At 43.9% G+C, this 60,948-nt stretch overlaps 3 protein-coding genes across 6 annotated transcripts in view; 1 reads left to right on the plus strand and 2 right to left on the minus strand.

The window, feature by feature from the left end:
- The window catches only part of txnb (thioredoxin b), a 14,405-nt gene extending 8,032 nt beyond the window's left edge, over window positions 1-6,373 (minus strand). Inside the window, exons 1-2 of the mRNA XM_029760327.1 lie at window positions 6,267-6,373; window positions 1,460-1,564 (exon numbers count right to left, since the gene is read on the minus strand). Coding sequence (XP_029616187.1) covers window positions 1,460-1,564; window positions 6,267-6,290 — 129 coding nt within the window. The 5' untranslated portion in view covers window positions 6,291-6,373. The remainder of the gene's footprint in view (window positions 1-1,459; window positions 1,565-6,266) is intronic.
- Window positions 6,374-34,419: 28,046 nt separating this feature from the next.
- On the minus strand, window positions 34,420-50,046 carry LOC115198413 (prostaglandin reductase 1). 2 transcript variants are annotated; one of them, XM_029760332.1, is made up of 10 exons: window positions 50,023-50,046; window positions 47,947-48,071; window positions 47,763-47,808; window positions 44,246-44,305; window positions 43,322-43,489; window positions 41,660-41,816; window positions 41,426-41,542; window positions 41,092-41,197; window positions 38,772-38,890; window positions 34,420-34,764 (listed from the first exon to the last, which is right to left on the minus strand). In XM_029760332.1, exons 2-10 carry the CDS (start codon window positions 48,050-48,052, stop codon window positions 34,654-34,656), a joined length of 990 nt encoding a protein of 329 aa, XP_029616192.1. In that variant the 5' UTR covers window positions 48,053-48,071; window positions 50,023-50,046; the 3' UTR covers window positions 34,420-34,653. The 2 variants fall into 2 exon arrangements, with proteins under 2 accessions (XP_029616192.1, XP_029616191.1); XM_029760331.1 differs by lacking the exon at window positions 50,023-50,046 and adding an exon at window positions 49,350-49,457.
- haus3 (HAUS augmin-like complex, subunit 3) lies at window positions 46,212-56,915 on the plus strand. 3 transcript variants are annotated; one of them, XM_029760329.1, is made up of 6 exons: window positions 46,212-47,395; window positions 52,039-52,554; window positions 52,746-52,958; window positions 53,197-53,435; window positions 55,108-55,402; window positions 56,220-56,915. In XM_029760329.1, the coding sequence occupies exons 1-6, from the start codon at window positions 46,913-46,915 to the stop codon at window positions 56,448-56,450; spliced, it is 1,977 nt and encodes a 658-aa protein (XP_029616189.1). In that variant the 5' UTR covers window positions 46,212-46,912; the 3' UTR covers window positions 56,451-56,915. The 3 variants fall into 3 exon arrangements, with proteins under 3 accessions (XP_029616189.1, XP_029616190.1, XP_029616188.1); XM_029760330.1 differs by lacking the exon at window positions 46,212-47,395 and adding an exon at window positions 49,479-49,635 and having other exon boundaries at window positions 51,537-52,554; window positions 55,108-55,351; XM_029760328.1 differs by lacking the exon at window positions 46,212-47,395 and adding an exon at window positions 49,480-49,635 and having other exon boundaries at window positions 51,537-52,554.
- The last annotated feature ends 4,033 nt before the right edge of the window (window positions 56,916-60,948 follow it).

Consider the following 60,948-nt stretch of genomic DNA (forward strand, 5'->3'; position numbering starts at 1 on the left):
TTAACAAAATAGTGTTGCAGGAATGCTAATCTTATCTTTTCAAACAATCTGAGATGGGTATCAAAATACTCTTTCTTGAGCTTTTTGAAGTGGACTGATCCTAGGGACACATCATCATGGACCCATAGACATACACCACATGACCAAAAATATGTGGACACCTGCTCGTCAAACACCTCATTCCAAAATCATGAACATTCATATGGAATTGGTCCCTCCTTTGCTGCTATAACAGCCTACATTCCTCTGGGAAGGTTTTCCACTAGATGTTAGAACATTGCTGTGGGGAATTGCTGCCATTCAGCCACAAGAGCATTAGTGAGGTTGGGCGATTAAGCCTGGCTCGCAGTTGGCGTTACAATTCATCCCAAACGTGTTCAATGGGGTTGAGGTCAGAGCTCTGTGCAGGCCAGTCAAGTTCTTCCACACCGATCGACAAACCATTTCTATATGGAGCTCACTTTGTGTATGGGTGCATTGTCATGCTGAAACAAAAAAAAAAGTGGCCTTCCCAAACTGTTGCCACAAGGTTGGAAGCACAGAATCATCCAGAAAGTCATTGTATGATCTAGCATGAAAATGTCCCTTCACTGGAACTAAGGGGCCCTAGCCCGAATCATGAAAGAGAGGCCCAAACCATCATTTCTCCAGTGGCAGCGAGCTTTACGCCACTCCAGCCGATACTTGGTATTGCGCATGGTGATCTTAGGCTTGTGTACAGCTGCTCGGGCCATGGAAACCCATTTCACGAAGCTCCCAAAAAGTTATTGTGCTGACGTTGCTTGCTTCCAGAGGAAGTTTGGAACTCGGTAGTGAGTGTTGCAACCAAGGACAAACGACTGGTACGCGCAGCAACACTCGGGGGTCCCTTTCTGTGAGCCCTACCATTGTTGCTCCTAGAATTTTCCACTTCACAATAACCACAGTTGACCGGGGCAGCTCTAGCAGGGCAGAAATTTGACTGACTTGTTGGAAAGGTGGCATCCTATGACGGTGCCACATTGAAAGTCACCGAGCTATTCAGTACAGGCCATTCTACTGCCAATGTTTGTCTATGGAGATTGCATGGCTATGGGCTTGATTTTAAACACCTGTCAGCAACAGGTGTGGCTGAAATGGCCAAAGCCACTAATTTGAAGGGGTGTCCACATACTTTTGTATATCTAGTGTATATTCTGCATCTGAAATGGTACCCTACTCCCTATGGTCCCGTGTGGCTCAGTTGGTAGAGCATGGTGTTTGCAACGCCAGGGTTGTGGGTTCGATTCCCATGGGGGACCAGTACGGGAAGAAAAAAAAAATGTATGCATTCACTACTGTAAGTCGCTCTGGATAAGAGCGTCTGCTAAATGACTAAAATGTAAATGTAGTGGACCTATGGACGCTTTTCAAAAGTAGTGTACAAGGGAGTAGGTCGCCATTTCAGGCGCAGACATCTCTAGGCTGGTAGACCACTCACTTTGAAGAAGGGAGCAATGTTCTTGCAAGGGCCGCACCAGGTGGCTGTGAAGTCCACTACCACCAGCTTGTCTCCTGCTTCCTTCAGGGCATTGAGAAAGTCATCCTACAGAACAATAGAGTATATAAATAGGTTATTGGCAAACAATGGAGAATATAGAATACTTTATTGGTTGACAGGAACATGATAGTAGGACCTTGCTTAGTGCCAGGACAATAAGAAACATCTTAATCCAACAACAGTCAAAAATAAAGTTAAAATGTACACACATCTCTGTAGACTAAGCAAATGTCTGTGCATCTTATAAGACCATACAAGATTGTGATTTAGTCAATGACTTCAGAGGATTCATTCATCCCATGTCAAGATCATCACCACAGACATCAGTAATCGACTGCCTATGCTCTCAGTTATCATACAGACTTGTAATTGACCATCGATGCTCCTCAGGCTCGATTGAGCAGATCACAAGTCCTCTCCAAAGGGAGTCTTAAAATATACTAAAAGCCCACACTAATTCATATGTGAACTCGTTTGAGGCTGGACCAGGAGCCTTGATTGGTAGCTTATTTTAACACACCATCTGTCAGCCTTCTTCCATTACACACAGGTGTTCAGAGCATGCTAGACACCTAATTAACACAGACGGGTCCCTCGGTCTTCCAGAAACACGTGCTGTAAATGGAGATATGGCCGTGTGCGAACACTAACCCTATAAAAAAGGTGTGCATCAATGTAATGTTTTTTGAAAAGTATTGCTCGCTGATATGAAAGGTCCTTATGCTTCCAACATTGTGCCGCAAGCAATGCGTGTTGATGTTCAGACTTAACAAAACTCAGCCATACAGAAGACATCTTAGTCCAATGACTTGTGTAATGGAACTGAGAGTCATGATCAAGGGCTAGCTTCTGCTCAGTCCCCAACAACCAGATGTTCCGGTTATCATGAAAATTTAGAGCTTGTGACGTCGCTTCCACTTTTGGCGTTAACAAAGCGACATGTCATCAACTACATTGGTTTAACAGTGCAGAAGAGAACATTGACAAGTCGTCCCCCCCGTCCCGTCCCCCATCTCATTAAGACCAGTATGTAGGGTATGCAAAATGTTAGGTGGTGGTCAGTGGATAAACTAAGCTGACTAGGTCTGAAAATGAACTAGTCGCCAGCTATTGTTGTCCATAGTGTAATCATGTCGAACATGGCAGCTCATGGGCACACATGCTATGTGTAGATATCGTGGATGCCAAGAGACCCAGCTTAGCTAGCTGGCTACTGGATGGTCCCTTCTACTATAGCCATGATCATACTTGCATGGCCAGTGAGAGACAGAATGCTAGCTAGCCAACTAGCTATCCTAAATGTGAAGGTCACTGGATAAACTAGGAGTTGAATAGTAGCCAGTTGTTGCCACCCATGGTGGAATCATATCTAACCCGCAGGCTCCTGAAGCCTAGCATGTCCCCATGAGCGTCCGAGTCTAGCTAACGTTAGCTAGCGTTGAGAATTAGCTGAGCGGTTATAAGAAAATGGCTGATTTGAATCAAACAATGTAACTAGCTAGCAAACGCTCCTCTGTGACAATGTTATTGGGGCACAGGAATGTCAGATTCGTATTTTCATTTTAGATTAACTGTCATTTAAGTTGGTAGTTACTACTGGTTTCAGATCCGACGCGAGAGAAATTAGCCACCTTATTTTGTGTTACGGTAAGGGCTCAGAGTGCCACTCACTCAAGGCTCAACCAATCACCCGACAGGTTCTATGTTGAGACTAATGAATATTCATGAAATTTCCCCCTGCATTCCTACAGAAGGGAATTTTGCATAATGAGCATCTAGTTTCAGGCCTTTATTTTACACCTTCTACATTACACAAAAGAGATCCACATAGCACATTGGGGGTTATGAAACAATGGAAGCCCATTCATTTTCATTGAAGAAAGCAAAGTGGGCAGGGACCGTTGGGCAATGCCGGCACTGGCGAGGGACATGAATAGGAGGAAAGTTGGAGGAAGTTGGAGGAAAGCTGAACTTTATGCAAATACTCTGTGACAGAGTTACTATTGACCAATCAAAGTTCACTATAGTTCCCAGACCCTACTGGATTGGCTGTTGATACCTAGCTCTACTTAGCCTGCTTGCTAGCACCAACATGAGGGTGAAGCAAGCGTGGCTATCCGAATTTCACACATTACATTTAAACTGGTTAATCTACATAATCCCCAAAAGTAATGATTTATCATGAGGACCATAATAAAAAAAACTAGTAAGGCTGCATACTCAAAAAGGTTAAAAATCTCCCTTTTCTGGTAAAACATTTTATACATTCCTGAGGTGTAGTCAATTGAGGACAAGCTCAAGTACACTGTACAAATATGATCAAAAAATGAAATATTTGATATGCCTTGCCTATCAAACAAAATTGTATAAATAACATGCTTTCTAAATATAAAAACTCAGCAAAAAGAAACGTCCCTTTTTCAGGACCCTGTCTTTGAAAGAATTTGTAATAATGTGCGTTTATTGTCGAAGGAATGAGCATTACACCGAGGCCTGTACTTCGGAGCGGGATCGATTTGGAGGTGGAGGGTACGTCATGGTTTGGGGCGGTGTGTCACAGCATCATCGGACTGAGCTTGTTGTCATTGCAGGTTATTGCAACGCTGTGCATTTCAGGGAAGACATCCTCCTCCCTCATGTAGTACTCTTCCTGCAGGCTCATCCTGACATGACCCTCCAGCATGACAATGCCACCTGCCATACTGCTCATTCTGTGTGTGATTTCCTGCAAGACAGGAATGTCAGTGTTCTGCCATGGCCAGCGAAGAGCCCGGATCTCAATCCCATTGATCACGTCTGGGACCTGTTGGATCGGAGGGTGAGGGCCAGGGCCATTCCCCCCAGAAATGTCAGAGAACTTGCAGGTGCCTTGGTAGAAGAATGGGGTAACATATCACAGCAAGAACTGTCAAATCTGGTGCAGTCCATGAGGAGGAGATGCACTGCAGTACTTAGCGCATCTGGTGGCCACACCAGATACTGACTTTTGATTTTGACTCCCACTTTGTTCAGGGACACATTATTCCATTTCTGTGGAACTTGTTCAGTTTGTGTCTCAGTTGTTGAATCTTATGTTCATACATGTTAAGTTTGCTGAAAATAAACACAGTTGACAGTGAGAGGACTTTTTTTTTTGCTGAGTTTAGTATAATCAAATTATAAAATGATTAACTAAGATTTCACCTTAACTGTAAAATGCATATTTGTATGTATCGTGTTAAAGAAGATATGCATATTTTCTACAGGTCTCTTGATCAAAAGGTCTGCCCCAATCGCTGTGAACATCTCCAAGATCTTGGCTTCCTGAACTCATTCGAAATTCACCTTTCATCTCATATTTATCTTGTCAGTCTATGACAAACAGAAAGTGTTGTTTTAAAAATCTGAATTATTTTAGAATGGCTATAAAAATTTTATAAAAAAAAAAAAAAAAAAAAAAAAAAAACCATCACTAAATGTGCTGCCGCTATGAAACCACTCTGCCCTGCGATGTGGGGTTCAGCCAGTATTGATTTGAGAGTCAGAAGAGGTAATGAAATGGTATGAGGGACATCCCAGCTTCAAGTGGTTTCAGATTTCACATCTACATCACACAGGCTCAGAAAATAAAAACTCAGTTTGTGGGAACCACGGCTATCACTCAACACAAGCCATTTCGATCTATGGTGCCCACAAATCAATTCATAAGCAAAAACGTCAGTCGGAACCAGTACCAGAACTCTTAGATGTAAGGTCCCTTGTTTTGGGGATCTTACATCTAAAAAGGTAAAATGCACTATGCAGAAATCTAACAGTTTGCCTAATTGAGTGGAGCTTGAAGGGTGGGACTAAAAACAACAAGATAACTAATGTAAAATATACTGTGTCCATAAAATGCATGCATGTTCACAACTCCTGTGAAACAGCACAGTTAAATATTTGGCAAATATAAATCAAAACGGTGGTTTTCAGAGAGATGGCAGAGTTGCTGAAGGATGGGATTAAAAACAAACAAAATATAACTACTGTAAAATACACTGCGTCTAAAATGTGTATAAACTGAAGTAGAAGCCCACATGTTGTTGTCCATTAGTTTACTCCAATTAGGGAAAAGCTGGTAGGGTTAGGTGAAAATAGATTTTTTTTTTAATATATGGGTGATTGGAAATGATGCTGACAATTACATTGATGGAAACGCCAATCTGCAATATTAAAGCTGATCCACCCCCTATTTTTTTATTAGTTTGCCTAATTTCAGTTGACAAAACAAGCTAGCGTAGAGAATCATTGTACCATCTGCTGTGAAATACATTTTCTATAACCAAAAATATTGTATTTTTCACCTGTTTGAAGCTGGTGTAGGCTACAAAACAGAAAGTGAAGGATGCGAAAGCTTAACGGGAAGCATAGACCACATACAAGGGATCTAAAGCTTTTTAGACTTGCTCTCAATGAGTGACAGATTTATAACTCCCATTTCTATGTGAATTTGGTCTTTTCGCCCAAACAAAAACATTTGATCTAGCCATGTAGAGATTTAGCCCGCAAACTATCGAGATGAACACTTTTCATTGGTCCTTAAGTAGCTAGCTAGTGTTATGGGTGTAAAATGGCATCAACGTGCCATTTTACACCCATAACAAATGACATTCAAACAGCTAGTTGGCGGTAAACTAGGAATTAACATTTGATGACAGGCGCGGCGACGGGAACACTCTAATCTAAATGCTCTAAACGCTTCAAAACGACCAAACTGAATAGGTCTTACCTTATCGTCAATGACAAGAATCATGTTGACAGCACACAAAGTAACAGCACACGCCTGTAGAAGCTATCAGTTTCCTGGGTGAAGTGTGACGAAAAACTGACGGGCTGGGCTTATAAACGCCGCTCATAAGCCCTGCCCTTCGAGGTCAAACATGGACAAACTTTTTGATCGGGATGATACATAGAAATATTGTAGCATCTGCTACATGCAATGTATAGGACACATTCTCGGAAATTGTCGTTATTGAAATGTTTTATGTAATTTTCATATTTTATTTGTAGTCTGCAAATCAAGTATGCAAATTACTTGGGTCAAGTGGATGGGGTAGTTTATAGTTTTTCCTAACATGAATCAAAAGTGATCATACTTGGTTTGAAACAGTATAGTATAAATACTTAATCTCATCTGCCCACGGGAGATTAATGAATACTGCATGTTGTGTAGTTTGGCAACATGTACAGAAGTTTATTTTACAAGTCACCGTGACTCGACAAATTCCTGGTTTACTACGGGCATGGGATTGGTTGAGAGACCCGGTGATTCAGAAGCGTCCAATAGCGTATCCAATAGCGTTGGAGCTGGGAAAGTGCATGCGCAGACTCTGGATTTATGCAGCGTTCATGTACTAATCGGAAGCAGAAACTCGGAAATGTCCGACTTTTCTAACTGGTAGTTATACACGTGCCGCGTTGAACCAGTTAGCATGTCGGACATTTCCGAGTTTCCTACCTCAGACTAGTATTTAACGCGGCATTAGGATTTGCTTGTCAAGTGTGAAAGTAAACAGAGAGGAAGAGGCGAGAAGTGTGCAGGAGAGCATGAGACGAAGGAACGTGAGAAGTATCGGTGGAGAAAGTTGTATGTGTGTGTAAATTGTGGCTGGAGATCGGAGGTGTCAGGTGAGAGAAAGGCAGGTTGCCAGGGTAACAGTAGTACAGAAAATGTCGTATGCTGAAGCAGTGAAGAGAGTGGTAGAGGAAGATGGGTACAGGGTGAGGGATTCTAAGAGGATTCCTGTGACTATTCCTGTGAGTAGGCAGAGACCAATAGAGAGGGATGGGAATAATGTGCTTCAGTAAGGTGGGTTTCTTAGCATTCATAGCCATTGTTGTTAACTACAGAAAATAGGTTGTGGTGGCTGCTGCAGAGAAGTGCTTGGGATTGACAGGTTTTACTGCAGATGATTTCCAGGGGATGTTGTGTGGTAGTGTTCTGTCCTCCCAGAGGAGGAGTAGGATTAGATAGGGTTAAATAGTAGAATGGGGTGGTGTTTGTTTTTTGTTGTTGTGAGGGATAATTGTTGGCTGCAGGGTAATTTTTATTTTTCACAATTTTGTATTACCGGAAGTTAATGTAGGTGGGCCGTGTCACTCAAGTACAGTAGTAGAAGAAGAGGCGAAGCGAGATGTTTTAGGAGTCGACTCGACTCCGAAAACCTGCTGAAATGGCTGCAAATACACAACCTTGTCCTACTAGTAGTTGGTGGGCCGAAGCCGAAAATAGTGAAGTTGATCTATCCCTGTCGAGGGAGGAGGAGCAGATTTATTTTGTATTTGACAGTAAAACATACTTATTTGTTGGAACACTGTCTTCAGGCAAATTTGCCGAAATGTTAAACTTGGAACCAATCAGAACTCCCGTACATACCCCTCGTGATGTATGCAGCCAATGTCCTGCTTATATCTACAACGTAAATGCAGCCTCTATTGAAAACGCGAGCTACTGTCTGATAAAGACGAACATATCTAGCTCCCAAAGACTGAAATAAGAATTTTTGTAAAAAAATAAAAATAAAATTCTCCCCAATTTCGTGGTATTTCTCCCCAATTTCGTGGTATCCAATGTCTACTGTCTTGTCTCATCGCTGCAACTCCCGTACGGACACGGGAGAGGCGAAGGTCGAGAGCCATGCGTCCTCCGAAACACAACCCAACCTAGCCGCACTGCTTCTTGACACAACACACATCCAACCCAGAAGCCAGCCGCACCAATGTGTCGGAGGAAACACCGTACACCTAGCGACCTGGTCAGCGTGCACTGCGCCCGCCACAGGAGTCGCTAGTGCGCGATGAGACAAGGACATCCCTGCCGGCCAAACCCTCCCTAACCCGGACGACACTGGGCCAATTGTGCGCCGCCCCATGGGCCTCCCGCTCGTGGCCGGCTGCGGCAGAGCCTGGGCTCGAACCCAGAATCTCTGGTGGCAGCTAGCACTGCGCCACCCGGGAGGCCAGACTGAAATAAGATTAACAGGTGTCACGACTTGGACTCAAATTTGATGACTTGAGACTCAATTTGATAGAAAATAAAAAATAACTTGAGCTCAACTTTTTTTTTTGTGCCAATGAATTGATAAATTGCCAAATACGTCTTGTAATTAAATGTCTGCATAGGTTACGGGTCATGGTTTTTAAGCTATTGATATGCATTATTACTTTGACTTTCTCCGAACTGAAGGCCATCTATTCCTAGACGTGAAATATCTTCACGCCCAGAAGAGCCTCCAGGCTTCCTTCATGAAGTTCAAGTTTGAATGAGGAAAAAAAATGATTTCAGGGGCGGTTTGGAAAAACTGATCCCTTCCGAATCATCCACTGGAAAAACTGACATACTGGGGTAGTAATTACAGCACATAACCAAAGTTAGTAATACTATAGTAATACTAGTCCTAAACCCTATTTGCACAGGACAACAAAATAAAATGTGTACTGTATGACAGAGTGATAGACCGTTTGTCACTGTATTAGACTAAGCAGAGGTGATTTGATGATATTGAAATGTTGAAGTTGAAATGGTGCTGGAATAGTGGAGGCAGCTCCTGTTTCCTTTGCAACTTGCGGTAACTCTGTCGTTTAGTGGTCCGATACATTAACATGCTTGACCATGCTGTAGGTCATGTCTGTTACTGTACATGCAATATGCTTTCTGGACTTCACTGTACAGAGGTTGCTATCTGGCTTTGTGATAAAACAAAGGTGTGGTTGAATTTATTATTGTAACATGTACACTAAGAATCGGGAAGCAATTACAGGGAGTGAATTTAATAAATAAATGAAACATGGAACAAAACAAGAAACGTGAGTAGCGTAAAGACATGAGACACAGGAACAGAAACAGAGTCAGCAATGCCTGAAGAAAGAACCAAGGGGAGTGACAGATGTAGGGGAGGTAATCAGGAAGGAATTGTCCGTAGAGCTCCGAGACAGGATTGTGTCAAGGCACAGATCTGGGGAAGGGTACCAACAAATGTCTGCCTCATTGAAGGTCCCCAAGAACATAATGGCCTCCATCATTATTAAATGGAATAAGTTTGGAACCACCAAGACTCTTCCTAAAGCTGGTCGCCCGGCCAACTGAGCAATCGGGGAGGGGGGGGGGGGGGGGGGGTCAGGAAGGTGCCAAGAAGCGATGACAGAGCTCCAGAGTTCCTCTGTGGAGATGGACAACAATCTCTGCAGCACTCCACCTATCAGGCCTTTATGGTAGAATGACCAGACGGAAGACCCTTCTCAGTAAAAGGCACATGAGGGCCTGCATGGAGTTTGTCAAAAGGCACCTAAAGGACTCTCAGACCATGAGAAACATGAATATCTGGTCTGATGAAACCAAGATTTTTAACTTTTTGGCCTGAATGCCAAGCGTCACGTCTGGAGGAAACCTCGCACCATCTCTACTGTGAAGCATGGTGGTGGCAGCATCATGCTCTGGAGATGTTTTTCAGTGGCAGGGACTGGGAGACTAGTCAGGATCGAAGGAAAGATAAAAGGAGCAAAGTACAGAGAGATCCTTGATGAAAACCTGCTCCAGGGCGCTCCGGACCTCAGACTGGGACGAAGGTTAACCTTCCAACAGGACAACGACCCTAAGCACTTCTAAAACTCAGGATTGGCTTCGGGACAACTTTCTGAATGTCCTTGAGTGGCCCTGCCAGAGCCCGGACTTGAACCCGATCGAACATTTCTGGAGAGAACTGAAAATAGCTGTGCAACGACGCTCCCCATCCAACTTGACAGAGCTTGAGAGGATCTGCAGAGAACAATGGGAGAAACTCCCAAAATAAAGGTGTGCCAAACTTGTAGCGTTATACCCAAGAAGACTTGAGACTGTAATCGCTGCCAAAGGTGCTTCAATAAAGTACTGAGTAAAGGGTCTGAATACTTATATAACTGTGATATTTTTTTTTTTTATACATTTGCAAAAAAATCAAAAACCGTGTTTTTGTCATTATGGGGTATTGTGTGTAGATTAATAAAAAATATGATACATTTTAGAATAAGGCTGTAACAAAATGTGGAAAAATTCAAGGGGTCTGAATACTTTCCGAATGCACTGTATGTCTAAAGACAGCTGTAACATCGCACTACCTTCAATACATATGGGGTGAAGATATATTCTGCCAAATTAATTACAATATTTGTGAGGAAGAAAAAGCCTACAGATAGATCATGCTTTCCATCCAATCCTGCAACCTCCGCTGCATACAGGTAGGCCATATGATCCTGCTTGCTCTTGACTCCAGAGAAGTAACGATGTGACATGATATCCCTAGTTGTTAATTACTGCTAACATGAATGACTTTGACTTTAAAATGCATGTGTAAAACGCGGTTTATTTCTGTACTTATGTTTTGAAAATGCATCACCGTTTATGGCTGTAATGACAGGCTACATTTGCGCGGGGATTGTGCATGCGTGTTCGCCCGGTGTGCATGTGTATGCTGCAGGGGTCGCAAGCTTTGAACCACTCCTTGTTGGGGGTCAAGGGTCAAAAAGTTTGAAAACCGGCGCAATGTGCGACTGACGTGTTTTCCATTTGCTCCCGCATTATTCTTAAAGTTTATGTGCATTTTACAGCAAAACCATATTTATTTTCAAATATTAATTTGGTGATCCTTTTCTGTAATACCCAAGACTACTTTGCTTTCAAATGTCTGCATGTCGACGAAACATAAGGCCAAAAACCCGGCCTACAAGACACATTTTTATCACCGCCCTCTCCTGAGTCTGAGGGCCTAGAGACTCACACTTTACCCAGGGGTGTGGCTTTGCCTGGTGGCGCTGAAATGAAAAATCTCGAGGCCATCAATCTACCACGCTCGGAGATAGTTGAAAGGAAGACGGAGGTAGTTGCTACGATTGAGGTCCGAATACAAGAGGTTTCTGATACTTTAAAAGCAGATTTAACTATCCTGCGAAACGAGACGGTGCCAGCTGTCACTCAAAACAACAGAGTTGCACACCATGACGATTGCAGCACTGGAGACCTCTGCTACCAGTGCCTCCAACCTGACTACCTCCTTGGAGGCTGACGTGAAACGCCTGGCTGCAGATCTGAAAAAGGTACAGGAGAGCTGTGTGAACGTTGAGGGATTTTCCCTCCGCAATAACTTGAGACTGGTATCGCTCCCAGAGTCAGCGGAAATGCCTCGCACCACAGATTTCATCTCCAGGCTGCTGAAGGATGTTCTCGCCATGGATGAGAAACCCCTGATTGATCGTGCCCACCGGTCACTGCGCCCAAAGCTCTGGGACAGTGAGAGGCCCCGTGACATCATTTTTCGAGTGCACTTTTTCCATGAGAAGATGGAGATTCTCAGACGAGCCCGCAATACCACTCTGAGCTATCAAATCAAACTTTATTTGTCACATGTGCCGAATACTACAAGTGTAGACCTTACCGTGAAATGCTTACTTACAAGCCCTTAACCAACAGTGCAGTTCAAGAAGAGTTAAGCAAATATTTACCAAATAAACTAAAGTTAAAAATAATAAAAAGCAACACAATAACAAGGTTATATACAGGGGGTACCGGTACCAAGTCAGTGTGCGAGGGTAGAGGTCATTTGTACATGTAGGTAGGGGTGAAGTGACTATGCATAGATAATAAACAGCGAGTAGCAGCAGTGTACAAAACAAATGGTGGGGGGGGGTCAATGTAATAGTCTGGTAGCCATTTGATTAATTGTTCAGCAGTCTTATGGCTTGGGAGTAGAAGCTGTTAAGGAGCCTTTTGGTCCTAGACTTGGCGCTCCGGTACCGCTTGCCGTGCAGTAGCAGAGAAAACAGTCTATGACTTGGGTGACTGGAGTCTGACAATTTTATGGGCTTTCCTCTATCACCGCCTATTATATAGGTCCTGGATGGCAGGAAGCTTGGCCCCAGTGATGTACTGGGCCATATGCACTACTCTCTGTAGCGCCTTACGGTCAGATGCCGAGCAGTTGCCATACCAGGCGGTGGTGCAACCGGTTAGGATGCTGTCGATGGTGCAGCTGTAGAACTTTTTGAGGAACTGGGCATCCATGCCAAATCTTTTCAGTCTCCTGAGGGGGAAAAGATTTTGTCGTGCCCTCTTCACAACTGTCTTTGTGTGTTTGGAACATGATAGTTCATTGGTGATGTGGACACCAAGGAACTCTCATCGTTGTCGGTGATCAGTACACGTCCTGGTAATCCATCTGGCCCCGCGGCTTTGTGAATGTTGACCTGTTTAAAAGGTCTTGCTCACATCGGCTACCGATAGCGTTATCACACAGTCATCCAGAACAGCTGGTGCTATCATGCATGATTCAGTTTTACTTGCCTCGAAGCGAGCATAAAAAGCATTTAGCTCGTCTGGTAGGTTTGCGTCACTGGGCAGCTCGCGTCTGGGTTTCCCTTTGTAGTCCGTAATAGTTTTCAAGCCCTACCACATCCGACGAGCGTCAGAGCCGGTGTAGTAGGATTCAATCTTAATCCTGTATTGACACTTTGCTTGTTTGATGGTTTGTCTGAGGGCATAGTGGGATTTCTTATAAGCGTCCAGATTAGTGTCCCGCTCCTTAAAAGCGGAAGCTGTAGCCTTTAGCTCGATGCGGATATTGCCTGTAATACATGGCTTCTGGTTGGGATATGTACGTACGGTCACTGTGGGGACGATGTTGTCGAGGCACTTATTGATGAAGCCGATGACTGAGGTGGTATACTCCTCAGTGCCATTGGATGAATCCCGGAACATATTCCAGTCTGTGCTTGCAAAACAGTCCTGTAGTGTAGCATCTGCGTCATCTGACCACTTCCGTATTGAGCGAGTCACAGGTACTTCCTGCTTTAGTTTTTGCTTGTAAGCAGGAATCAGGAGGATAGAATTATGGTCAGATTTGCCAAATGGAGGGCGGGGGAGAGTTTTGTATGCATCTCTGTGTGTGGAGTAAAGGTGGTCTAGAGTTTGTTTTCTTCTGGTTGCACATGTGCAAATTTGGTAAAACGGATTTAAGTTTGCCTGCATTAAAGTTGCCGGCCACTAGGAGCGCCGCTTCTGGGTGAGCATTTTCTTGTTTGCTTTAGGCCTTACAGAGTTGATTTGGTGCGGTCTTAGTGCCAGTGGTGGGAAATAGACCGCTAAGAATAATACAGATGAGAACTCTCTTGGTAGATAGTGTGGTCTACCGCTTATCATAAGGTACTCTACCTCAAGCAAGCAATACCTCGAGACTTCTTTAATATTAGACATCGCGCACCAGCTGTTATTGACAAAAAGACACACCCCCACCCCTCGTCTTACCAGACTTAGCATCTCTGTTCTGCCGGTGCATGGAAAATCCCGCCAGCTCTATATTATCCATGTCGTCGTTCAGCCACAACTCACTGAAACATAAGATATTACAGTTCTTAATGCCCCGCTGGTAGGATAATCGGAATCGTAGGTCATAAATGAGATTTTCCAATGACTGCATGTTAGCAAGTAGAACGGATGGCAGTGGAAGTTTACTCGCTAGCCTACGGATTCTCAGAAGGCAGCCCGATCTGCGTCCTCTTTTCCTTTGTCTTTTCTTCACGTGAATGAAGGGGATTTGGGCCTGTTTCTGGGAGAGCAGTATATCCTTCTCGTTGGACTCGTTGGACTCGTTGGACTCGTTATAGGAAAACGTTTCTTCCAGTTCGCGGTGAGTAATCACTGTTCTGATGTCCAGAAGTTATTTTTGGTCAAAAGAGACAGCAACATTATCTTACCGCATTTGCACACACTGTTCATAGACTTTTTCTACTGTATATTTGTTTATTCAATGTGTAAGTCTGTGTTGTTGTATGTGTCGAACTGCTTTGCTTTATCTTGGCCAGGTCGCAGTTGTAAATTTGAACTTGTTCTCAACTAGCCTACCTGGTTAAATAAAGGTGAAATAGATAAATAAAAACATATGCAAAATAAGTAAAAAAATAAGTTACAAAAGCAAAAAAAACGAACAAAATAGCACAATTGGTCAGGAGCATGTAAAACGTCAGCCATCCTCTTCGGCGCCATCTTAATATGCCAAGGACAGAGTTTCTCTATCTACCAGGACTACTCCCCCACTGTGTCGAGGCAGCACGCAGCTTTCGGGCAGACCAAACGACTACCACGGGACCATCCAGCTGTGAAGTACAGAATGCGATTCTCGGCCCATCTATGGCTTTCTCATAATGGAAAAGATTTGACCTTTGATTCTCCGGAGGAGACTATGGCTCACATTCAACTCACATCAAGAAGTCTTGAACTTGCTCATAGATCAGCAACTTTTGCTTGCTAACTGTGGATAGTAAGTAAGTAGTAGCCCACCTGTGGTATAACTATGTTTAGTTATAACTGTACTGTTCCTGTAAAGTTCGGGAGTTGGCGAACCCAGGTGAGCTACTACTCACGCTTATTTGATGTGATCGAATGTTTTGATCATCTAGTGTGCTTGCCTTAAAAGCATTCAGTCATTTTTATTTCATTTTATTAAGGTTTTACGTAATTCCTTTATTTCTATGCTGTCTCAATGACCTATTCAGTATGTTTACATATTATCTCATTGACTTTTGGTTATTTGTTTACCACATCCATTTGTCTCGACCCAGTAAACAGTAAATGTTCTGAGGCTACATGTTTTTGGGGGTCTTTACTTCAATGTTGAAGGCTTTGAACATAATTTATACCCAGCAAACGTTCAATGTTGCACAGATGTAGTTTTGTGGTCTTGGCTGTACATTGTCACATCGTCCAACTAGATTTTTTTTTCTGGGGATGTTTTACTACAATTTGCTTACTTCAAATGAGAGGTTTTTGGCTGAGAGCCTTAGTACATTTTATTTATTTTCTCTCTCAATACCTGTTATAAGACTGGGAATATAATTTTATACATCTGGTGCTTTTTAAATTTTGTTTGGACATGGGATTCAGACTTGTTTACGCTGTTGTGCGTTTTTGTTGCCGTTTTCACTTTGCTACCTGACGGTTTTTACTTTTTCATTACCGTATATTTTTACTTTTTCCCTCACTCAACTTTTTTTTTTCATTCAACTTTCCTACCCCGGAGGTTTTATCTGGACATGGTTCGTCAGGACTTCAAACAGCCGAAGCTAAGTAACATTAACATGATGCCTTCTAATTGCAGTCGTTGTACTCATAATATACAGGAGAACGATCGCCTTACGGCAAGGATAGCTGTGCTGCAAGCCCAGCTTCAGACGCAATCGTTAGGCAAGGGTCATTTCAGTGTAGGAAAGGATGAAACAGCGTCTGTGCCACCAGCAAGTACAGATAGTAACGTTAGTATAAACCCCCTCGCACGGTCCCCGCAGCCGGACATCTTTCTCATGGCTTCTGGAGGGAAACGCTGTAGGAATGCTCAACCGGTGTCGCTTATTCAGCCGACAGAAACTTTCAACCGGTTCTCCCCGTTAAGCGAGTCGGAGTCGGAGGCCGAGACTTCTCTGGTCTCTGCTCCTCCCGCTGTGGGGTCTGAGACGCCGACGGCTCCCACCATTAGCTCTGACAAATTGAAAACCCTAGTCATTGGCGACTCCATTACCCGCAGTATTAGACTTAAAACTAATCATCCAGCGATCATACACTGTTTACCAGGGGGCAGGGCTACCGACGTTAAGGCTAATCTAAAGACGGTGCTGGCTAAAGCTGAAACTGGCGAGTGTAGAGAGTATAGAGATATTGTTATCCACGTCGGCACCAACGATGTTAGGATGAAACAGTCAGAGGTCACCAAGCGCAATATAGCTTCAGCGTGTAAATCAGCTAGAAAGATGTGTCGGCATCGAGTAATTGTCTCTGGCCCCCTCCCAGTTAGGGGGAGTGATGAGCTCTACAGCAGAGTCTCACAACTCAATCGCTGGATGAAAACTGTTTTCTGCCCCTCCCAAAAGATAGAATTTGTAGATAACTGGCCCTCTTTCTGGGATTCACCCACAAACAGGACCAAGCCTGGCCTGCTGAGGAGTGACGGACTCCATCCTAGCTGGAGGGGTGCTCTCATCTTATCTACGAACATAGACAGGGCTCTAACTCCTCTAGCTCCACAATGAAATAGGGTGCAGGCCAGGCAACAGGCTGTTAGCCAGCCTGCCAGCTTAGTGGAGTCTGCCACTAGCACAGTTAGCGTAGTCAGCTCAGCTTTCCCCATTGAGACCGTGTCTGTGCCTCGATCTTGGTTGGGCAAAATTAAAAATGGCGGTGTTCGCTTCAGTAATCTTACTAGTATAAAGACCTCCTCCATTCCTGCCATTATTGAAAGAGATTGTGATACTTCACATCTCAAAATTGGGTTACTTAATGTTAGATCCCTCACTTCCAAGGCAGTTATAGTCAATGAACTAATCACTGATCATAATCTTGATGTGATTGGCCTGACTGAAACATGGCTTAAGCCTGATGAATTTACTGTGTTAAATGAGGCCTCACCCCCTGGTTACACTAGTGACCAAACCCCCCGTGCATCCGGCAAAGGCGGAGGTGTTGCTAACATTTACGATAGCAAATTTCAATTTACAAAAAAAAAAACAATGACGTTTTCGTCTTTTGAGCTTCTAGTCATGAAATCTATGCAGCCTACTCAATCACTTTTTATAGCTACTGTTTACAGGCCTCCTGGGCCATATGCAGTGTTCCTTACTGAGTTCCCTGAATTCCTATCGGATCTTGTAGTCATAGCAGATAATATTCTAATTTTTGGTGACTTTAACATTCACATGGAAAAGTCCACAGACCCACTCCAAAAGGCTTTCGGAGCCATCATCGACTCAGTGGGTTTTGTCCAACATGTTTCTGGACCTACTCACTGCCACAGTCATACTCTGGACCTAGTTTTGTCCCATGGAATAAATGTTGTGGATCTTAATGTTTTTCCTCATAATCCTGGATTATCGGACCACCATTTTATTGCGTTTACAATTGCAACAAATAATCTGCTCAGACCCCAACCAAGGAAGATTAAAAGTCGTGCTATAAATTCTCAGACAACCCAAAGATTCCTTGATGCCCTTCCAGACTCCCTCTGCCTACCCAAGGACGTCAGAGGACAAGAATCAGTTAACCACCTAACCGAGGAACTCAATTCAACCTTGCGCAATACCCTAGATGCAGTTGCACCCCTAAAAATTAAAAACATCTGTCATAAGAAACTAGCTCCCTGGTATACAGAAAATACACGAGCTCTGAAGCAAGCTTCCAGAAAATTGGAACGGAAATGGCGCCACACTAAACTGGAAGTCTTCCGACTAGCTTGGAAAGACAGTACCGTGCAGTATCGAAGAGCCCTCACTGCTGCACGATCATCCTATTTTTCCAACTTAATTGAGGAAAATAAGAACAATCCGAAATTTCTTTTTGACACTGTCGCAAAGCTAACTAAAAAGCAGCATTCGCAAATGGAGGATGGCTTTCACTTCAGCAGTAATAAATTTATGAACTTTTTTGAGGAAAAGATCATGATCATTAGAAAGCAAATTACGGACTCCTCTTTAAATCTGGGTATTCCTCCAGGGCTTCATTGTCCAGAGTCTGCACAACTCTGCCAGGACCTTGGCTCAAGGGAGATACTAAAGTGTTTTAGTACTATATCTCTTGACACAATGATGAAAATAATCATGGCCTCCAAACCCTCAAGCTGCATACTGGACCCTATTCCAACTAAACTACTGAAAGAGCTGCTTCCTGTGCTTGGCCCTCCTATGTTGAACATAATAAACGGCTCTCTATCCACCGGATGTGTACCAAGCTCACTAAAAGTGGCAGTAATAAAGCCTCTCTTGAAAAAGCCGAATCTTGACCCAGAAATTATAAAAAACTATCGGCCTATATCGAATCTTCCATTCCTCTCAAAAATTTTAGAAAAAGTTGTTGCGCAGCAACTCACTGCCTTCCTGAAGACAAACAATGTATACGAAACGCTTCAGTCTGGTTTTAGACCCCATCATAGCACTGAGACTGCACTTGTGAAGGTGGTAAATGACCTTTTAATGACGTCAGACCGAGGCTCTGCATCTGTCCTCATGCTCCTAGATCTTAGTGCCGCTTTTGATACCATCGATCACCACATTCTTTTGGAGAGATTGGAAACCCAAATTGGTCTACATGGACAAGTTCTGGCCTGGTTTAGATCTTATCTGTCGGAAAGATATCAGTTTGTCTCTGTGAATGGTTCGTCCTCTGACAAATCAATTGTAAATTTCGGTGTTCCTCAAGGTTCCGTTCTAGGACCACTATTGTTTTCACTATATATTTTACCTCTTGGGGATGTCATTCGAAAACATAATGTTAAATTTCACTGCTATGCGGACGACACACAGCTGTACATTTCAATGAAACATGGTGAAGCCCCAAAATTGCTCTCGCTAGAAGCCTGTGTTTCAGACATAAGGAAGTGGATGGCTGCAAATTTTCTACTTTTAAACTCGGACAAAACAGAGATGCTTGTCCTAGGTCCCAAGAAACAAAGAGATCTTCTGTTGAATCTGACAATTAATCTGGATGGTTGTACAGTCGTCTCAAATAAAACTGTGAAGGACCTCGGCGTTACTCTGGACCCTGATCTCTCTTTTGAAGAACATATCAAGACTGCTTCAAGGACAGCTTTTTTCCATCTACGTAACATTGCAAAAATCAGAAACTTTCTGTCCAAAAATGACGCAGAAAAATTAATCCATGCTTTTGTTACTTCTAGGCTCGACTACTGCAATGCTCTACTTTCCGGCTACCCGGATAAAGCACTAAACAAACTTCAGTTAGTGCTAAATACGGCTGCTAGAATCCTGACTAGAACCAAAAAATTTGATCATATTACTCCAGTGCTAGCTTCCCTACACTGGCTTCCTGTTAAGGCAAGGGCTGATTTCAAGGTTTTACTGCTAACCTACAAAGCATTACATGGGCTTGCTCCTACCTATCTTTCCGATTTGGTCCTGCCGTACATACCTACACGTACGCTACGGTCACAAGACGCAGGCCTCCTAATTGTCCCTAGAATTTCTAAGCAAACGGCTGGAGGTAGGGCTTTCTCCTATAGAGCTCCATTTTTATGGAATGGTCTGCCTACCCATGTGAGAGACGCAGACTCAGTCTCAACCTTTAAGTCTTTACTGAAGACTTATCTCTTCAGTAGGTCCTATGATTAAGTATAGTCTGGCCCAGGAGTGTGAAGGTGAACGGAAAGGCTGGAGCAACGAACCGCCCTTGCTGTCTCTGCCTTGTCGGTTCCCCTCTTCCCACTGGGATTCTCTGCCTCTAACCCTTTTACAGGGGCTGAGTCACTGACTTACTGGTGTTCTTCCATGCCGTCCATGGGAGGGGTGCGTCACTTGAGTAGGTTGAGCCACTGACGTGGTCTTCCTGTCTGGGTTGGCGCCCCCCCCTTGGGTTGTGCCGTGGCGGACATCTTTGTGGGCTATACTCGGCCTTGTCTTCGGACGGTAAGTTGGTGGTTGTAGATATCCCTCTAGTGGTGTGGGGGCTGTGCTTTGGCAAAGTGGGTGGGGTTATATCCGGCCTGTTTGGCCCTGTCCGGGGGTATCATCGGATGGGGCCACAGTGTCTTCTGATCCCTCCTGTCTCAGCCTCCAGTATTTATGCTGCAGTAGTTTATGTGTCGGGGGGCTAGGGTCAGTCTGTTACATCTGGAGTATTCTCTTGTCTTATCCGGTGTCCTGTGTGAATGTAAATATGCTCTCTCTAATTCTCTTTCTTTCTTTCTCTCGGAGGACCTGAGCCCTAGGACTACCTGGCATGATGACTCCTTGCTGTCCCCAGTCCACCTGGCCATGCTGCTGCTCCAGTTTCAACTGTTCTGCCTGCGGCTACGGAACCCTGACCTGTTCACCGGACGTGCTTGTTGCACCCTCGACAATTACTATGATTATTATTATTTGACCATGCTGGTCATTTACGAACATTTTAACATCTTGACTATGTTCTGTTATAATATCCACCCGGCACAGCCAGAAGAGGACTGGCCACCCCTCATAGCCTGGTTCCTCTCTAGGTTTCTTCCTAGGTTTTTGGCCTTTCTCAGGAGTTTTTCCTAGGGAGTTTTTCCCAGCCACCGTGCTTCTTTCACATGCATTGCTTGCTGTTTGGGGTTTTAGGCTGGGTTTCTGTACAGCACTTTGAGATTTCAGCTGATGTACGAAGGGCTATATAAATAAATTTGATTTGATTTGATTTGATTTGAATATACCTTCAATTGATACAGACTCCCATGACGGTTTAGAAGAAGAATTTACACATGGAGATTGCAACTGCAGTATCTGCAATGAAAATGTTTTCCGGTCTGCTTTGCCCATTCCTGTCTTGATTATTTGCAGAGTGCCTTAATACATCAAAGCTACCGCCTAGTCTTTATCAGGCTTCAATTTCATTACTATTAAAGAAAAACAAGGACCCCCTGGAATGTGGATCTTATCACATCCTGGAATGTGGATCTTATCATCATCATCTCACTTTTAAACTGCAACTACAAAATCCTAGCCAAGCTCATAGCCATCCGTATTGAAGGCTCGCTGCACCAAGTAATACACTCTGACCAGACTGGCTTTATAAGAAATAGGCATTTGTTTTTCAATATTAGACGCCTTATGAATATACTGTACTCCCCAGCGTCGGGGGAACCCGGAGGTGGTGGTCGCGCTCGATGCGGAAAAAGCTTTTGACCGCTTTGAAGATTTGGCTTTGGTCCCAAATTCATTGCTTGGATAAAGATGATTTATTTCTCTCCCATAGCTTCAGTACGGACTAATAACTTGTCCTCTGACTATTTTCCCTTGCACTGTGGATCCAGACAAGGTAGTTTTTTTTGTAATCGAGCCCCTCGCCGTCGTACTGCGCATTAATAATGTTGATCAAGAACATGAAAATTTTACTTTGCCAGCTCACCAGCAATGCAGCATAAAGCAACGATTACTAGCATAGGACTGCTGGTCTTTCGGTAAATCAAAATTGCTTGAAATGTATCATTTAGGCCGACTTATGAAACTTGCATTTGGAATTTGTTAAAATTAATTACATAACCAAAATGTGTTGTAGACAAAATAATGAAAAGGTCTATCTGGTAGCCTCAATAAATAGACAAAGATTTGTAGTTTAACAAGTCATTGCCTGTATAGATTTTTTATACTTGACTTAACTTGTGGCCTGACTTAACTTGCTCTTAGAATGCAAGACTTGGACGTGACTGGAGACTCGACCCATTCTACTTGGGACTCGACTTGAGACTTAGAACTTGCTTGTGACTCAAATAATAGTGACTCGAAAACCGATATGGGACCGAGTGCACTTAAAATATGCAGCATGCAATACGAATTGTCTTGATCGTATGAAGAGGTACTCCGTTAGCCATTTAGCCAATTTATTGAAAGTGAGGCCAATGTTAGTTTGACTAGCCTAGCCAGCTACTGTGTAAATGTCAAGTTGTGTTTTATTAGCTAGCTATCTGTCAGTGAATAAAAAAAATGTAATCATGTTTTGGCGTGATTGTCTAATTTTAAGTAACTAGCTGCAGGCTTAAAGAAACATTCAATGATATACTTTGCATAGAACCCGAATAAAAGTATGTTGATAAATGTGTCATATGCTAAAATGGAGGTTTAAAAACGAAAGCTGCATATGCATATTAGCCAATACATATGGCATAGCCTACACAAATAACATACCTTGCAATACAATCTTAACAGTTGTACAATGTACTCTGCAATATGAACCAGAGTTTGATTTCTAAACCAGATCAGTTTTCAAATACCATCTGCCAAATACCATGGTGGACATGCATAGGAATATAAGGTATGGAGATTGAATTTGTAAGTCGCTCTGGATAAGAGCGTCTGCTAAATGACTTAAATGTAAATGATAAAGACCCTGTAGGATTATAGAAAAAGCAGTTGGGAAATTCATGTTTGAGTTTCAAATACTAAATGTTCAGTGAATGTGAGTGTTGGAGCCAATTTGGGTTGATCTTATATTATGGTAATATTTGGGAAATTACACTCCAGACCACTAGGTACAGATGAATGGTGGCGGTAAACACACATCAAGGGGATCTATAAACACCAGTGGAGGCTGCTGAGGGGTGAACAGCTCATAATACTGTCCGGAACAGAGCAAATAGAATGATACCATTCCACTGATTCCCCTCCAGTCATTACCACAAGCCCGTTCTCCCCAAATAAGGTGCCACCAACCAACTGTGATGAACACAGGTGTTTGAACATATGGCGTGTGCATGGATGGTGGGAGAGCTCACGGTTCTTACCGCAATCAAACAAAGGTAAGAAAACGCAAGGAACTCCAAACAAGGTACAAAGGATTTCTACAGTCAACTCTACAGATCAAGATTCATTAATTCAAGGTAACTCCTATTGCTAGTTTGAAGCGTGTAAAGAAGTCTAACTACTACCATCCAACTCACCTGACTATTTAGAAATCTTAGATTTTTCCTAAGCAAATTGGTCTACATGGACAAGTTCTGGCCTGGTTTAGATCTTATCTGTCGGAAAGATATCAGTTTGTCTCTGTGAATGGTTCGTCCTCTGACAAATCAATTGTAAATTTCGGTGTTCCTCAAGGTTCCGTTCTAGGACCACTATTGTTTTCACTATATATTTTACCTCTTGGGGATGTCATTCGAAAACATAATGTTAAATTTCACTGCTATGCGGACGACACACAGCTGTACATTTCAATGAAACATGGTGAAGCCCCAAAATTGCTCTCGCTAGAAGCCTGTGTTTCAGACATAAGGAAGTGGATGGCTGCAAATTTTCTACTTTTAAACTCGGACAAAACAGAGATGCTTGTCCTAGGTCCCAAGAAACAAAGAGATCTTCTGTTGAATCTGACAATTAATCTGGATGGTTGTACAGTCGTCTCAAATAAAACTGTGAAGGACCTCGGCGTTACTCTGGACCCTGATCTCTCTTTTGAAGAACATATCAAGACTGCTTCAAGGACAGCTTTTTTCCATCTACGTAACATTGCAAAAATCAGAAACTTTCTGTCCAAAAATGACGCAGAAAAATTGGTCCATGCTTTTGTTACTTCTAGGCTCGACTACTGCAATGCTCTACTTTCCGGCTACCCGGATAAAGCACTAAACAAACTTCAGTTAGTGCTAAATACGGCTGCTAGAATCCTGACTAGAACCAAAAAATTTGATCATATTACTCCAGTGCTAGCTTCCCTACACTGGCTTCCTGTTAAGGCAAGGGCTGATTTCAAGGTTTTACTGCTAACCTACAAAGCATTACATGGGCTTGCTCCTACCTATCTTTCCGATTTGGTCCTGCCGTACATACCTACACGTACGCTACGGTCACAAGACGCAGGCCTCCTAATTGTCCCTAGAATTTCTAAGCAAACGGCTGGAGGTAGGGCTTTCTCCTATAGAGCTCAATTTTTATGGAATGGTCTGCCTACCCATGTGAGAGACGCAGACTCAGTCTCAACCTTTAAGTCTTTACTGAAGACTTATCTCTTCAGTAGGTCCTATGATTAAGTATAGTCTGGCCCAGGAGTGTGAAGGTGAACGGAAAGGCTGGAGCAACGAACCGCCCTTGCTGTCTCTGCCTTGTCGGTTCCCCTCTTCCCACTGGGATTCTCTGCCTCTAACCCTTTTACAGGGGCTGAGTCACTGACTTACTGGTGTTCTTCCATGCCGTCCATGGGAGGGGTGCGTCACTTGAGTAGGTTGAGCCACTGACGTGGTCTTCCTGTCTGGGTTGGCGCCCCCCCCTTGGGTTGTGCCGTGGCGGACATCTTTGTGGGCTATACTCGGCCTTGTCTTCGGACAGTAAGTTGGTGGTTGTAGATATCCCTCTAGTGGTGTGGGGGCTGTGCTTTGGCAAAGTGGGTGGGGTTATATCCTGCCTGTTTGGCCCTGTCCGGGGGTATCATCGGATGGGGCCACAGTGTCTTCTGATCCCTCCTGTCTCAGCCTCCAGTATTTATGCTGCAGTAGTTTATGTGTCGGGGGGCTAGGGTCAGTCTGTTACATCTGGAGTATTCTCTTGTCTTATCCGGTGTCCTGTGTGAATGTAAATATGCTCTCTCTAATTCTCTCTTTCTTTCTTTCTTTCTTTCTCTCGGAGGACCTGAGCCCTAGGACTACCTGGCATGATGACTCCTTGCTGTCCCCAGTCCACCTGGCCATGCTGCTGCTCCAGTTTCAACTGTTCTGCCTGCGGCTACGGAACCCTGACCTGTTCACCGGACGTGCTTGTTGCACCCTCGACAATTACTATGATTATTATTATTTGACCATGCTGGTCATTTACGAACATTTTAACATCTTGACCATGTTCTGTTATAATATCCACCCGGCACAGCCAGAAGAGGACTGGCCACCCCTCATAGCCTGGTTCCTCTCTAGGTTTCTTCCTAGGTTTTTGGCCTTTCTCAGGAGTTTTTCCTAGGGAGTTTTTCCCAGCCACCGTGCTTCTTTCACATGCATTGCTTGCTGTTTGGGGTTTTAGGCTGGGTTTCTGTACAGCACTTTGAGATTTCAGCTGATGTACGAAGGGCTATATAAATAAATTTGATTTGAATTTGATTTGATAACTGAGTATATTTAGGTGGTTTACATGATTCACTTTTCTACTAACCTAAAAGTTGACAGTGCCAAAATCTTGTCAATCCATTCATTATTCTACTAAATATGAGACATGTTTTCCATAATGTACATTTCATGCATATACAGTACATTCAAACAAAGAACACCATCTAATAGTGTTTCAGCATTTGAGTGCAGAGACAAGTAGCAAAAGGTGTCTCAGGCAGTATTTGAAGTATCTAAATATAGTGTAACCTACCAACCGAGTGCCGTGGAGGGCACAATCTTACAAATGTATGTGTGTGTAGCCCATCTGACGCTGTCTGGTCAAAAAGTTTAATTTCAGTTGAAGATGTAAGGATGGGATGGTTAACTAAGAAACAAGCATACACGGTAGTGATTTTCTATAAACCAAATACAGATAAACAAATGCTCATGAATCTCAATAACATTAAAATGTTAGTGAACAAACATACATGTTTGCCTAAAGGAAATGCATAAAGCAAACAAATTGATAAAACAATACAGTGAATGTTCTCAATCAAATTATAGTATAAATGTAAGAAATAAGAACAAACTTACTTTGTCATAAATGCATCCAAAATACACAAAGAAAGGGCTACAAGACAGAAGGTGTCTTGTAACAAAACACTTACAAACTGATATGGTAAGGTCTGCCACACTGATTATTGACAGGTGTGGGTATTTAAAGGTGGTGAAGGAGCTGGAGTCCAGCCTCTGCTGGAGAGGGTTTGGCCAGGGGATGGTGGTTGGTGATAGTCTCAGGGTAGGGGCAATTTGACCACAGCTGCCCCAAATATGGAAACATATTTCCCTCCTCTAAGAATAGCCATTTCCATCTTCATCCTTCATGGCTGGTGTAGGCGGAGATGGGAAGAAGGTAGGTCCGACATTGTGGTGACATGGGGCTTGGCTTTCCATTCCCTGCACTTGAGGCAGGAATGTTGGTGTTGACGCACAGCTTGACGTCCCTTCAGAACCCAGAAATGGTGGTGGATGTCAGCAAACACCATATCTTGTCATAGTGATTGATGAGGAGCCAAGCGATTGGGTTACTCGGATCCAGCACTACTGGGTGCACCAAGTCTGGTTTAAGAGTCTCAGCTCTCCGAAGCCTGCCCCCAACTCAAAGGAGACCTGTAGACTTGTCCAATTCAGGAGAGAGGTTTTGGAGGTGGCTTTTCAAGGGGGCCACTTTACCACTTTCCAGCGAATGGAGGTCTTCTGGGATGGAAGTTCTCTGGGAGGGCTGGAGGTGCAGGATCTCACATTAAATGGTCAGTAGCTGGAGAACCAGGGTTTTGAGAGTGAGTTTGGTTGATGGACCGGTAAGTGGCTTCAATCAGTTCCTTCCAGGTACTGAAGTGACTTGCATCTGGAAGCGGAAGCATAGCTTCCTGGGAGACTTGGGTAAGTGGTTTCCTCAACTCTGATAATTGCTCCTGTGGTGCTGCTGGTTTTCTATCCTGAGAAATGCCACTGACCCATAAGCATGCTCTGAAGAATCATAGAACACATGCAACTCTTTGCAAAGTGACTCTATAGGATGTACACTGGGGCTATAGCATCTGGATCTTGACTAAGTCAGGGAGCTCACATTCCCACTCAGTCCAGGCCTGATGGATAGTGCTCTCTGGGGGGGATTGGGTCATCCTACTCTGTTATTCATCCACAGTCGCTGTAGCAGGACTTTACCTTGGGCGGTGAAGGTTGATATGAAACACAGCGGGTCGTACTGACTTGCCAAGACTTTGTACACATTTGTAGCGGGATTGTTAGAGAAGGGTAAAGATTTTAGTTCGGGAGCCAGGCAGGTATTAACTCTGCCGATATGAAAAGAGAAGGATAGGGATACTGCTACCAGACACACACACGTCAGCAGAGGAGACTGCCTAGAATTGTGCCTGTTTGCTAGATAGCCACTGGAGAGAAAGGATAAGACACACCATATAACCACAAGTCACAGCACAGAGGTATCCCAACCAATAATACCTCATACAGTAATAATAAATAGATAAACTCAGAGGCAATTTCATAGAGGCACCAGACAATAACGAACCAAGTTATTAGATGATTTGCAAATATCTGTATTCCTTACATAGAGTGAAAAGGGAGTTAGGTACATTAATATGTGAGTGTGTAGTTCAAAACAAAAAAGGACTTTAAAAATGCCCCTAAAGTCTCATTGGCCAATACAAAATAAATCAATCCATACAGTTCCAAAAATATAACAAGCAATATACTCAAACCCACACCCCCTTTAATGCAAATGTCAATATCAGTGCATTTACAGTTCCCATCTGCACTGAACAGAAAAAAGTCAGCTCCAGTGTAATGCACTAGAGAGGGAGGGCTATGGTTGTTGCTGTGAACTTCCGGCTTGCAGCATATTTACTTCCTCCTACCTGACAGCTGGTGTGCTCTTAAAGTGGCAGCACGGTGAAGGCTCCGTGCAGGATTTTGCCACACAATAATCAGGGTAAGGCTCTTGTACTCAACTGGTCAACTCAGGCCCAGGGTACCCTGTCTTGGTTTTGTTCGGTCATGACAACCAGAGTTTGGCGCTTTCAGATCGTGCTTCAGGCGGTAGGTGGTCAACTCCAGATAAACGCTTGCTGGCCCACTGCCGTATTTCAGAGCCCCTTGAAGCTAGCAGCTGTCGCATTCTGACCAGTAGTTGTTTGGACTCCTGGATGGTGGGAAGACTTTGTAGACAGTTCAAATCAAAGTTGTCACGTGCGCCGACTACAACAGGTGTAGACCTTACAGTGAAAGCTTACTTACAGGCTCTAACCAATAGTGCAAAAAAAAAGGTGTGTGTGTAGGTAAGTAAAGAAATAAAACAACAGTAAAAAGACATTTGAAAATAAGAGTAGCAAGGCTATATACAGACACCGGTTAGTCAGGCTTATTGAGGTAGTATGTACATGTGGGTATGGTTAAAGTGACTATGCATATATGATGAACAGAGAGTAGCAGTAGCATAAAAAGAGGGGTTGGCGGGTGGTGGGACACAATGCAGATAGTCCGGTTAGCCAATGTGCGGCAGCACTGGTTGGTCGAGCCAATTGAGGTAGTATGTACATGAATGTATATTTAAAGTGACTATGCATGTAAGATAAACAGAGAGTAGCAGGGTGGGGCAGGGGGAGGGCACACAATGCAAATAGTCCGGGTAACCATTTGGTTACCTGTTCAGGAGTCTTATGGCTTGGGGGTAAAAACTGTTGAGAAGCCTTTTTGTCCAAGACTTGGCACTCCGGTACCGCTTGCCATGCGGTAGTAGAGAGAACAGTCTATGACTGGGGTGGCTGGGGTCTTTGACAATTTTCAGGGCCTTCTTCTGACACCGCCTGGTGTAGAGGTCCTGGATGGCAGGCAGCTTTGCCCCAGTGATGTACTGGGCCATACGCACTACCCTCTGAGGTGCCTTGCGGTCGGAGTCCGAGCAATTGCCGTACCAGGCAGTGATGCAACCAGTCAGGATGCTCTCGATGTTGCAGCTGTAGAACCTTTTGAGGATCTCAGGACCCATGCCAAATCTTTTTAGTTTCCTGAGGGGGAATAGGCTTTGTCATGCCCTCTTCACGACTGTCTTGGTGTGTTTGGACCATTCTAATGTTGTTGTTGATGTGGACACCAAGGAATTTGAAGCTCTCAACCTGCTCCACTACAGCCCGTCGATGAGAATGGGGACGTGCTCCTTTTCGTGTAGTCCACAATCATCTCCTTAGTCTTGGTTACGTTGAGGGATAGGTTGTTATTCTGGCACCACCCGGCCAGGTCTCTGACCTCCTCCCTATAGGCTGTCTCGTCGTTGTCGGTGATCAGGCCTACCACTGTTGTGTTGTCAGCAAACTTAATGATGGTGTTGGAGTCGTGTCTGGCCATGCAGTCGTGGGTGAACAGGGAGTACAGGAGGGGACTGAGCACGCACCCCTGGGGAGCTCCAGTGTTGAGGATCAGCGTGGCAGATGTGTTGCTACCTACCCTCACCACCTGGGGGCGACCCGTCAGGAAGTCCAGGATCCAGTTGCAGAGGGAAGTGTTTAGTCCCAGGTTCCTTAGCTTAGTGATGAGCTTTGAGGGTACTATGGTGTTGAACGCTGAGCTGTAGTCAATGAATAGCATTCTCACATAGGTGTTCCTTTTGTCCAAGTGGGAAAGGGCAGTGTGGAGTGCAATAGAGATTGCATCATCTGTGGATCTGTTTGGGCGTTATGCAAATTGGATTGGCTCTAGGGTTTCTGGGATAATGGTGTTGATGTTGCCTCTCTGTACGTCAGATGATAGGTATGACTGCCTTTCAAAGCACTTCATGGATATCGACGTGAGTGCTATGGGTCTGTAGTCATTTAGGCAGGTTGCCTTTGTGTTTTTGGGCACAGGGACTATGGTGGTCTGCTTGAAGCATGTTGGTATTACAGACTCAATCAGGGACATGTTGAAAATGTCAGTGAAGACACCTGCCAGTTGGTCAGCACATGCCCGGAGCACATGTCCTGGTAATCCATCTGGCCTCGCAGCCTTGTGAATGTTGACCTGTTTAAAGGTCTTACTCACGTCGGCTACGGAGAGAGTGATCACACAGTCGTCCGGAACAGTTATCTACATAGGAGTGTAGTACTGAGTTATGGATGTCTTTGTCCAGCACGTTTCTGCAATGTATATGTGGCACAACATGGACTTCAGGTGGTGCCAAAGGGTAAGACTTGCCACTCATCTACATCTGGGGTTTTTTCCTTCTCATTCCCCTCCACAGGAATCTCAGGAGAGAGCGGTCTTTGGGAGGCAGTCGTACCTGGTGAAACATGGACTCGATGTCACCACTGATGGTGACGCCGTTCTGGCGGAATCAGAGGAGCACACTGAGCAAGAATGGTCCCAGGGTGGGTCCAGGGAGGGGGTGTCCATTCTGGGATTATCCTTGGTACAGGAAGGAGTAATTGAACATCATGATGATGAGGGATTTACCAAAAGTCTTTGTTGGGGTCCATCTACTTGATCTGTGTTGAGATGGCAATGTAACCAGCATTGACCAACTTCATTACCTTTTGGTTGTAGATGGTAGCCAACTCAGGTATGCACTCTAATTGCCTCTCTGTACGTCAGATGATAGGTATGACTGTTACCTCGGGGGCATGGATTTGGGGTGTCATATTAATGTGAAGGAGGGGTGTTGAGTAGTGGTCAACCCCATTAATGGAGTCTAGTAAGCACATGGCTTCTGTATCTTGCTTGGATCAAGTGCTCCCTTTCCAGGATGAGAAGTTAATCACATCAATTTGCCACCAGTGAGCGGATTCGAAGGGCAAAGCTACTGAAAGCTCTTGCTTGAATCACCTGGGAAGATTCTGAATGGTTGCTATCTCTCTCAGGACTAGGTGGTGGGGTTGGCCATACTTCTGGTCCAGTGCTGAGGAGTTTGGCTGGGGCTCATTAGCATAAGCCCGGGCCATGTGGCAGGCAGAGACCAAGTGCAGGTGATCCAAGAGGATGTGGTACTTGTACTTCTCCATTTCCTCCTCTGGCAGTAGGTTTGTGAGGGCCATTCTTAACGTTGCAAACTCTTCAGGATCTTCGTGAATGAAGTTGGGGAAGGAATGTTCCTCTATCAGGGAGGAATACCTGGGTCTCTCTTTGGAGCCACTTGTGGGGTGTGAATTGGTACTACTGGGACTAGCCACTGGTCAGACCGTTGGTAGTAGTGAGCAGTAGGCACGTCGAATGCTTGTGAAACTGGTAAAGCTGGTTGGGGTCTACCATACTGCTGAAGGGCAGAAGCTGAAGGGTAGCACACTGGGGGGTTCACCTGAGGTCTCTCTGGGTTCAGGACGTTCTGGGTTTGAGAGGTGGGGACGTTTCGAGGTTCGTGCGCTGGGTAACGAGGCTGACTTGGTATAGGACTTGCATAGGACGGGGTAGGGTAAATCTCTGGGTGGAGGAGGCTGGTATTGATTGGAATAGACTTGAGGCTTTTGGGTAGTAATGCGGTTGTTGGTGAAACTGCACAGTAGGTTGAGAGTTCGGAGTGCCCAGGAGGTCGATAGCGCATGGAAGGCCGGTACACATCAGGTAGGGATGGAGCTTGTGAGGATGCTGATTGTTCAGGCTGAGGGGTTGGTAGCATGTAACCTGTAGGGAGAAGAGACTCCGGTTTACTCTGTGGGGGTTGGGGGGGATATGCTTATTAATAAAAAAAACTATGTGAAGCAAGCCATTACACTTCGTTAATATCATGGCATTGCATTATTATTATTCATGTTATTACTTGAATATGAATGAACAAATTAAGAAATGCCAGGCTGGAGAGGATACGTCGCATTTTTGTATTGACAACATTAATGGAATCAAAATAAAGATAATGTATGCCTACCTTGTCTTTGTCTGTTGGCTTTTCTGCATATAATTTGTTATACAGGTCCTATTTCGACGCACAAAACCATTCAAGCAAAGTCCGATGGGTTTATTCGGATAATGTCACAAACCCTGCTGCTGCGGTCCTTCGTTGGCAGTGGCACTGACATATGTTCGTCAGAGAGGATGGCGTAATGAGAGAAATAAGGTACCCTAAGCTACTGGAAACAGGCCTTTTACAAGATTAAATCATGACAGGAGCATTTCATTCTTATTAAAGAGAGATGGAGTCCAGACATGATATTTTAGGAGATTTTCTGAATAGACATATAGGCCTATGGAAAGAATAAGCGATCTCTCTCTCTCACACACACACTTCCGTAAAGCACCCGTCAATCATGTCAGATACAAGAGCAAATATTTATCCTTTGCTTAAAACTTATTTAAAAACCTAATTTAGGCTTTCCGAAATTAGGCTAAAAGATAATGAATTGACAAGGAAAGTATGAAGGGGACAGCTATGCTATAGTATGAAGCAAATACACGTAACATGTCCATAGACTTTTTATCAGTGGCGCCGATTATCGAGGGGGCGAGTGTTGGAAAGGCTTTTCAAATACTGCGAGGAACTATTATAATTTGAATGGATGTTAAAACAAATATTTACTTTGACTTACTGTGTTGAAGAAAAAAAATTGCTGGGAACTTTCCTACATTTGACATTTGTGAGAAGCAGGTCAGGTTTACTTTATTTACTAGCAAGTTAGCGAGCAATGAAAACATGCGTTGTATAAAAGAAAGTACACACATCAATGTTTTTACTAAAGTTCAATAGCAGATAGGCACTACATACCTGCGCATCTTGGGATTAGCTGGTCAAGCATCAAAGGTCAGTTGGAAAGAGGAGATGTAGAACATTTTAATAGACAAAGTTAGAAAAACAATTGCTTTATAATGATTAGTAAATACTCCCGCTATTAGGTAAAGTTTATCTTCATAAAATAAAGTTATCCTAAAATGAATGTAGGCCTATTTATATGGTTTGATGGTTATTTTATTTTTTCTTCATCCCTAACCGTCAGTTACACGGTAAACGTCACAGCCCTATGCATACGTGGTCTCAATGTCTAAATAGTGACGGCAGGGCTAGTTCTAACTGCAGGACTTGGTGACTAGATAACGGGAGACAAAAGTGAGAGACGATAATGAGTAAAGACACCTGCCTTCCATCTTCGAGGACATGCATTTCCATTGTTAGAGCGGTCACTCTACAGTGTAGACATTGTTAATGTCGTAAATGACTATTGTAGCTGGAAAAAGCTGATTTTTTTTTAATGGAATATCTACATAGGCGTAGAGGCCCATTATCAGCAACCATCACTCCTGTGTTCCAATGGCACGTTGAGTTAGCTAATCCATGATTATCATTTTAAAAGGCTAATTGATCATTAGAAAACCCTTTTGCAATTGTTAGCACAGCTGAAAACTGTTGTACTGATTAAAGCAGCAATAAAACTGGCCTTCTTTAGACTAGTGTTAAGTAAAAAATAAAAGTCTGGGTAGCCATTTGATTGCTTTGGGGTAGAAGCTGTTAAGAAGCCTTTTGGACCTAGATTGGTGCTCCGGTACCGCTTGCCATTTGGGAACAGAGAGAACAGTCCATGACTAGGATGGCTGGAGTCTTTGACAATTTTTAGAGCCTTCATTTGACACCGCCTGGTATAGAGGTCCTGGATGGCAGGAAGCTTGGCCCCAGTGATGTACTGGGCCGTACGCACTACCCTCTGTAGTGCCTTGCGGTCGGAGGCCGAGAAGTTGCCATACCAGGCAGTGATGCAACCAGTCAGGATGCTCTCGATGGTATAGCTGTATAACTTTTTGAGGATCTGAGGACCCATGCCAAATATTTTCAGTCTCCTGAGGGGGAATAGGCTTTGTCGGGCCCTCTTCACGACTGGCTTGGTGTGTTTAGACCATGATAGTTTGTTTGTGATGTGGACACCAAGGAAGTTGAAGCTCTCAACCTGCTCCTCCACAGTCTGTCGATGAGAACGGGGGGCGTGCTCGTTCCTCCTTTTCCTGTAGTACACAATCATCTCCTTTGTCTTGATCACGTTGACGGAGAGGTTGTTATGACCATGCTGTTTAGTCATCTTCTTGATATGCCACACCTGTCAAGTGGATGGATGATCTTGGCAAAGGAGAAATGCTCACTAACATGGATGTAAACAAATTTGTGCAGAAAAGGAGAGAAATAAGCTTTTTGTATATGGTACATTTCTGGGATGTTTTGTTTCAGTTCACGGAACATGCAGCCAACACTTTACATGTTGTGTTTATATTTTTGTTCAGTATAAATATATTTTTTGACCAAGTGCGCATGCGCCAAATCCACCTAAAGGAGAATCGTCATTCAACGTCTCCTGTAAGCCCAGATCCTGGTTCAGACTAGGCTGTGTTTTTCTGGGTCTATTTAGTCAGTTATAGTATCGTCAATTGCCACTGAAAAATAATGTTTGACGAATATTTAGTCACTTTTTGTTGACGAAATTAAAACTGGAGCAGTTATTTTTTAGAGCTATAGCCTGCAATAAGACAGAACAACCTAGATCTGTCAATCACCACCTTCGGGAGACACCTGAAACACCACCTCTTTAAGGAATACCTGGGATAGGATAAAGTAATCCTTCTAACCCCCCCCCCCCTTAAAAGATTTAGATGATGCACTATTGTAAAGTGGTTGTCCCACTGGATATCATAAGGTGAATGCACCAATTTGTAAGTCGCTCTGGATAAGAGCGTCTGCTAAATGACTTAAATGTAAATGTTAAATATGTGGTACTGTGTGGCGATGCAGATCTTACCATTACTAAATTACTACTTGCTTGTCTATGAAACCCTATTAATTCATTTGAAACTGATTTGTGAGTAAAAATATATAGTCAGACAATGTTTTTACAAAACAAAAGCCTGAAAAGACTTTAATACTTCATACAAAGTAAACATTTTTGAGTCAAGGACGGATTATGATGTGCAGGTATAATAGGGTTGTTCTACGAATACACTCTACAATACAAATAATTTCAAAATGCATTGTCATAGTTACACTGTGGCTTTCTTAAGGGTAGAATAGAATGCTCCTTGAATCCTAATTCTATGGGTTATAGAGTATCCACTGAAGCCACATCAAACTTTAACAATAGCTTTTCCAATGTTTTCTCCCTGCAGCATTCCCATAAAGGCAGCAGGCATGTTCTCAAAGCCTTCAGTGACTTGCTCACGACACTGCAGTTTCCCCTGTGGATGAAAACTCAACATTATGACATGGTCATTCAGCAGTCACCACCCAGCTAGCACATTTGGTTCCTTGGAAGTTGTGGGAATGTACGTTTTTGGTTTCCCATTGATTCTGGGAACGAAGCCATAAGTTTCCTGATTGTTAAAACAAAACGTTTTTTTAAACGTTCTGAGAAAGAAAGTGAAAATTGCAAAAGCTGGCAATTAGGCCTACCGGCTAATGGAAACCCTGATGTGCGTGTGTAGGCAACCTGCCCCTCCCCTCGGAAGCATAGTCTAGTAGCCTACTGACATTACAAGTGTGATTCAGACATTTTTAATTAGAGAAGATTTGATAAGCCTTTTCAATTCTAGTTAAGGATACTATAGTTATCACATTGGATTTATTAACTACAAAAAAGGTTTTTATTTTAATTCCGATGCCACAAAAAACGATATACAGTCACTTTTTTGGGGTTCAAACCAGTTCAGAACTTTCTTTTGCTTGTCGGAACGTAACGCAAATTTTTTTGTTCCAACCCTGCTTTTAACTTATTTAACTCATACAAAGCTGTTCATTTTAGTCTTAAAACAGACCCTATTTCAAAGGAAACTAGCGCTCATTAAGATCAGGTGTGGCCAATTAGTGGGCGTGGCCAACAAACATGAACACTTAACAAGAAAGATTAAATAATATTCTTACTACATTCTTTGAACGTTACTAATGTAGAACTATGAGGAAACCTGTAGAAAACGTTATGCTGAACTACTGAAATTCCCACAGATGAACATTGTTTCTTAACGTTTCAGATGATTGCTTTAAATAGAACCATGAGGAAACATTATGGGAAGGTTGTATGCAATACAACAACCATGCTTTAAGAAACATGGTGTTCAGAACGTTATGTGCTAGCTGGGTATAATCTAAAGTATACAGTGGCAAGAAAAGGTATGTTAACCCTTTGGAATTACCTGGATTTATGCATAAATTTGATCTGATCTTCATCTAACTTACAACTATAGACAAACAAACAGTGTGGTTAAACTAAAAACATAATTTAAACATTCATAGTGAAGGTTGGGAAAAGTATGTGAACCCCTAGGCTAATTGCTTCTCAAAGCTAATTGGAGTCAGGAGTCAACTAACCTGGAGTCGAATCAATGAGACGAGATTGGAGATTTTGGTTAGGGCTGCCCTGCCGCATAATTTTTTTTTAGGGCTGCCCTGCCCCATCTTGCTATTCACAAGAAGCATTGCCTGATGTGAACCATGCCTCGAACAAAAGAGATCTCAGAAGACCTAAGACTAAGAATTGTTGACTTGCATAGAACTGGAAAGGGTTACAAAAGTATCTCTAAAAGTCAGTCCACGGTAAGACAAATTGTCAATAAATGAAATTTCAGCACTGTTGCTACTCTCCCTAGGAGTGGCCGTCCTCCAAAGATGACTGCAAGAGCACAGTGCAGAATGAGGTTAAGAAGAATCCTAGAATGTCAACTAAAGACTTACAGAAATCTCTGGAAGATGCTAACATCTCTGGATGAGTCTACAATACATCAAACAGTAAACAAGAATGGTGTTCATGGGAGGACACCATGGAAGAAGCCACTGCTGTCCCAAAAAAACATTGCTGTACATTTGAAGTTTGCAAAAGAGCACCTTTTGTGGACATCTGTCCACAAAATATTCTGTGGACAGATGAAACTAAAGTTGTGTTGTTTGGAAGGAAGGAAAACGCAACACTATGTGTGGAGAAAAAAAGGGACACCATACCAACATAAAACCTCATCCCAACTAAACTATGGTGGAGGGAGAATCATGGTTTGGGGCTGCTTTGCTGCCTCAGGGCCTGGACAGCTTGCTATCGTCAACGGAAAAATTAAACATTTTGTCCGCCAATTGAAGCTCAACAGAACTTAGGTGACGCAACAGGACAACAACCCAAAAGACAGAATTAAATCAACAACAGAAGGGCTTGAACAGAAGGAAATACGCCTTCTGGAGTGGCCCAGTCAGTCCTGACCTCAACCCGATTGAGATGCTGTGGCATGACCTCGAGCTGTTCACACCAGACATCCCAAGAATATTGTGGAACTGAAACCGTTTTGTAAAGAGGAATGTTCCAAACTTCCTCCTGACCGTTGTGCAGGTCTGATCCGCAACTACAGAAAATGTTTGGTTGAGGTTATTGCTGCCGAAGGAGGGTCAACCTGTTATTACATCCAAGGGTTCACATACTTTGTCATACTGCACTGTGAATGTTTACATGGTGTGTTCAATAAAGACATGAACAATTATAAATGTTTGTGTGTTATTAGTTCAAGCAGACTGTGTTTGTCTATAGTTACATGAATGACTTAAATGAAGATCAGATAAAATGTTATGACCGATTTATGCAGAAATCCAGGTAATTCTAAAGGGTTCACATACTTTTTCCTTGCCACTGTAGGTAACTTTAGGTATATAAGCTGTGTTCGAATACTCACGCTACCCACACAAACCATACAATTTGTGACGTGAATTGAGTATATAGTATGCTTATTGGTCATAGTATGGATATAGTTAGTGTGCCAATAGTTCCCGGGTGTCGTACTAAATTTGCCAAAATGTTAAGTATACACACAAAGGACGCTATTTCCTTACTTTAGGGCTCATAATGCAATTCAGGAAATGGGCGTGGCTTCGCATCGTTTTCAGATTTTAAGAAAATGGCGGAAAATATGCAGCCTAAGTCCAACGATAGCCGATACAATTTCATTGCTTTAACTAATTATGACAAATGTTAAAATGTTGAGCAATGTAATAAAGTAATGCCTTTTCAAATAAGTTACCTTACACGTTATGTTGGATGACAATTTGTTAGCTACGCTGTCCTTACGAACCACATAGCATATCATTACAGCACACAGTATGTACCGGTATGTTTGCTAGCTACCTAACGTTAGTTGGCTACTTATACATTAAACTTGGCAGTTAGTTAGCCTATAGTTAATAAACTACCCAACGTTTTGACTTGATTATTCCCGTCATTCTTTGCTAAGCTAAATGGTATAGTCGTTGTGCGTTCTTAATGGTCATTCGGGTGCCTTCGTAAATTCACTTCGGCTATCTACTGTGATTTCAGAGCATTCTCCTGAGTGTAGCAGAGCGATCAACACTGGTTGAATATGGCCGGTGTCAGTTAACGTCGCAAAAACGCGTAGTTAAATTGTTGCCAGCAACAGTCACCAACGCTCTGGGTAACAAACTGCCTAACCAGCTCTGTTAGGGCGAATAAAATGGTCAGAGTGGTCACTCATTTGTGTCTGGAAGTAGCTAGCTAACGTTAGCTAGGGTGCTTGACTGCAGTTGTAAGGTCAGAACGCTCAAATCAACCCTGCTCTTCGGCCCCCGCGTCCAGTGTGCGCTCCGAGAGCAAAACGCTCTGAATTTACAAACGAACAATCTGACAAGGCTCTAAATTTACAAACGAATGATCTGACAACGCTCTGAATTTACGAGCGCACTCTGACACTCCAGATTGAATTTAAGAACACACCCTATGTCGTAAAATGTCTAACTAGCCATTTGTTATGCTAACTTGCTAGCAAGAGGTTGCATAGCAACAGCATCAACTTCCGCTAGATCGGCTAGTACTCCCAACTGAAAGGATACTGTTCCGTTTACAGTGTACTAAAATGAACTAATAGTATGTAGTATACACTGTTAGTATGGGTATTTGAACACACGTATAGTCTGTGACAAACATTTCATATTGTAAATGTGAATACCTGCAAGCAGGGTGTACAGTTAAGACATATTCAGAATATGTAAAACGGTGTCCAAATTGGTTACCCATAGAATTGTCATGATATGATTATGATCGGACAGTTTTATCTAGCCTGAAATCTCAAACCGGTTTTGTGCTAACATTTCACTCCTTGTACTCCATGTCATTGCTAAACTGTGTGCATGACAATGAGCAAGGAGTGGAATGATGGCACAGACTGATACCCGGGCTAGTTTTTATCCCAAGTACTGTACTTGCCTCTCTCTTCCAAGCCATGAGTCTCATCAGAGACTCTGGGTTCTTATGCTCCCACCTGCTCACCATGAAGCCCTCCATCTTTAGCTGCTTGAAGATCATGGTCAGGTGAGGGTATGGGCCTGATAGATAAGATTAGATACAGTGCATTCAGAAAGTATTCAGACCCCTAAACTTTTTCCACGTTGTTATGTTACAGCCTTATTCTAGGCTGTAACGTAATAAACAAACTGACATTTCCATAAGTATTCAGACCCTTTACTCAGTACTTTGTTGAAGCACCTTTGGCAGCGATTACAGCATCAAGTATTCTTGGGCATGACGCTACAAGCTTGGAATACCTGTATCTGGGGAGTTTCTCCCATTCTTCTCTGCAGATCCTCTTGAACTCTGTCAGGTTGGATGGGGAGCGTCACTGCACAGCTATTTTCAGATCTCTGCAGAGATGTTTGATTGGGTTCAAGTCCGGGCTCTGGCTGGGCCACTCAAGGATATTCAGAGACTTGTCCTGAAGCCATTCCTGCATTTTCTTGGCTGTCTGCTTAGGGTTGTTGTTCTGTTGGAAGGTGAACCTTTGCCTCAGTCTGAGATCCTGAACAGTCTGGAGCAGGTTTTCGTCAAGAAGCTCTCTGTACTCTTTTCCTCGATCCTAACTAGTCTCCCAGTTCCTGCCGCTGAAAAACATCCCCACAGCATGATGCTGCTGCCACCATGCTTCACTGTAGGGATGGTGTCAGGTTTCCTCCAGACGTGATGCTTGCCATTCAGGCCAAAGAGTTCAATCTTAGTTTCATCGGACCAGAGAATCCTTTTTCTCATGGTCTGAGAGTCCTTTAGGTGCCTTTTGGCAAACTCCAAGCGGGCTGTCATGTGCCTTTTACTGAGGAGTTGCTTCCGTCTGGTCACTCTACCATAAAGGCCTGATTGGTGGAGTGCTGCAGAGATGGTTGTCCAGCTGGAAGGTTCTCCCATCTCCACAGAGGAACTGTGGAGCTCTGTCAGTGACCATCGTGTTCTTGGTCACCTCCCTGACCAAGGCCCTTCTTCCCCGATTGCTCAGTTTGGCCGGGCGGCCAGCTCTAGGTAGAGTCTCGGTGGTTCCAAACTTCTTCCATTCAAGAATGATGGAGGCTGTGTTCTTGGGGACCTTCAATGCTGCAGAAATGTTTTGGTATCCTTCCCCAGATCTGTGCCTCGATACAATCCTGTCTCTGAGCTCTACAGACAATTCCTCCGACCTCATGGCTTGGTTTTTGCTCTAAGATGCACTGTCAACTGCGGGACCTTGTATAGACAGGTACCACAGGTGGACTCCAAGTTGTAGAAACATCTTAAGGACAATCAATAGAAACAGGATGCACCTGAGCTCAATTTCGAGTCTCATAGCAAAGGGTCTGAATACTTATGTAAATAAGGTATATATTTTTTATTTTTAAATCAATGTGCACTAATTTCTAAAAACCTGTTTTCGCTTTGTCATTATGGGGTATTGTGCGTAGATTGAGTCAAAAAAGTGTTATCGCTTTTAGAATAAGGCTGTAACTTAACAAAATGTGGAAAAAGTCAAGGGTTCTGAATACTTTCCAAATGCACTGTAGATCGATCGATATAGAGACAGAAATAGGAGAGAGAGAGGTGATGTATAGGCATATTTTTTGTTGTTGTTGATTTGACCATTTAAAATGCATAAAGAAGCCACACCAAGCAACAAATACATCTTCCAAAATGGCAGAGGATTATATACACAAAAAGTCAAGATTTGTTTCCATTGTGGTCCTTTATAATAGAACACAGAGTTCCAATATGTTTATTCATTCATTTCTATGTAATCTCTCATGGCCAGATCTATGTAAACATAACTGGTACTGTAGAATATTTTGTGACTGAGCGAGATGCATACGACCACGAGCAGCAGTTGTTCCGGTGTTTGGGTTTTTCGTTACTGGTTATTTGGTGCTAGCATCTTTTCAAACATGGGACATTCAGAGAGGGTGAAGCGTCTCGTTCCGGTTCCTCTCCTTGTTCTAGCATTTCTTGATCCCTTCTCTTAACATGTTTGGACCCAGAACTTAATCGAGCAGTTGACCAATTACGTGAGACTAGTTCTGGGTTAATCGAGATGAATTACTATGCAATGAAACACGAGTGAATGAAATGCATTCAGTTGGTCACAGGTCAGTCTGAGTGTAATGCTGGCTAATGGCGCCCTCTAGTGGAATATTAAAATGAGCAACACATCATATCAACATAACAATACAGTACGAGTTAGGCAATGTAGAGTTGACATCTTTGAATGATTTTGAAGATGAGAGAGAGATCAGACCTGTCTGTGGATTGGTGTCATTATAGGTTGAGATGCTGCCGCACACAGCTATCCTTCCAAACTCCTTCATCTGAGGAATGGCGACACTGGAGAAAGGGCCTCCCACCTTGAAAACGGAGAAATGTCCATTATGTCGAGCTAAATATGTTAAGATGAAATAACTGTTACCCAATACTGACAATTCATATCCATGTCTAACAATATTAAAACCAGAGAAATACTACTTTATTACTAAATATTAACCCTCTATATCTAACAATATTACCAACTACCAGAGTGAATTACACCACTTTATATAACTACAACCAAATACTTTAACTACTTTATAACCTACGTTCTCAAAGAAGCAGTCGTATCCGTCGGGCGAGGCAGTCTTCAGGACCTCCTCCAGTGAGCCGACTGTTTTGTAGTTGAAGGCCTCGTCGAAGCCCAGCTCCTTGAGGAAGGCCACCTTGGCGTTGGAAAAATAAAAAAGTGAGTGATGGCCCCTTTTTCATTTTCAGGATAAGTAAAGATAGAGATCACTAGAATTTTTGCCTCCCAGTATTTCATCTTAATCCCTTTTTACCTTGCCGTCGGACCCAGAGGAGCCCACAACCCTGCAGCCCTTGATCTTAGCGATCTGGCCCACGATGGAGCCCACGGCCCCAGCTGCAGCGTTCACCAGTAGGGTCTCTCCAGCCTGAAGTCCCAGCACCTCCTCCAGACCGTACAGGGCTGTCAACCTGAAGTCAGAGCACAAGGGAAGATGGAATAGAAAACAACTTCCATTCAAAAGGAAATGTGTATTTTGTGATTTGTTTTTCCATTCCAAACCTCCTGGAAACCATGCACGTACACACTGGTGACCAGTCTGCAGTCAGAGCAAAAGAGGGGTAGCTCTTTAATAAGAAATGTAACTATAGTCACCTAGCTACAGTAAGATAGCCGTCTATGGAGTTTACCTCCGTTAAAACAAACCGTATCAAACTCATTATCAACACAAGCAATCATACACAACATCTGTGTAACACCACCAACTGTCTCGTCATCCTAAAGCACTGATTACCTTTCCCCCCCTCGTCTGAAAACAATCCTCTCTTCAGTCATGTGTAACATTTAATTACTTGTAATCAGTGTTGTAGTACTCGAGTCCAGACTCGTGACCACATATTGAGTATCTCGGTCTTGGATACATTTTTACTCAGTCTTGGACATGAGGACTCATTTCTTCCCAAGACCAGCTGAGACAAAAACTCAGAATTATCAGCTACTTTATTGTCAGCGCATAAAACTGCTTCACCAGGCCAAATATTTACACTCCATGTATGACACATGAATATCTTATCACCTATTGAAACTTGGGTTTCCTACTTTACTCGTAGCATCACCGTCCTTTACTTTCGTAGAAAAATATCCTCAAACTTGGTGGCGCTCATCAGAATTTCCTTGATTCCCTGGTAGGGAAGAGTGGGGGAAATGGTTTGAATGTTCCGTGCTCACTTTTAGTAAGGGAGATTGGGGAAATTGTAACAGTGTTCCTATCTATTATAGGCCTGTTTGAGTTCGTAATAATTTGTAGAGTGGCACTCTATTTGCCCTCAGCATCCATTTTTTTCCGCCATTCTGACTGGCTAAAGAATCCATATATTCTTCTGAAATTTGAACACAGAAATACTGGACATTTTGAACTCTTGTAATGGTGGCGATTTGACAAAATTACAATTTGCTTCGGTCTTGAATCGGTCTCGCTTTAGGTGGTCTCGAACCCAACACTGCTTGTAATAACATTTTAAATTCAAAATAGTTGTGATTATCGAATTAAAAGAGTTGTGATTCAGTAAAACTGTTTAAAGAGTTCTGTGGAAAAGCGGAACAGGATCATAAGTGGTGACCGTGACCTGCTTGCGAAGATACCTGGGGCCCAAATGTTTATTTTTTCAACCTAGAAGGAAAACATACAGCTGCTTTTCCTGGCAGACTTGAAGTCAACATTTTTTTCTGCCTTTACTCTGTGAGCTAAAACGATGAAACAGTTGTGCTATAAGTTCTCCAACACTAGCTCCACTGTTAGCATAAACGGTTATGTTAGCATCCCTCTTTACCCAGGACGCCAGAGCGTGACATGCATTTTTCTTCTGGCATGAAAATATAAATGTTCTACTCTTTGTGACCAGAGGTTCAGCCCCATAGTGACCCCCCCATATTTTACCCAGAACCCACTGGCACTCAGGAAGCCCCTCCTCCTTACCCTGGCATGCCGATGGCCCCCAGAGCCAGGGACATGGAGACATCCTGAGGCCAGTCAGACAGAAGGCATGTCAGACCTGTCCCATCAGACACAGTGTGGGTCCTCCAGCCGCATCTACCAACCACATGGCACCCCACAGGGAAGGTTGGGTTGTTGCTCTGGATCACCCTACAAAAAAAACACACACACAAATAAACAAACTGAATTAATGAGGGTTGTTAATTATAATTAAAGTCTGTCTACAACAAGCCGGTGTCAGAAGACACAGATCGTAAAGTATGCTTAATGGAGAGTCTGCAATTGAAAGTGCTTTTTAGTTACAGAGAATGCTTAATCTGGGTCTATATGAACCACCCTTAGTGGTTGCTAAATGGTTTTATCCGGAGGCTAGATCGGAGACATGCTGTAGGAAGAGTCAATGGAAGCCTTTGGGATTTTCCCGAAGTATCTGTACTCCTTTATAAAAGACAGTACTCAGGCAATTTAATTTAGTGAAATAATTTTAAAAGCCCTAGGGGGTAGGGAATAGTCATTGGGTTCTGTATATTTTCCCAGGCTGACTCACTCACTCTCACTAACAAACTTTCTCAGTGAAAACACATTGAACCACTCACTTGTGGCAGGAACGGAACCTCGGAACACACTGCCAAGTACATTCAATTTGTTCTCTTACATCTGAAGTCATGAAGAATAATCTATGGCCTCAGAAATGAATAACAGGTGCAGGACTTATTCTCTTCCAGTAAACAGCAGGCATGCATGTCACCCCATGGTAGAGAGATGAAAGGCAGATAATTTGGCCTGCATCCCAAATGGCACCTCATTCCCTGCATAGTGCACTGCTTTTGACCAGGGACCTAAAAGCAGTGCACTATGTAGGGAATAGGGTGCCATTTGGGATGTAGCCTTGTTTATTTTCCTTACTTGGCCACTTGAGTTCCGATCATCACTTCCCCCTCCTTCATACGCACTCGGCTGAACGGTCTGGAAACAACCACAGATGGCAGGAGAACAATCAGATGCAATGTTTTTCTGTACTATCTACTGAAGGATGTGATTTAGTAATGTTATGGAAAAGTCTATACTGTTCAGAGAACTTTCAATGTTCTAATATGAAGAGTAACATCTGCCACACTGATCCTCAACACTGGGGCCCCTCAGGGGTGCGTTCTCAGTCCCCTCCTGTACTCCCTGTTCACCCCCGACTGCGTAGTCAACCACGACTCCAACACCATCATTAAGCTTGCTGACGACACAACAGCGGTAGGCCTGATCACCAACAACAATGAGACAGCCTATAGGAAGAAGATCAGAGACCTGGCAGTGTGGTGCCAGGACAACAACCTCTCCCTGAATGTGAGTAAGACAAAGGAGCTGATCGTGGACTACAGGAAAAGGAAGGCCGAACAGGCACCTATTAACATCGACGGGGCTGAAGTGGAGCGGGTCGAGTGTTTCAAGTTCCTTGGTTTCCACATCACCAAGATAGTCATGAAGAGGACACGACAACCCCTTTTCCTTCTCAGGAGACTGAAAAGATTTGGCATGGGTCCCCAGATCCTCAAAGTTCTACAGCTGCACCGGAGAGCATCCTGACCGACTGCATCACCGCCTGGTATGGCAACTGCTCGGCATCTGACCGTAAGACGCTACAGTGCGTACAGCCCAGTACATCACTATGCGGTGTTAGAGGAAGGCCCAAAAAACTGTCAAAGACTCCAGTCACCCAAGTCATAGACTGTTCTCTCTGCTACCGCACGGTAAGCAGTACCGGAGCGCTAAGTCTGGGACCAAAAAGCTCCTTAACAGCTTCTACCCCCAAGCCATAAGACTGCTGAACAATTAATTGGCCACCCGGACTATTTACATAGTTAGCTAGCCTGTAACGTAAAGGACACTGACAGTTTCACTGTCATACCAGTTATAGTTAAACAAAACAAATGTTTGGTTAAGTATTTCTACGTGAGTTACCTAACTACCCATCTAATAGTGGATATTTTTGACTGACATACAGGCGATGATCAGGGCGGAGAAACTCTGCTCCTAACAACTTGTTTGTCCTTACAGATTTCACATTTAAAATGGTTAGTTGAGACTGGGGAGGATGCCTCATTTCAGGGACCGTCTTCTCCACAGGAAATTGTCTTGCTTTGATCAGTGTTTCCCCTAGGATTTATTTCTGCAGGGTGGCAGCACCCCTGCTAAATGAATATAGGGGAAGCACTGCTTGATGGTACCATTTCTAGTAGGGGTGTAGCGGTTCACCATGGTTCAGTACTTATTGTGGTTTTGGGGGTAAGGATTTGTTTTCTGAACAGTGGAAAATGAAATGCCAACAGTTACTGTAGTTAATTTGTTTAAGAAAATAAAGTCTTGGTATTCCTTATGATCATAGGTCATATAATGCCTGATGAGTGCACAATCAGAAATAACAACACTTTTTAAATGTTCTTAAATCAACAACACTGAATTGAAGTGCAAAATGTGTGTGAAATCAATATGTAAACATGGCTCAGACAATGTATAAGCTTATGCTATGTTGCAAAGAGAGAAATTTGCTCACTTGTGTCACTCATAAAGGGGGCGTGTGTTTAGCACAGTAGTCCTACTTTTCGTTTCCCACTTTTCATTTATTCTTAACTAGCGCTCTGTAACCCAGGAGGTCCATCCATCTGCCGAAATGGGATACTCAGTCAGTTAAACAAAGCAAAACTGGTTGAGAGAATGCCAAGAGTGTGCAAGGCTGTCATCAAGGCAAGGGGTGACTACTTTGAAGAATCTCAAATATAAAATATATTTTGGTTTGTTTAACACTTTTTTTGTTGTTGTTGGTTAATACATGATTCCATATGTGTTATTTCATAGATGTGAGGTCTTCACTATTATTCTACAATGTAGAAAATAGTAAAAATAGAAACCCTGGAATGAGTAGGTGTGTCCAAACTGTTTGACTGGTACTGAAGGTGCAAGAGGGCAAAGTTTGTAATTAATGGACCACTTCCACAAGGTGCTGAAACGCCATTCTTCTCAACCACCGAGAATGGTCGCACATATGTGGCTATAAGCAGACCTATCGCTCATGTAATTGATTTGGCCCGGTCAGAATCGACTGCGGTTCATCTTGCTCCGGTGGTAGGAATACTGGGTTTATGTCACCGTAAATGTGTCAACATGTTTGAGGTGTTGGCAGTTGCAAAGGCTGTTCTCGTTCAGCAGTAGCGACACACACTCGTCATCGTACAAAAATACATTTTGATTCGAATTTTGATTACAATGTGCGCATAGAATCAAGTTCATCTCAGATTTACTTGAGGCATACAAAGCAGTGTAGGCATAGCCTATAGGCCTAGTGTTTAATATTTTTATTTATAATTTTTCTATTTATTCATTTGGGTTCACAGTGCGGCCCGGACAGAGGTCCCCATACCCAACAGTTCGTTACGAATACGTGTACCGCTACACCCCTAATTTCTATTGAGTGACTATGATTTTACAGTGTAAATGTCGTTGATAATCTTTCTGTCAATTCTCATCTGTATAACTTGACCCTACTGCCTCTGACCGTTTGGTAGCCTGTAGAGTGCTGTCATCATGTTAGACGGTGGTCAGTTCGTGGAGGCGTTGGGTCGCCTAGGTTACCCGGGCACCCCATCCCTAAAGGGCTCTGAGTTTGACTGGCTCTTCGACTGCGCTCCGGAAAACCTCCAACTCCTGCGCTTCGTCTGCCGCACCCTCAACCAGGGAAACGTGCTCACCCCGGAGGAGGCCCGGGCCTTCAAGGCCCTCCGCAACTCTGGCAAGCCCATCCTCGATGGGACCGCGCTGGATGAGGTCCTCAAGACCTGTGGGCCTGTTGCTGGAGTAGGTGTGGTCGGTCCTTCCTCAGCGGAGGGGGAGGTGAGCGTGGAGGACCTAGAGGCAGAGCTATCTGCTCTGCAAAAGGAGAAGCAGCTGAAACAGCGCAGGTACAAGAAGCTGCAGGTGCTCGCCACCGCCCGGGCCGACGTTGCGCTCCGATTGGCCTCCCAGCAGGACGTCACCGCCAGCAGGCTGAAGGACGTCAACGCGGCGCTGGTATGGCAACTGCTCGGCATCTGACCGTAAGACGCTACAGTGCGTACAGCCCAGTACATCACTATGCGGTGTTAGAGGAAGGCCCAAAAAACTGTCAAAGACTCCAGTCACCCAAGTCATAGACTGTTCTCTCTGCTACCGCACGGTAAGCAGTACCGGAGCGCTAAGTCTGGGACCAAAAAGCTCCTTAACAGCTTCTACCCCCAAGCCATAAGACTGCTGAACAATTAATTGGCCACCCGGGCTATTTACATTTGATCATATTCCTTATAGATATCACATTACATGAGTCATGACAAAAAACATCCGGTGGCAAATGTTAGGGGAATCCCTCCCTGTCCATTTTTCTTTTGGAATTTTCTCCTACCTCATGTATGGATCTACACTGAGAAACAGTGCCTCCAAAAGCACCTCTGAAACAGAAAAAAACAAAAACATGAAAATGTATGACATCACTTGGCTTTAGTCAGGTACAGGAATGTTGTATTTAGTACAAGTACAGGTCCAGATAACCTCAGTAATAGTGCAGATGAGACCTTCACAGTCATTACCTCCATCTTTAGGCTCTGGCAGCTGCTCCAGCTTCAGCTCAAAGTTGCTGTCCTTCGGGAAGCCTTCAAAGTGACGTGTCAGGACCCAGGTCTTGGCTTGAACCATGGCTCTTTGCTTTGGACAACTGAAAGAATAGGTTGTTTACTTAGTACCTAGTTACTTGCTATACCAAAATATGAAGTGACCTCAGAGCTCATCTAGGGAACCGTTTCTTCTTTTCTATACGTACTAGGAATTTCAAGGTAAAGAGAAGAGCAGTCAGTCAAAAAAAATCTATTTGGTGTATTACAAGTTGTAATAGGGAGACACCTCCAGCACAGAAGCAGAGAAAATGTCTAGCAAACCTTTTGGAGACAGGCCCTTTATATCCTACTCAGACAGCACCAAAACATTCTGTAAACACCAGCCCGAGAGGCTTGTAGGAAGACAAACAAAAAGGAAGTGACTGAGCTTGCAACAGAACCACACCGTGTTCACACAATGTCATCAATACAACAGTGAATAATCAATGTCCTTGTACTTGGACCTCCAGCCTGGTGTCAATCACTATCAACAGAGATGGAAATAATCCATAACATTCACTATCAAGTCTAGTGACCATCAACCCACACCTAGAGTTTCACAAACAGAACACTGGAAATAATGCGTATATCAGAGAGGGAAAATATATAAATATGCTAAAGATCACTCTAAACTGAATATGAACTTCAGTTAAATTTCCCCATTACAGCAACCATTTCTACTTAAGTATCCTACATTTAGCAACATGTTTACTGTCAAGTCACCTATATACAAATATCAGACTTTGAGATCTAAAACAGTCAAAAGTGAAGAAATGCAATAGAGACAGTTGAAATACCCACATGCGTCTATCATAGCAGGATGATGAGAAACTTGAATACTTCAACAAAGATTATTCAAAGACAGAGAGAGAAAGTGAGATCAACACACACACACACACACACACACACACACACACACACACACACACAAGGGGGCTGTGCAGGAAAGAGTGCACTGGTGCCAGAAGATGCACAACTGTGAAAGAATATGCTGTTTACTTTGTTCAGTATATGCATTGATTTACAGTACTGAACAATACTGACTGTAGTGCAGGCTGCTATCTAGAATAGCTAAATTCACATGGATTTAAGAGTTTGCACTGTCTATTATTTGCAATCTACTGCACTAGCTTAGCTTGCTAGAAAAATGACTTGCAGAACCTAGGCGAGCGCTGTGCATTGCTGCAAAGTGAATGCCATGCAAGCCCGCTTCACAGTGGGCTGTCAACCACAACCAGTGAAGAAACTATCTAAGAATTTCTCTCCATGCCCGTGGTTTAATACCATGCAGGACTCAGCAAAACTCACTTCGAATAAATTATCAACAAATGCATACATACCGGTCACTGCTCTCCATGCAGAATGAAAGAACTATCAAAATTTCATGGAAAGGACAAAGAGAGCGTGGGTAGGCTGTGCTCGACTACTTTCTCATTGGCTAAAAAGGTTGTTAGCCGATCCGCGTGACGTGGTATACGCAACGTTTCGGGCGTGAATTCATTTTGGATAAGAACGCGCGCATTTATCTAGCCTACTTTTGGCTAACTGTTACCCGTTTCCTTCTACCAGAGAAACTGTCGGAAAACAAGCCTGAAACGGATTTCTTCGTCGAAATTACTTGGCAAGGTAAAATAATACTAAAAACAGATGGACCAATTACTTCAGAATTGATGGTGGTTTTGGAAAATGTATTCACTTCACGAGCCTCAGGCGTTCGTTATATAGCATGAATGATGCTGTGGCTAGCAGTTAACGTTAGTTTGCTAACGTTAGCTAGCTTGCATAGCTATCCGTGAAACAACTTTTATTCTATCGTTAGTTAGCTAGCCTGTAACGTAAAGGACACTGACAGTTTCACTGTCATACCAGTTATAGTTAAACAAAACAAATGTTTGGTTAAGTATTTCTACGTGAGTTACCTAACTACCCATCTAATAGTGGATATTTTTGACTGACATACAGGCGATGATCAGGGCGGAGAAACTCTGCTCCTAACAACTTGTTTGTCCTTACAGATTTCACATTTAAAATGGTTAGTTGAGACTGGGGAGGATGCCTCATTTCAGGGACCGTCTTCTCCACAGGAAATTGTCTTGCTTTGATCAGTGTTTCCCCTAGGATTTATTTCTGCAGGGTGGCAGCACCCCTGCTAAATGAATATAGGGGAAGCACTGCTTGATGGTACCATTTCTAGTAGGGGTGTAGCGGTTCACCATGGTTCAGTACTTATTGTGGTTTTGGGGGTAAGGATTTGTTTTCTGAACAGTGGAAAATGAAATGCCAACAGTTACTGTAGTTAATTTGTTTAAGAAAATAAAGTCTTGGTATTCCTTATTCCATATGATCATAGGTCATAAAATGCCTGATGAGTGCACAATCAGAAATAACAACACTTTTTAAATTTTCTTAAATCAACAACACTGAATTGAAGTGCAAAATGTGTGTGAAATCAATATGTAAACATGGCTCAGACAATGTATAAGCTTATGCTATGTTGCAAAGAGAGAAATTTGCTCACTTGTGTCACTCATAAAGGGGGCGTGTGTTTAGCACAGTAGTCCTACTTTTCGTTTCCCACTTTTCATTTATTCTTAACTAGCGCTCTGTAACCCAGGAGGTCCATCCATCTGCCGAAATGGGATACTCAGTCAGTTAAACAAAGCAAAACTGGTTGAGAGAATGCCAAGAGTGTGCAAGGCTGTCATCAAGGCAAGGGGTGACTACTTTGAAGAATCTCAAATATAAAATATATTTTGGTTTGTTTAACACTTTTTTTGTTGTTGTTGGTTAATACATGATTCCATATGTGTTATTTCATAGATGTGAGGTCTTCACTATTATTCTACAATGTAGAAAATAGTAAAAATAGAAACCCTGGAATGAGTAGGTGTGTCCAAACTGTTTGACTGGTACTGAAGGTGCAAGAGGGCAAAGTTTGTAATTAATGGACCACTTCCACAAGGTGCTGAAACGCCATTCTTCTCAACCACCGAGAATGGTCGCACATATGTGGCTATAAGCAGACCTATCGCTCATGTAATTGATTTGGCCCGGTCAGAATCGACTGCGGTTCATCTTGCTCCGGTGGTAGGAATACTGGGTTTATGTCACCGTAAATGTGTCAACATGTTTGAGGTGTTGGCAGTTGCAAAGGCTGTTCTCGTTCAGCAGTAGCGACACACACTCGTCATCGTACAAAAATACGTTTTGATTCGAATTTTGATTACAATGTGCGCATAGAATCAAGTTCATCTCAGATTTACTTGAGGCATACAAAGCAGTGTAGGCATAGCCTATAGGCCTAGTGTTTAATATTTTTATTTATAATTTTTCTATTTATTCATTTGGGTTCACAGTGCGGCCCGGACAGAGGTCCCCATACCCAACAGTTCGTTACGAATACGTGTACCGCTACACCCCTAATTTCTATTGAGTGACTATGATTTTACAGTGTAAATGTCGTTGATAATCTTTCTGTCAATTCTCATCTGTATAACTTGACCCTACTGCCTCTGACCGTTTGGTAGCCTGTAGAGTGCTGTCATCATGTTAGACGGTGGTCAGTTCGTGGAGGCGTTGGGTCGCCTAGGTTACCCGGGCACCCCATCCCTAAAGGGCTCTGAGTTTGACTGGCTCTTCGACTGCGCTCCGGAAAACCTCCAACTCCTGCGCTTCGTCTGCCGCACCCTCAACCAGGGAAACGTGCTCACCCCGGAGGAGGCCCGGGCCTTCAAGGCCCTCCGCAACTCTGGCAAGCCCATCCTCGATGGGACCGCGCTGGAGGAGGTCCTCAAGACCTGTGGGCCTGTTGCTGGAGTAGGTGTGGTCGGTCCTTCCTCAGCGGAGGGGGAGGTGAGCGTGGAGGACCTAGAGGCAGAGCTATCTGCTCTGCAAAAGGAGAAGCAGCTGAAACAGCGCAGGTACAAGAAGCTGCAGGTGCTCGCCACCGCCCGGGCCGACGTTGCGCTCCGATTGGCCTCCCAGCAGGACGTCACCGCCAGCAGGCTGAAGGACGTCAACGCGGCGCTGGGGGCGGAGAACGCCGGAACCAACGCTGCGCTACAGAACCTCACAGACGAGGTGAAAAGGCTAGGATCATTCCTCAAAATAGACTCAGTGTCCAACGAAGGAAAGGCCCAGGGAGAGGCTGCTGGTTCTGTGACCACCACCCCTCCAGGGCCCCCTGTCCTGCTCTCCCAGCTGTCCCTGGAGCCCTACCTCCACCAGGAGGAGCTTAACACAAAGGCCCTGGCCGCCCTCACCCAGCGCCAGTTCTTCCAGGGCATCAGCAACATGGTGGAGACCTCCTGCTCCGAACGCTTCCAGCTCCTGGACCTCAGCGTCTGCGATGACGGGGATGAAATAAAGGAGAAGGATGGAAAAGAGGTGGAGGAGAGAGTGGTGGAGCAGAGGAGGAAGGAGATGGCCAGGCTCCAGTGGGGTCATATGGTAGCCCAGCACCAGCTGATCAAGGCCAGGGCAGAAGAGCAGGGAGTCAGGGTTGGGCTGGAGTGGATCACGGGGAACCTGCAGTCATTCACCAAGGTAAGGACCTGGAGAGGGTTAGAGACTAGAGTAGTACATCTACCACAGATCAGCCTTAGTCTTTAGTGCTGTTGGTTTGTAAGTGTTGCATGCTCTGTAGTCTGTACACACAATCACACCAGCCTTACAAACAAATATAATCATACCTACTCTCTAATGCAACCTTTATCGTTCTTTCTCTCCTCTCCCAGGGCACCACCAACTCCACCTCTGCTCTCCAGGCGCGTGAAGCCGTGTCTAGGCGTGAGCTGCAGGGCGTGACGGCTGATCTGGAGTCTCTCCTCCAGGTGTCTGTACCGGCTGCTCTGAGGGAGAGCGCCAGGCTGCTCAACGTGCCCGTGGTGAGGGGAGACCTGGACCTGCAGCTCGCCAGGCAGGACTACTACACCTCCAGACAGGAGCAGGTACAGTTACTTAGTTTTGTACAAATGCTGTTTTGGATCTTGTTAGAATATCCATGTTCATATCTGCATGGATTTTCCCATCATTTAGTTTTGAACACCAGGTGAAAAAAAAAATATCATCATCCAGTCCATCAGTATCATCTTGTACGTATATTCAGTGTTTCTATTGTTGCCCTCCTTAGAGGATAATAACGTTCTGTCTCTCTCTATCCATCCATTCATTCATCTCTCCATCTAGGTCCGAGACCACCTCCTGCGGCAAAAGGCCTCATTTGAGCTGCTCCTCCTGGCCCAGGAGATGGAGCTGAGGATGGGTAGGCAGGTGCTGAAGCAGCTTGGGGAGGTGGCAGTCCGGCTGGGGGAGGGAGGAGAAGAGGCAGCCCTCAGGATCCAGGCCCTAGCCCATCCTGAGCTGTCCCATAACCCTAGACCCAGTCCTCAGTCCATCATCAGCTCCAAGGATGCATCCTTCACCAGGTAGGGATTAGAGGAGGACAGGAACCAGGGTCGTGCTCAGTCAGGCACACTGAAGCAAATTGGACAGGTTTAGGTAGTTCTTTCCCATTTCACTGAAAGCGACCCAGATGTATTTGCTTCTCTCACACTAAAAGCAATATGCAACACAGTGCATTGATATACAGTACAGTAATGATTTGGGGGGGGGGGGGGGGGTCGAGATACAGTTGCATATCATAATATTATTTTTGGGGGATATATCGATATTTGACTCAAGTGTCAATTTGTAAATATAGTTAGCGTTAATCGGCTGTACCTGCACCCAAACTTTTTTCTCCATTCTGTGTTTATAATTAGTGAGCCAAAATGTTTTCAGCACTTATTTCCCTGACTAGCTAGCTAGGTTCCATCCAGTTGGCGACAGATTTTTATACAAATATTCTAAAATCCACAAAAATAAAGTAAGCACATTTTACCACCAGAGATGTTCCCATCAAATTGACTTGTTGCGGATAAAAGTCTGCGTGATAACGTAATGCACATAAAATATCTTTCTTTCTTTTTTTTACCCCTTTCTCTCCCCAATTTTGTGGTATCCAGTTGGTCGTTAGTCTTGTCCCATCGCTGCAACTCCCGTACGGACTCGGGAGAGGCGAAGGTTGGGAGCCGTGCGTCCTCCGAAACACAGCCAAGCCGCACTGCTTCTTGTCACAATGCCCGCTTAACCCGGAAGCCAGCCGCACCAATTTGTCGGAGGAAACACCGTACACCTGGCGACCGCATCAGCGTGCGTTGCGCCCGCCACAGGAGTCGCTCGTGCGCGATGGGACAAGATGGGACATCCCTGCCGGCCAAACCCTCTAACCCGGAAGATGCTGGGCCAATTGTGCTGCGCCCCATGGGTCTCCCGGTCGTGGCCGGCTGCGACAGAGCCTGGACTCGAACCACGATCTCTAGTTGCACAGCTAGCATTGCAATGCAGTGCCTTAGACCGCTGCACCACTCAGGAGGCCCCGTAACAATTACTTTTGCTGTTAAATTCTGCAATAAAACCCCACATTTTGTTATATAGCGCTCTGGTATTGACACGTGCGGTTATAGCCTACATAATAAGATGATGGACAAAAGAGCACGGTTAATTTAATTTGTCAAATGGCAGTCAAGCATCGATCATCATGTCAACAGAATAAGACCCTCGATATTTATTGGAAAGGAGCATCAAGGTCATCACCGTGCACATTCACCACCCTGTGAAGTTCATCCCTTATTTCATATGTAGCTAAATAAACTGTATGGTTTCCCGAGTCGTAGTGGGAGGACCACACACCATATCATCGTGTGACTCCAAGTTTACTTCGATACGATGGTTGTTATGTCATTATTTGCGCATAAGTGTTTCCACCTCCATTTCTCGCATGATACAAAAAGATCCCAGATTGTCTAGCGTGTTTTGTCGACTGACAATTTTCATTGGGCATTTTTTTTAACGACTCATAAAGGTTGAATGAATGTAAATCTGGTTACTGATCAAAACTCGTTTTCTCATGCTCTTTTCTCTCTGCAGCAAACATAGTGAGCAATATGTTTGTAACATCAAATCGCGATACATATCGTGATATGATATCGTATCGTGAGGTCCCTGGCAATTCCCAGCCCTAATATACAGTATGTGACACACCTCTCGCTCCCCCAGGCTTCTCCGGATCCTAGAGTCAGGCCACGCCTCAGAACGTGGTGGCCGCGAGGAGCCCTTCCGTACCTACGAGGGGTTGGAAAGTGCCGCCCGCGACCTCCAGGGGGAGCTCCAATCCTGCCGCGAGGCCCTGGCCGGGGCCGCCCGGCAACAGCACTACACGGGCGCCCGTCTCCACAGCGACTGCGAGGCGTTGCGCCGGGCAACCTTCTCGGGGTTGCAGCAGCTGATCTTGGCGCCGCAGGTATGTCCTACGGCGATGTCATTTGACCAGGATCTCTGCCCCAACGCACAGGTACGTTTCTGAACACCCACACTTCCTCGTTATCGTTGTCGTCTTCTCAAAGTAGCGTGAGTTAGCAGAGTTTTATTATAAAACACGTTTGGGAGAGGAAGTGGTAGCACACAGGTCCTATGGGTTTATACATAATTTGCACTGCTGCCGGAGTAATTGCCCGTTGTTTGATAAATACAGTATTTTGAAATGAATCGAATTCTGTTTAGTGGTGGATTCACTGGTGATGCTTCACTTTTAGAACACTGCATTTGTAAATGGGTTTTGTGTAGTGACTGGACAATGAGGCACTGGCACTTCTGTAATGTACAATATGTAAAGCGCACACGTTTATTTCTTCCAGGTCAACGGGGAACCTTTTCACTCCCTTGGTCCTCTTCTTCCTCTGTGTAAAATGTACTAAATTCATGTTTGCTCCATACAGGGTTTCATCTCAGTTCATACAGGGTTTCATCTCAGTTCCCCCTGCAGTAAAGAGACACTTTCGTTTCTCTCTAAAACGTGTCGTTGTTTTTAAATGTCTTATTGTCAATAAAGCTGTGAATAACCATCGGTGCGTGTATGTCAGTCAGTATTCTAGAAAAGCTCAACCACTTGTGGTATGCAGATGTGAGAAAATACTGAGACTGTTCTTGCAGTCCAGGATAGACTTTTAAGTTAGTGTCCCCACTATTCGTTACTTTATCAGCACTAGCTAGCAGTGATCTGACGTGTCTCTCTGGATGTCTACTAAAAGCCTCTTTCCCTCCACCCTTCCTTTCTCCCCTGTCTTTCCTTTCCATTGTACCCTCTCCTCCTCCCCTCCCCCTCTCTCCAGGAGTTGACAGTGAAGCTGGGAGAACTGGAAGTCCAGCAGAACAGTCTGTACAGGCTGATGCAGGACGTGATGGGGGAGGTCCGGGGTAAACGCTCCCAGCTGGACCACAGCCCTCTCCTCAGGCGAGAGAGGGAACTTTACGTCTACTTCCACCTGGACCCCAGGCTGCTGAACAAAGTAGTGGAGGAGCTGGAGAGCAAAGCGGCTGCTGCCAAGAAGGGCCGGTTGTAACGGGGCTCTCTTACCACCTCCTACCTCACCTCTCTTCTCCTCTCCACGACCCCTTTCTCTGGGTGTGAGCGCAAAACACAGCTCATACAGAACAGTGGAGAATCCTGCAGAAAGTAGTGGAGGTGCTTCAAGGTGAAGTGGCTACTGAGAAAGGTTGCTGCTCTGCCTAATGAACCCTGGCTTACCCATTTCCTCTTCTCTCTCGCCACCCCGGGTGCCAGTTAAATGCCAAGCACCTTGGATTTGGAAATACAATATGGGGAGAGTTCTGACAAAAGACAATTGGATGAGGATGACTATTGGATCTTTTCTCTGTTTTCTTGTGGCACTGTTTCAATTCAGATGTAATGTCACTTGTTTTACTGCTAGTGTTCTTTGTTGATGTTCCTGTAAGCGCCTTTGTGTATTTGTTTGTTTCATAAGAAATTATAATAAATATTAATGTCTTCACAACTAATAGAAAAATGTTGTGTGAGTATTCAGTTTTATGTACTGTTTTTATTTTTTCTTTGTGTGAATTGTGCAATTTTATTTGAAGATAATTGGGCTCCATCAGCCAGCTTGATATAATAAGTGACAGTACAGAGAAAGCATAATCATAACTCTGATATTCTTCCTGCTCTTTGTGTAGGCAGGTAGGAGGAATAGGAGATGGAGAGGTACAGTAGCAGCAGTAATAGGCTGTACTCAGGGCCTCTGTCTGCGTCTGGACAGAAGATCCTAGCAGCTCTCCGAGCCCAGAGCCACAACTGCTACTCTGACACAGCCAGGGCCCAACACTACAGACAGTGTGAGTCAGCAAGGACTGAATAGTGTGGTGCAATATTTAGAATGATGCAGATAGAAATGTGAGCTACATATAGACTTGACACCACTCTTTTATTCTAAACAATCGTAAGCAGTGATGTAGTGGTAAAAAGAAGTGGGTAAAGTAAGTATTCTCTATTCTACTGTACTTGTAAAAAGCCTATCTGTTCAAATGTTAGATGAGCGGTATGACAGCAGACAGAGAGGGTACCAGTCAGAGGCCAGCTGGAGCAGAGGAACACAGGAGGAGAGGAGAGGGAGAGAGGCAGACCGGTGAGGAGATGATACAGTAGTAGGGGAATAGAAAAAGCTATTCGGTTGGGTGTATAGGCAGTGTTAGTTGTCATTAGCAACCAAACATGGTACAGAATGAAGTGGTATAAAATAGTTTATTTGGTTAGGGATAGGCAGATAAAAGGTGTCATTAGCAACCTGAAATGCAGTAAGATGGTATGCTCTTCGGGGAGAATAGACTGATGGATTGAGTCCTTACTATATGACAGTGGTGCATGTGGTGAAATTCAATTAACTATTGTTCCCTTGAGGAAACATCTGGTGTGGTATTTCTTGTGCATGCAACAGGCACAGAACATATATGCCAGTTTCCCAGACACAGATTACGCCTATAGTCCTAGACCAGGGAAGAGTAACTGGCGGGGTCCCTATTTTGAAGGCCCTTAGAACTCAGTCGGGGTCTCTACTTAATGTTGCGAGTAAGCATAGTATAATAGAAAATGTGCCACTTTGAAATTTGGTTGTACATCGTCAGTTTTTCTCATTTCAGTCACTGATAGTCAAGTAGCCCATGTCAGCTAAATATTTTTAGATCGCTACGTAATTTAGCGGCCAGCTATCTAAACTTATGGTCGAATTACTGGCCGTGGTGCTGATTTTGTTCGTCTCACTCAGATGTTATTAAAAACTGCAAACATTTCTTTCCACCCTATGGCAAAATGTGTAGAATTGCAGGAAATTCGCTGTACAACAGCTTATTTTCCTATCCTCCCCCATGGCAAAATGAGTAGAATTGCATGAAATGAGTTAGAAAGTTGCAATATCTTCTCTAGGCTCCATGGCAAAATGTGTGGAATTGCAGCAAACTTGCTTTAAAACTAGTGTTGTATTCGAGACCGGTTCAAGACCAGAGGGCGGGGCGAGACTGAATCAAGACCGGGAGGAGGACAACGAGACCGAGCCGAGACCAGAAAAATGCGAGTCCAATTCAAGACGATGATTGTGATTTTGTCAAATTGCCACTATAATAAGAGTAAATGTCCAGTATTTCTTGTGTTCATTTTTCAGAACAACATGTGGATTCTTTAGACATTCTGAATGGTAAAAATGCAGCTGAGGGAAAATAAAGCCACTACAAATGATTACTAACCCAAACACAGTGGGGAACAATGAGGGCCTTTATAAAATTATAATTATATTATTACATTCAATGATGTTCGGATTTAATCTCTTCAGTTTTTGTTGGAAAGGAAACCGTTAACACGGAAGATTTAATAAAAAAAAAAAAAAATGTTTCTTTGGTCTCTGGGGAGATAAATCTAGCTAAGTCAGCCATTGGCTAGGCCATCAGAAGCTAGATAGGCCTCTGCCATTCAACTGTATTAGGGCAACATTTTAGAGTGACAGTGGACTCAACCTATCACTTTTTGACTTGTAATGGGTTGGACCGTTTTTACAAAAGCTTATGGAAACCTCTGCCTTCTGGAAGGCCAAGAAGTCACTGCAATACCAACCAGTAGTTTTCCCAAGGTCTAGCTAGCCAGCTTTTGTTTTAGGCTTGTTTGCAGGGGCTGCAGCAGGTGTTATCGAGGAGGATGTTTTGTTAGCTTCTCCCTTTACAAGAATAACTTATAAGATTAAGTTTCAAATGATCATCTTACGAGTGGAACTGTATTTTGAATTGCAGCTTGCTTGCTATTGTTAGCCATCTCTTGGAAAATAACTTGTGTGTGAAACATTGTTGCATTTAAACTTTAGATCATCGGTTACTTTGTGTGCTAAATGTGAAATGTTTTTTGCAATGGGAAGTAATAGTTGTACATTTCGATTAGCAAATACACATCATGACCAAAAGTAAGTGGACACCTGCTCGTCGAACATTCCAAAATCATGGGCATTAATATGGATTTGGTCCCCCTTTTGCTGCTATAACAGCCTCCACTCTTCTGGGAAGGCTTTACACTAGATGTTAGAACATTGCAGAGACATGCTTCCATTCAGCCACGAGCATCAGTGAGGTTGGGCGGTTAGGCTTGGCTCGCAGTCTGCGTTCCAATTCATTCCATAGGCAATCGATGAGGTTGAGGTCAGGGCTCTGTGCAGGCCAGTCAAGTTCTTCCACACCAATCTCGGCAAACCATTTCTGTATGGACCTCGTTTTGTGTACGGGGGCATTGTCATGCTGAAACAGGAAAGGCCCTTCCCCAAACTGTTGCCACAAAGTTGGAACCACAGAATCGTCTAGAATGTCATTGTAAGCTGTAGCGTTAAGATTTCCCTTCATTGGAACTAAGGGGCCTAGTCCGAACCATGAAAAACAGCCCCAGACCATTATTCCCCCTCCACCAAACTTTACAGTTGGCACTATGCATTCGGGCAGGTAGCATTCTCCTGGAAACCGCCAAACCCAGATTTATCTGTCGGACTGCCAGATGGTCCAAAGAACGTGTTTCCACTGCTCCAGAGTCCAATGGTGGCGAGCTTTACACCACTCCAGGCGAGGCTTGGCATTGTGCATGGTGATCGTAGGCTTGTGTGCAGCTGCTCGGCCATGGAAACCCATTTCATGAAGCTCCCGACGAACAGTTCTTGTGCTGATGTTGCTTCCAGAGGCGGAACTCGGTAGTGAGTGTTGCAACTGAGGACGGACGATTTTTATGTGCTTCAGCACTCGGCGGCCCCATTCTGTGAGCTTGTGTGGCCTACCACTTTGCGGCTGAGCCGCTGTTGCTCCTAACGTTTCTACTTCAAAATAACACCACTTACAGTTGACCAGGGCAGAAATTTGACGAACTGAAATGTGGCATCCTATGACGGGGCCATGTTGAAAGTCACTGAGCTTATCAGTAAGGCCATTCTACTGCCAATGTTTGTCTATGTAGATTGCATGGCTGTGTGCTCGATTTTATACACCTGTCAGCAACGGGTGTGGCTGAAATAGCCGGATCTACTCATTTGAAGGGGTGTCCACATACTTTTGTATATATAGTGTTCTTAATCTAATGGCTGTGTTTTTGTATTCTTATGATTGGGACCTACCGGTTTATTATCGAGTGAATGGACTGCTTATCCTTTAATATCATGCTGTGTGTCTGCTGTCTCGATGAAGAAGCTGGATGTGGAGGTTCTGAGCGGGTGTGGTTACACGTGGCCTGCGGTTGTGAGGCCAGTTGGACGTACTGCCAAATTCTTTTAAACGACGTTGGAGGTGGCTTATGGTCGAGAAATTAACTTTCAATTCTCTGGTAACAGCTCTGATAGACATTCCTGCAGTCAACCTGCCAATCGCACGCTCCCTCAAAACTTGAGACATCTGTGGCATTGTGTTGTGTGACAAAACTTCCCATTTTTAGAGTGGCCTTTTATTGACCCCAGCGCAAGATGCACCTGGGGTCAATAAAACACATGCACATGCTGTTTAGTCAACTTCTCGATATGCCACAGCTGTCAGGTGGAT

This window comes from Salmo trutta, chromosome 8, assembly GCF_901001165.1.
Source record: "Salmo trutta chromosome 8, fSalTru1.1, whole genome shotgun sequence".
Taxonomy (NCBI): domain Eukaryota; kingdom Metazoa; phylum Chordata; class Actinopteri; order Salmoniformes; family Salmonidae; genus Salmo; species Salmo trutta.

What these genes read in the sequence shown, in the direction of transcription:
- LOC115198413 (XM_029760331.1), bottom strand. An exon ending in AGTGTAGATCCATACATGAG is followed by an intron (nt 44,306 to 47,762) that starts GTAGGAGAAAAT and finishes GGTTGTTTCCAG; the next exon opens with ACCGTTCAGCCGAGTGCGTA. An exon ending in TCATGGCTTGGAAGAGAGAG is followed by an intron (nt 34,765 to 38,771) that starts GCAAGTACAGTA and finishes TTTCATCCACAG; the next exon opens with GGGAAACTGCAGTGTCGTGA.
- haus3 (XM_029760329.1), top strand. Translation starts at nt 46,913, where the DNA reads ATGTTAGACGGTGGTCAGTTCGTGGAGGCGTTGGGTCGCCTAGGTTAC. An exon ending in ACCTGCAGTCATTCACCAAG is followed by an intron (nt 52,555 to 52,745) that starts GTAAGGACCTGG and finishes CTCCTCTCCCAG; the next exon opens with GGCACCACCAACTCCACCTC. An exon ending in AAGGATGCATCCTTCACCAG is followed by an intron (nt 53,436 to 55,107) that starts GTAGGGATTAGA and finishes TCGCTCCCCCAG; the next exon opens with GCTTCTCCGGATCCTAGAGT.